The following is a 71,807-nucleotide window of genomic DNA, read 5'->3' on the forward strand; positions in this document are numbered from 1 at the left end:
TGTGAATTGGGCTTTATGGAAAAAATATTGGACACTCCGACCTCGGGCCTAATCGACCTTCCTGTCAGACGTAAACCAAGGTGAACAACTTCGGCTCGGTGAACGACTTTAGCTCCGATCGATGAGTCGCCAGCCGCGGAGAACAATTGGCACAGGTCAACAAAGGATCACAACCCCAACAACCGACAGCCCTGTCAACCTATGATCATAATAGCCCCACGTTCCACGTCAGCCCAGACGAACTGACCCCCACGTCGCGATGAGACCACTGGCCGCTGCCTAGCATTATTGCAAATCATGTTGGCCCAGGTAACAACAAGGTTGGCTCTCCTATATAAGGAAGAGTGGCATGCAACTATCGAGCTTCCTTTTCTTCTTGGAAAAATGCTTCCTAGACGACTTCGCTGAGATGTTAGTGCGAGCCGATAAATATGCCAATGCCGAGGAGGCCATAGCCTTCTGCTGCGAGTTTGCTAGCAGGAGACCCCCCCTAGGGAGATAAGAGGTGGTGCGAGGAGCAAAGAGAGCTGAGGAGCATCTCACTCCGACGCAAGAAGAGCTCAAGACGGCACAAGAGCCCTCATCGCCAATTTGAGAGGTACACCCCTCTCACTGCTCCGAAGACCCAGATCCACATGAAAATTGAAGGCCGAAGCATCCCGACCAGGAGAGCTCAATAAGCTCAACCTAAATTGTGAAGGCTCGTACCAAGTGATCGAAGTTGTACGACTAGGAGCATATCGACTGGAGCAGCTTCATGATGCTCCAATTCCATGGACATGGAACTCCAACAACCTGTGCGTCTATTATCAGTGAGGTGCATTGTAGTCCGAGCTTATCTCTAATAAACAATTTTCTTGTTATGTTTCTGTCTCTAGGTTGGACAATCATGACAAATGTATTCTACTCGGGACATCCCGAGGATGCCTGGGCCCCAAGAAAGGAGACACACCGGAGATGCCTGGGGCCTCCATAAACTGAGTTCGCTTGCGATTCCTTTGAGACCTCAGTTCGAGGATGAAAGGAGATGCTGATCTCCTCAAGACCGAGCCCACTCGGATTTCTCCTAGGTGGCCAACCCCAAGGATGCCTCGGGGAGCATACTCTCGAGACGAGAAGACCGAGCCCACTCATATTTTTCTAGGTAGCCAACTCTAGAGATGTCTTGGGGAGCATACTTCGAGACGAGAAGACCGAACCCAATCGGATTTTTCTTGGGTAGCCAACCCCAGGAATGCCTCAGGGAGCATGCTCCTAAGATGAAAAGACCGAGCTTACTCAGATTTTTCCTAGATATCCAACCCCAGGGATGCCTTAGGGAGCATAGTCTCAAGACGAGAAGACCGAGTCCACTCGAATTTCTCCTAGGTAGCTAACTCCTAGGATGCCTCGAGGAGCATACTCCCGAGATGAGAAGACTGAGCCCACTCATATTTTTCATAGGTAGCCAACCCTAGGGATGCCTCGGGAACCATACTCCCGAGATGAGAAGACCGAGCCTACTTAGTTTTTTTCTGAGTAGCCAACTTTAGGGATGTCTTAGGGAGCATAGTTTTGAGTTAAGGAGACCGAGCCCACTCGGATTTCCTCTAGGTAGCCAACCCAAGGACACCTTGGGAAGCATATTCCCGAGATGAGAAGATCGGCTACCACGTCGAAATGTTTGGCGTGCCAACCAACCTCTTCAGGCAGGAACAACCTAAATAGAAGGTTTAGCCCACTCGGAATCCCTCGAGAGCCAGACTTTGGGAAGATCAGCCGAGGAGCCCAAGATAGGCTCAAAGTTTCACAAGACGGGGGGCTCGGTGAGATGACCCAAACTCGAATGAAGAAATGAACAGAGATGAGCCAAAATTGAAAAAACTGAGCAAAAAGAACCACAGCAAAAGTTCGAGACAAAGCACGACAACCTATACTCAAATAAAAAACAAACAACGACATGACGCAAACTAAGACCAAAGTGATCAGATACTTAGGAAATTCTTGTCTTCATTAAAATTATGGATTTTTATACTAACCTCAGTAGCGGCCAAATAAAAAAAAAAAGAGTACATTAAACTTGGTTCACCCAAGCAAAAAGAAAAAGCAAAAATGATATGGTCAAGAGCTTTGTTCCTTGCTCCCGTCGCTACTGAGGTACCTAGTTTTCTTTGGTTGAAAAGATGTAGATCTTCGCGAAGATCCTCGCCCACAAGGTTGTCGCCCAGGCGCTGGGTTCTTGGGCGTAATCCGCGACGTCAAGGCCAAGATCCAGGACTAGGAGAGCATCCTCCAAGATCAGCTCCTTTGCCTCTCCCCCTCAACGCCTTTGCCGTTAGCGCCGTTGACCTCGACGCCTTCGCAGACTCCGGGGTTGCCCCGCAATGATGACGTCTCGGGATAGCCCAGATCCGATGATGCTTAGGGAAGGCCATCCTACTCATTTAACACCCCTCACAAAGGTCTCGCCCTCGATCGAGGCAACTGCTCAACTTCAATTGCCCGAACCAGAATATTGTTCGACCTCAGAATTGGGGGGTAAGTGATGGAGAAAATACTGGATACCCTGACCTTGGGCATGATCGATCTCTGTGTCCTCAGACGTAAACCGAGGTGAATGATTTTGGCTTCGATCGAGGAGTCACTAATAGAACAACAGGCACACGTCGACAAGGGTTGACAGCCCCAACAATCGACAACCCTATTTGTCCATAATCATGGTAGCCCTACGTCCTGCGTCAGACCAACGTCGTGCTCTGCCCACACGTACTGACTCCCACGCCGCGGTCGTACCATCAATTGTTGCCTAGCATTATTGTATGTCACATTAGCCTAGGTAATGACAAGGTTGGCTCTCCTATATACAGAGAACAATCCGGAGGACTTGAGGTACACAATATGCTACCCTTCATATCCCTTACTCTGTTGAAATTACTTCTTTCCATATTGTTATCTTGTTGTTTTGACTTAGGCATGGGAGGATCTTCTACCGAAAATCTTCTGACAAGTGGACTTCTTGCAGGACACCCAGCGGAAGAGTCTATTGCCCAACGCCTCAACCAACCTGCTAGTTCGTCTCCAGTCGACCTTAGGATCGTCCGAGCTGCGCTTCTGCCTCGGTCTAGATACGATGGTAATAGGATGAGTTTCCGTCCTCTCACTTTTTTTTTGGCAAGGCTGCTTCTTTTTTGGTGAGGCCTTTCTGCCTTTCTCTAGTATATATTAGACAACCTTTCATTTGTTAACAATTGACCCCAAAAACAAAGGATACATATTATTTATACCATAAAATCTGGCATAGATAGCATACTTGATCAAATCATGTTGCACCTATGTATAGTTGTATTTGCAATCAATCTTATGCTCGAAATCCAATTGATACTTTGAGCTAGACTTGATACACTACAGCAATATCTGTCAAATAATATGTAGCACACCTCGCATAAAGACAAGATGCCTAAACCAACTCCTTTTTTGGCTTATCAATTTTTTGGGTGAATATCTTGCTCTTTATCTTTTCTTTCTCTTTTCCTATTTTCAAGCTAGTCAAAATTTTTCTATTGTCATATTAAGCAATCATAGACTATTTAAAATATTTGTCGGCAAGTGTTAATCAAGAAATCTTAGATTTTAAGAGCCCTTGTTCAAGATGTCAAAAGGCTCATAAATATATTTATGTACCACAGCTATCATAAATGAACTCGTGTCTAGTGGCAGTTGATACAACAGGAAAAATTGATCTTTTAAATTTCATAGAAAACTTATCTCTACTAATATTTAAAATTATTGTTATGGTTCCAGCCGACGCTAGATTCAACTAGGTTTGCTTAACTTTTTCTAAAAGTTGTAGAAGCTTTTAGCCCTCCTATCGTTGGTGGTGTAATAGAGATTGAGTGAGAGGGGGAGCCATCGAATTACTCATTTATAATAACTTATCTTCTATCGAATGCCAACTTGCTAATTAAGTGAAGCTCAAGATCTAGCTTTCTTGTGACTGTAATTAAGTTAAGCTTAAGCTAGACTAGCAGGATATTAAGCCAAGTTTGAATTAACCACATGAACATCTTTTTTTTGCTTTATTTTGTTTTTGAGAAAATGGTGGGCAAAGCCCATCCATAGTTCAGGGCATGGAATTGCAAATAGGCTTCTGGTGGTATTACTTCTTGGTAGGTTATATTGGTAATGTTAGACTATGAATTAGTTCAAATCTTGCAGTAAACTAATTTTTCTTAATGATAACTTTTCATCGTTCTATTATAATGATCATATTTAATATTTTTGATGGCTCATTACATCATCTATAGCAAATTGGATAAGATCTAACTTGATGTGCCAAAATCACATTAATAAAAACATTGATTGTATGTTTGAGAGAGGGTGGGAGAGAAAGGAGAGAGATCGAGTGAGCGAGCGCTCGTTCCTCCATCAAGATTTCAATTGTACTATTTATATGGTTGCAAGAAATTAAGTTTACCAAAGTATTTTTCTTCTCTTTTGAAAATCAATTTCTTAATTTCTTTGTTTCAATAGAAAATCTAGAAATTTTAAAAACTTATTTATAATTTTTTAAAAACTTTTTTTTTCACAAAAAATCTATTTTTTCTCTTTCCCATAAATTTCCGATATTTGTATTTTCTATTACTTGCCACTTACCATACCCTCCAAATTTTAATACTATCCCCAAGTTGTTTGTTTGTTTTTTTGTTTCTGTCACAGAACAATTGCTCATAACTCTTATGAATTACTCAATCTATATGGTTCAACATGTTCAGATGATCTACCAAAGTACGCAATCTGGTCTGAACAAAATATCAGTTTCCTTCATTAATTTGAAGTCACCATTCACTTAATGAACTGAATATTCTCAATTTGAATAGGTCTAACTAGATTATTTGACCTTCACCATATTCCTTCATATCTAGGTCAGGCTTGAATGCATATAAATGGGATCAAATGCCTTTTGATTTTAGTTAGCTGTAGTTTGGTCCCTTGCGTCCAATGTTACTAGAAGCTAACCTAAATGGAAAATTATTTGCACCTGCTGGTCCAAAATCCAATAAAGACCAATGTGCCAGCGTTCCAACCAGTACATTCGCAAGGCCAATATGCACCAAAATCATCTCCATGGCCACACGATTCTCACATTTCAAACAAGATACATCTTTATCATCAACTAATATCATTGACCTCTGATTACATGTACATGTTTGACAAAATGACAGCTAACTGTAATTTGCAATGGAGTCCTTAGCAGGTGATCTCTACTGCATAGAACCTGCTTGTCGAATTGAGATATTGTTGAATTTTGAAGCTGCAAGGACTCATCAGTTGAGTTCAAGATGATCTACTGGGTCACACAACTGATGTCTATCATTTTGAGTGTGTCATGCCTCATAGGAGGAGAAATTATTTCCAACCATGTATGCATGGCATCGCCTGTGCACGCAACCAATCACAACTAGTTGTTTTTGTAGGTCTATTCATCAAGCGCTCATCTCGATGCACTGCTACATGAATGAGCGATTGTGATATATGGCGTGCATGGCCATATGGTGCGCAGAGAAGGAGACACTTAAAGACCGTGGCCATTTGACATATACAGGGATGGGGCCACCAAAATTAAGGTTGGTGTCACGAGCACATGAGGACGAATAAATTCTGTCAAAGGCGACGCAGATAGGTGGGAACAGTGCCCCACTGAAAGAATTAAGGAAACAAAATTGTGTACTTGTTTTCTTCAAAGCCTTAATTAGGTGGGAGAATATTGTTCCAATCTGTGTCAAAAACGGGAGAATTCTAAGGGCATGTTTCTCCAACATGGAAGTCAATCATCTGCTATGTTTCTTTTTTCCTTTCTTTTATTTTTTTTCTTTGAAGAGATAATTGGAAAGGTACATCTAAAGCCGATAAGTTATTAAATATATATCTTAAATATGATGTGAAGTGCCTGAATTGGTATTAAATAATGTTTACCCTCATAAGAGCATATGAAGCTGAATTCTTTCTAGTGAACATGGTCATCATGCTAATTAGCCACCTCCCTAATCAACGGAATACTAGCATACAGAAAAATACTTTGAGTTTATTTATTCTCTTTTGAAGTTGGAATAACTTTTATAGCATTTGGGGCAGGTATAGATACAAGTAAGCATTTAGGTTGCTTGCAGGACAAGTCCATGATGCAACCTTACAACTAGTACTAAGCGAAAAAAGATTAATCCGCTTGCAGTTTTTATTCTTGATCTTTTTCCTAAATTTTATATTAAATGTCAAGATATTTAATTATATTTTTAGATCCTTTAACTCATGAGAAACAGATTCAATGTGTGTGTGTGTGTGAAAAGCATTAGGATGTAATGTATACATTTTGCCACCCTTGGCAAATACATCTTAGACGATATGATGGCCCAAATAGTGTTGCTGGTATGGTCACCAAAAGAATTATTGGTCTTATCTATTTTAGCAACTAATTTGGGGCCCTAAAACCGGCGTTGTGAGCTTCATCGATCCTTGGATGGTTCCTCCATTTTGACTATGATTGTCTCAAAATCATCACCATTTGTAACTAATCTGGTAACACCTTATCAGCATGGTCATTTCAGCACCAATGTCGAAATTGCGACCACCTAACTAGCTACCTTGACACCATTATCTTGCTATTGCTATCGTCATCTTATGCGCCATGAGAGGTGGTGAGAAAAATATCTTTGTTACATTTTGCATGCATGTCAAAATTCTATCTGAACTTTTACTTATAATTATTTTGAAGAGAGAAAAAAAAAAATAGGTATGACATTTATGTCATCTTAATACTCCAAATGCCTTACCTCTATGTGTACATGCTAGTTTCTTGTTCAGGCTTTCTATCCAAACCTGTTGAGGCCATGGAAAAGATAAGTCATCCCAACAAATTACCCTAAGAGCTACAAGTCAGCACAACATTTGATTTGAAGCGACATGAAAATTTTGAATCCCTCCACCCCTTCTACTTCATGAGGGATTTACATTTTTCACTTTTTTTAAGGGAAAAGAGGGGAAAGGAACCTTCCTTCATAGATTTGAAATTTAGTATATTTGATTTTATCTATCAGGTCCATCTCCATCCTAATGAATGACTCTAAAGGTTAAAAGTTGGGTTAATATCTGGTTTGAAGTAAAACAAAAATTCTGCATGCCTCACACCTCCTGAGAAGTAGATTAGGTTTAAACTTATATCCTTGTAATTCATGATGGATTTTGTATTTGTTTTTAAGAAAAAAAAAAGGGAGAAAACTCTCTCCTTGATTAGTTTGCAACTTATTATTTTTGATTTTATTCATCAAGTCCATTCTACTCCTCATTTGCCCTAGCCCTATAGTACTCCTAGCTTGATTCCTTTGACATACCTATGGCTAAGAGTATAGCTATGATGGTGAACAAATCATCAGTAATAATTTAAATATTCTTTGGAGGGTCTGCCCAGTTTGGTTTGGTTCACCCTGATCTCAGTAAAACATTAGTGCCATGTCCTATAAAAGCAATTTCATTGCTTATTTTTAACGCAAGCTCTGTTATCATGTTCATAGTAACTTCTTCTGAATAAACAACCGAGAAAGGCAATATAATCATAAAGTTATTGTTGCACTTTAGGATTTCCAAATGATAGTTCTTTTTCCTCCTATCTTTTTTTAGCTTAATGTAAAATTCAGAAGGCAATTATTTTCGTCTTCAAGAGAATTCAACTTACATATCAACTCAAGCAGGATGCCAAAAAGTGAAGTTGAAGCAAGTTTGTTTAGATTCATTATCGAAATGCTCTAATATTCCAAGTGACAAGTGTTGTTGAAACTAGCTTTGTGGGCTTAATCTAGTTGAGTTGTAAAGAGAGGGGTTACAATAGGAGCATTGATATTCCAAGCCTTCATATATAATATCCATACATATAGGGCGCTACACTCAAGAACCTAAAAAAAGTTGGTTTCTTTCACAATCCTCCTAAAACAAAACAAGTATTTGTTTTAGTTGTTAATAATATTATAATACTTATAGTTTATGTCAAGATTCTCAAACTTGAAGTTAGCAAGGGATTAAAAAAAATCTTGTAATCTTAGTCCATGATGTTAATTTAGACATAAAATACATGATTCTTCTTTGAATAGATCTGGATTATATCAATTTACCAGCCAAGTATATCGTTGTAAAGTTTTCCTTTTGAGCTTCTTTTCTGGTGCTCGTTTTGGATGGGGGGAACTTTATACTGTATTCTTCCTCTGTTTGGCGATAACTGTGTGCGAGCCATGCATACAAGAAAACGATGGTTTGTGGCACACATGACATGATGCCGAGGTTCATGCACCTCTCTACTACACCATAATGTTGAATTATTTTAACATAAACTAATATGAAGATAGATGCTTATAGTTTAGGTTGAAATGATTATTATGAGGTTGCATTCATGTGGAAAAAAGCATTCTACACTGACGCATGGACTCCTTTGTAGCCTTCACCCTCCCCTGACACCTGACTCACGTCCACACCTCTACACTCCAGCTGCCTGTAGTCCATGCATTTCCACTCCGGCCTCAGACACAAATAGGCTGTTAAAACCAAGACTCCGGCGAGAGCCCAGCTGAACTGCAAGTTAGCTAATGCCATCGCCCTCCGACTAGCTTGCTCCGTCCCGCATGCAACTGCACCATGCCCGCCGGCGCCCTCCGGTCCCGTGGCGTGGCAACCCTCAGGCACAAGCCCCGGAACCCATAGCGCAAACCCCATGACCATGAACCACAACCCCTGGAACAACACTGATGCCGACCTCACGACTGCAGCCGGAAAACTGGTTGGAAAACCGGTGCTAATGGCGGTCGCTAGGAGCGACATGGCCACGATGAGTTCGAGGAGCCAGTGGTAGTGGCCTTCAAGCCCGGCATGGTCGATAGAGTGGAAGTGAAGTAGGAAGAGCTCTTGGCCAAAGACAGAGGTGGCAAGGACTCCAACAAGACCAAGGAGGGCCTCCGAGGAGGAGGAGGAGACATCGACTGCTAGGGCGATGGCAGAGTATATTGCTACATGGAGGAAGATGGTGGCGTGCTCGTAGTTATCAGGCTTGAAGGAGAAGGTGAAGAGGGGGTAGTCGAGGAGTTGGAGAATGATGGCGAAGATGGAGAAGGAGAAGAGGAGGTAGAGCTCCAGGTGTTTCAGGATGGCGATGGGGGTGGACAAGGGAAACCAGGTTGTGGAGGCGAAATGGGATGGGCCTTTGAGCTTGTAGGTTTTGATGGTGTTGAGGGAGTGCCACAGGCCTAGGAGCGTGAAGGCAAGGGCGGGGACAGCATGTCCGATGAAAGTTCCCATGGGCAATTCCTTCTTGTTCCTCAAACTCTTAGGCATTCTTCTCCTGCTTAAATAAGTCAGGTAATAAAACTGTTAGGTTATACTGTAGTTTTACTTTATGTCACCATAACAACAATCGATACTGTAATCTGAGGGTGCTCGCAATCACGTAAGTGGACTCCAGGTAGGCTGCCAAAGCTGGTGGTCACTTAAACATAATGGAGGACGTTTCTCTTTATCTTGCTACATCAGTGCCCTGCACTCATCCCAAAAGAAAAAGAAAGCGCTCTTGCGTGGAAGAAAAGCATATACCACGTTTCTTTCTTGAGGCAGAGAGAAGAAGCCATGGATCACGATTTGCTTTTAAAATAAATGGCAAATTGAGTGGCCATGCATGCTTAGCTAGGGAAAACTCTCTGGAAAATTATAATAAAGAAGATATTACCATTTTGATTTGTAGAACAATCTGATTGTGTTTATTGTCTTCAAACTTAACTTTGTTAATAGTGTTGTATCATAAATTGTTATATGGATTTATAACATGCATAGATATAGATTTTGTAACAATCCAGGATCTCATCCAAAATGGTTAGTCGGAAGTTACTATTTGGGTTCCTTGATTATATATAAATACCCAAGATCTATCCAGCGAATAACCGATGTGGGACTAAACACACGCCTGCACGGATCCTCACATACTCCCCCCGTTCAAGCTCTGACGTCCTTATCGGGCTAAGGGTTCAAATCTAATCACAAACACCACGATTGGCCCGTGGTCAGCCCTAATGGATCCGTGCTGCAGTGTTCCCTAGTCCACATAGATTATGGGAATACCATTTGTAACAACCCAGAACCTCATCCAAAATGGTTAGCCAGAAGTTACTATTTGGGTTCCTTAATCCTGTATAAATACCCAAGATCTACCCAGCGAATAACTGATGTGGAACTAAACACACGCCCGCACGGGTCTTCACAAATCACAGATTTGCATCTGCTAATATATATGGATTGTATTTTTTTGGCATCACAAGCTATAATACGTGTTTTTTTTAGCTATGAAGCTGTGATCATGATGATCAGACTCCACATTAGATTAGGGCTTATGGACTACCAAAAGGTGCAGGCTCAATATTATTCTTATTTGTTTTATTAAATGTCTTCCAAAACAAAATATTGCTGCATAAGCACAACTTTTCGGTCCGAGTATATTTTGTTGGTAGCATATATATGGCTCTTCAACACAAATGTGTGTCATCATCTATGAGCTAAAATTGGTAACGTTATGTATCTGTGGAATTTTGCATGGCCAAATCCTTAGTTACCCTCAAAAAACAGTAACGGTAACTCCATCAGGAAAAGGGTCTTGTGACAACGACATGCGTACACCAGCTTTGATTTCGTGGACACGGTGCCATGAGATCAAAGTTATCACAGATAAAGTAGACTAGGGTTAGTGCTTGAACGCCAATAGAAAAACAGCTTTTTCCACCATAAACCCTAATGGGAGTTTCCTAATTTCCATACCAAACAGAAGAAACGGTTCGTGTGGATCTATCATACTATGCACCTTTTAAGAGAGCCACCTCAATCAGAGGTGACAATTTATTCTACCCATCAAATACCAGACTCGACCCGATCCTAATAGAACAGATTTTAGTCGATCCTCAGCAGATCCTAAATGGACATCAACCACTTATGATATGGATACAGCAATCGCTGTTTAAAGTAGTTGCCTATGGCAAACACTTTCCTTTTACCTGCTCCTTCTATCACCATGATCCAACCGAATGCTAGGAGGTGCATAGTTGTTAGCCCATTCAGTCCGACCTGTGTACAGTCTCGCCTTCAGTCAATATGAACGATAGAATATTTTTGATATTGGATAATGATAAAAACTATTCCAAATCCAATTCAGATATCTATAAAATTCTTCACAATTTTTTTTTTTAAATAAAAAAATAATTTATATGCAATATATATATATAGTTTTACACAATTCGATCCAATTTATTCCATCTAACTTTATTTATTTTATTTCGCTCTGAAACTCTATTTGATCTTTTATCTAAGGTCTATATGAGCAATAGACTATTTGATCCGGATCCGGTTCATTGCCATCCCTGACCTTCATGCCGAATTTAGATGCAGTAAGTGGGACAGAGGGGTCTAAAAAAAAAAGAAAAGAAAAAGACAGTGCATCGTTGTTTGTAGTGGTGTTAGAAAAGACATAAAGTGTGCAGTCCCATATTTACAGGCTTTCCATGCAAATTATTAAGGCTTTTGCAATTCCCGAGTCGTCAAATCACCAAAAATTGTGAAAGCAACATCTTAGCCACTAAGTCCACTCCAAGCACCAAACACGTATACATCACAACCCAATGAGAAAAAGTAGCATGGTCTTCTATGCTGAAAAACTTTTCAGCTTACTCATTTTTATTAGCATAGCCATATTTCTTTTTCTTTCTTTCTTTCTTTTTTTTTTTTTTTTTGGTAGGGGGAGGGATGAACCCACCCACGTTGCTGCCCCCATTGGGCTCCTCTTCCACTAGAAAATATTCGATGCAGGTTGCAAATTTTTGCGTGCCCTCTCCGACCCGTGGATTGCCCCACATATGAGTACGTCACCCCAGCACCACCTTGGTACCGACGAATTACATGGCGACAGACAAAGCAGACATGGGGCATCCGATCCCCACATTTAATCGACGTCCACGCGTTTCGAATCTGGGTCACTCCCGTGGAATCTTAGCCCCGTTCTGATCGTGCTACCATCTTGATGGCATAACCATATTTCTTTGGGTTAGCAGTTTACTTGAGTCTAGGCCTGCAATGAGCCAGAAACAAACCGTATAAATATGACGGGACGAGATATTTAGATCCAACTTTGCTAAAACCAAATTTGAATATTCGAACTTTAATTTGGGGATCTTGGATTCCTTAGTTGGAAAGAAATAACAGCTCTACTAAATCTATCTTCTATAGGATCTTATTTTTATTAAAATAAGAATTGACCTTCATGACTTACAATACTAAGGCTAGGCTTTGGGTTGTACTTTTGCATGATAGAATAATTGATCTTTTTTTCGTGATGTGAATCGCTGGATCACAACCTGCACAGATCTCCAGGCACTCTAAATATCTCCATTCATCCATTAGCATAGATCTCAAAGCGACTATTATGCAATCCAATGATGGATTCGCACAAAGGAAAGTGAATTTTTCTTTTGTGCGAAAGATATGCTCTCACCCATTAAAGCTAGGCTTGTTAGTATTTTTTTAAAGGAAGCTGGATTGCTCTATGATGGGAGAAATACTGGACATCCCGACCTTGGGCCTGACGGACCTATCTATCCTCGGACGTAAACCGAGGCGAACGACTTTGGCTCCGACCGAGGAGTCACCAACCATGGAGAATAATCGGCAAGCATCGACAAGGGCTGACAATCCTAACAACCAACAACCCTGGCAATCCGCAGTCGCAACGGCATCATATCCTATCCTCCATTAGAGTACTCTGCTGCCCACGTAGACTGGCACTCAAGTTGGGGCCGTGCCACCGGCTACTGCCTGGCTATTATTAGCTTTCCATATAAGAGGAGCAACCTGGGGGATCTCGAGTACGCAATATACATGCAATACACCACCCTTTTCATAGAGCCATCACTCTGCTAAAATCTCTTTCTTCCATATTGTTGTCTCGTTGTTCCGACTTAGGCATCGGAGGGTTCTTTGCCGAAAATTCTTCGACAAGTAGACTTTCTTGCAGGTCACCCAACGGAGGAGTTTAGCGCCCAATGCCTCAACCATTCTGCTTAGTCCATCTCCAGCCAACCTCAAGGTCGTTCGAGTTGTGTCCACCTCGATTTGGATATAGCAATAATAGATTGGCGCTAGAGGAAGGGTCTAGCTCCTAGGTCCTAGCAACCAGCAACATCAACCTCAATCGAAGGGAGAGACAATAAACATGAAGTTGCGAGGAACCCATAGCACGTCGCGTGCTTTGCAATGCCGTGCTCCGACCTCCCAAGGGTCGTTGCAAAGCCTCGAACTTGCTCCACCAAAGTAGCCTGCCGCGCCTATAGATAATGAGTTGTTCAACCTGCTCACTTAATAGGTGCAAACATTGACCACGATGGTTCAAGGCTTGCAGCAGACAATGGCGTTGCCAGCCCAACCAGAACCCGACTAGCACAGCCCCCATTCTTAGTCATCGGCACACCATGTACATCAGGACAGCCACCACTCTCTAGATTGGAATCTTGAGTGATCGTGTCAACATCGGCACACTCGGCAGAACAACTCTGCTCAAAATGGGAGACGACACACTCCAAGCCCCCATTCCGACATGGACTCCATCCAGAGCCTCTCGCCTGTTCGTCCCATGGAGCCCCAACCTTAGTGGGTTGTTGACCTCAATAGAAGGATCGAGGAAATAGGCTACCAGATTCAGGCCCTCAAAGTTCAGGCTCTGAGGGCGAGCAACGATCCCTGGAGAAGTGCTCATGCTCAATATTACCGAGAAGCATCTGCTTCCTCCTCTAGTTTGCCACCCCTGAAGCCGATACACGATCGCCCGACAATAGGTATCATCAATACCATCTTAGGCAGGTTTGCTGAAGCCCCTAAGTGCCTCAGATAGCCGAACTCCTCAAAAAGGATGACCATAGAGCTATCATAAATCATGCACGTAGATAGGTCATCGAGCCCGAGGGGCAGCAAAGCCGGTCCCATACTTACTGACCTTAGCAAAGTATGCCCCCTGGTTCGAATACTCCGCCCCAAGTAGCGAAGCTAAGTGCAAGACGTTGATCACTAGACTGAAGTCTTTGAAGAATTTCAAAATCCAGCAACTGAAGATATTCAGTGTATAGGATGGGAGACCTCGAGAGCACCTCGATCTTGCAGGCTTAAGACTACGACAACCTCCGCACGTGTTATTAGTAAGGCCCATTGAAGTTCGAACTTATTTTTAATAAAAATTCTCTCATTGTGTTTATTTTTTAGATCAGATAACTATGCCAATTATACTCCACTTGCGACACCCCAAAAACACTCGAGCCCCAATAAAGGAGACACCACCTAGGGACGCTTGGAGACTTCCTAAACTGAGCTCTCTCGGGATCCCTCCGAGATGTCAATCCGGAGAGAAAAGGAGGCACCAACCTTCCGAAGACCGAGCCCACTCGGATTTTCTCTGGTATCCAACTCCAGAGATGCTTTAAGAAGCACACTCTCGAGATAAGAAGACTGAGCCCACTCAAAACTCTAAAGATGCCTCAAAAAGAATACTCCCAAGATGAGAACATCAAGCCCCAGTGATACCTTGGGGAGCATACTCTCGAGATGAGAAGATTAAGCCTACTGGAATTTTTTCTAGTAGCCAAATCTAGAGATGCCTTTAGAAGCATACTTTGGAGATAAACGGAGGTGCCAACCTCTCGAAGACCAAGCCTACTCAGATTTTATCTAGTAGCCAAACCTAAAGATGCCTTCGAAAGCATGCTCTAGAGACGAATGGAGGTGCCGACTTTTTGAAGATCGATCCCACTCAGATTTTTTCTGGTAGCCAAGCCCAGAGATGCCTCTGGGAGCATACTCTAGAGACGAATGGAGGCACTGACCTCTTAAAGATCGAGCTCACTTGAATTTTCTCTGGTAGCCAACCTTAGAGATGTCTCGAGGAGTATACTCCCAAGATAAGAAGATTGGCCGCCATGCTAAAGGCTTGGCGAGTCAAGCGACCTTTTCAAGTCCATAATGATCTAAGCAGGAGAACCGATTATTGTGTCGAAGGCTCGAAGAGTCAAGTGACCTCTTCAAGTCCGTAACAACTTGAGTAGGAAAACCAGCTGTTGTGTCGAAGTCTTGATGAGTCAAGCAACCTCTTCAGGTCCAAAATGACATGAGCAGAAGAATTGGCTGCCACGCTAAAGGCTCGACAAGTCTACCGACCTTTTCAGGTCAGCAATGGTCTGAGCAGAAAAATTGGCCGCTGCGCCAAAAGCTCGATGACAAGCAAAAATTGAAGAAGGTACTTCAAAAAATTCCTCTGCTTTTATTATCTTCTAGTGCATATAGTAACCTCGGTAGAAACTGAAACAAAAATAGCTACACCAAAAGGTTAAATCTTAGGACGACAACCTCAGCTTAAACAAAGAGCAAATAATAACACGATGTAAATCAAGATCAAAGTCAGGTACTTGGAAGTCCCTGGTCCTCGCCCCCATCGGAGCTTTCATTGTGGTCATTATCGTTGCCTTTGCCATCGACAGGGTCGCCACCTTCCTGACGTCATCAAGGACCGAGAAGTCCATTTTCGAGAAAAGCCGTTGGGCTTGAGCTCAGCATGCCTCAAAGTCCTTCTCAAAGGTGTCAGCCACAGTCTCCAGGGTCTCCTCTCGAAACTTCTCTGAGGCGTGATACTCTTCAACCGCTTCTGCGACCTTCGCCTCGGCACGAAGGGCTTGCTCGCCGGCCTCGGCAGCTCAACAGTTTGCCTCATTGGTCTGCTGTTTTGCCTCCTAGACCCTCTACTCGACTTGGGCTAGCTCCATAGAAAGATCCGCCGCTCTCTGATCGGCAGCTTTGAGGGCCTTCCTGGTTGCAGAAAGCTGGGCCTCCTTCGTCTGGGTCCACGCGGCCGAAGAGCGGGCTTCTACCAACCTAGACTCATCTTTGGTTGACTTGGCCTTCGCCTCGGTCGCCATGATCTTCGACACACACAGCTCGGCCCGCTTAAAGGCCTCTTTCTATTTCTCCTCAAGGGTCGAAATACGCAAAACCTCTCGGCTAGCCGCTCTATCTCGCTAACCACATGGGCATGCTGAAAAAGAGCATAAGAGTTGGTAACTAAAGTAAAGTGCCACATGAAGGTCTCGCTCTCGATCGAAGTAATTACTCAACTTCCATTGCCCGAGCTAGAGTATTATTCGGCCTCGAAAATGGGAGGCAAGTGATGGGAGAAATACTGGACACCCCGACCTCATGCCTGACTGACCTTCTTATTCTCGGACATAAACTGAGTGAACGACTTCGACTCCAACCAACAAGTCGCCAGCCGCAAAAAACAACAGTATGCATCGACAAGGGTCGACAACCCCAACAATCGACAATGCTAGTAGTCCATAGTTGCGGTGGCATCATATCCTGCACCCCTCTAGCACACTCTGCCGCCTACATGGATTAACACCCATGTCGCAGCTATACCAAAGCCACTATCTGGCTATCATTGCACACCATGTCGGCCCGAATAATGACAAATTGGCTTTTCTGTATAAAGGGAGCAACCCACGAGACCTCAGGTACGTAATATACTACTCTTCTCACATAGCCTTCACTTTGCTGAAATCTCTCCCTTCTATATTATTGTCTTATTGTTCTGACTTAGACATCGGAGGGTCTCCGTCGAAAATTCTCCAGCAAATGGACTTCTTGCAGGCCACCCAGTGGAGGAGTCTAGCCTCCAACGTCTCAACCAGCCTGCTCAGCCCATCTTCAGTAGATCTTAGGGTTGTCCGCATTATGCTACTATCTTAGTTTGAATACAGAGGCAACACTCTGAATTTAGATCTCTTTTGTTGCTTGTTTCTGCTATAGATTATTGTTTTTGCAAGAAAAGCCTTCTTTTTCCTCAGCCAAAGCCACTCGATTTTCTTCTACATATTGAAGGCTTTCCAGACTTAGGAGAGTGATGCGGACAAGGGAAGTCTATGAGAATTAGCTTTCGACAAGCTATCTTTATTATGACTCCACCATGAACCATAGCCTTGGCACCCTATGATGCCCCCATTTTCGTTCTTATAAACCCTAAGTTCCTCCCTTCTTCCCTTTACCCACCCATTCTGTTCTTAATCTAACCTTAATCTTCTACAATTATGTTTAAGTTCTCTTTATGCTGAATACGTTTATGCCTTATCAATATCGGCATTTTCCTTTTACCTAAAGTTTGATACCTTGGTTGTTGTTGTGATTATCTTTCCTTCTTTTTAGATATTGTTTGATTTGCTTTGAATCGTGTAGGGGGACAGGTAGTGGCTGATCGCTTCTATATTGCATGATGCGGCTGCCTTGGGATGGAAATAATTCTCTAAGTGGCTTTCCACCTTCTTCTTTGAGTGCCTTTGCAACGAGATGGCTTGTACCGAGCACACAATTTTTTAATTTTTATTTTTTTTATATCCAAATCAAAACTCTATTAATTTTTTATTTTCAACCACAAATTAAGAAAATTGTGAAAATTAGGTTCTAATGAACCAAAAAACTCTCAAAACTTTACAAACATCAAATGAAATACACGAATTAAAGGATTGGTGCATCACAACAATAGGATTCCATTTTTCAATCAATAAAACACATGGAAAACATCATGCCTCTGATAATCCAAAAACAAATTTTACACCCCAATTTATCAACATAAAAGAAAATACTGAAACTTTAACATCCGATGTGTAATATAGAATTCAAGCATGAAATAAGAGAAGGGTTTCAGGCCTAACAAAAATTTGGTTATTAAATTAGTCCCAAAAATTATAATTGTTAGCTTATGCTTTTGCAAGTAATTAATATAGATTTCTTTATGCCTACACACCATCATGAATTAGTCCTCTCTCTTACACCACGTGTCAGCTAAATTGTTGTACTGAAACCGATCATGAAGACACGTAGGACGATAGTATGGAAAATAAAAATTTGTTATTAGCTAAAAGCCATTTCTTTAATGCATAATTTTTTTTCTCTTTATAATAACTTAAACCATATACGGTATATATCACACATTAATCTTGGAGCTAGAAAAGAGTCCACTAATATTCTAGAGTAATTGTCTGAGTGTTTATTAGCAAGAGCATTGAATATTCCTAAGTGTTTCAAATAATTTACCGTTATGAGCAAGATTACTAAGGTGTATAGTGACTACACGGCTCCTCTAATTGAGATAATGATCTCGTGATCACACCCAGGCATACCATCATATTGAATGGTCAATATTAGCAATTTACATCTGAAATCACTGTTAAGAGTTGAGATAAAAACCAAGTTGCCCAAGTTATAAGTGGTTCCTTAACCTAAAAGGCATGATACTTTGCTGCATTTTGGATATCAGCAAAGTTGTGGCCCAACCCACGTATCAATAGTGATGTCTCAGACTATATGGAGCATATTAGTTGACTTGGATATGGATAAAGTTTTAGCTATAGAATGGAATCTATCATATAGCATTGTATTCATATTAGAACAACAATATGATCAAGCTTAAGCTGTTACTTAAATTTTAGTAATAATTAATTATTTTTTTAAAAAACGTACGAATGGAAAAAAAAAATTTTAAAAAAAAGTGCATGATATGATCGAAGATTTTAATGGATCATGATTTTATTTAACTAAGAGTTTGATATTACATTATTTCTCCAATATCCAATATGAGGATATGGGATAATGGGATAACACGAAGATCAGCGAGTTTCATCTCGACTCACTAGAAGTCCAATAATATAATATGAGTTTTATATTTCCATGCTAGATGATATGATAATGAGAAACATATTTTGTAAAAAAAATGTAGGGATATATTATTAGTAAGCAGAACCTAGGTAAACCAATAATCAAGATGCACCGCTAGCCACTTCCTTATCCATAGCCTCATTTTTTCTCGCTCCTCCCTTCTCCCCAACCTCTCCAAACTTGAGGACCCCGATGACCTCCTCACTAGGCTCGCCCCCACCCTCCACTTCCTTGACCTTTCCTTCGATTGCCTCCACAGCCCCTGACTCTCTAGTCCAAGCGGTCGGCTCAAGGAATGAGCTTTGTAGAATGGCAAGCTATGCAGAGTAGATCGACCATACTAGCCCAAAATTTAGAACAAATTCCAAATAAAAAAAAAAAAGAGATGCCGAAAGAAAACTAATTAGGAGGGAGAAAAGTACTTAATTAAAAAATTAAGTCACACAAAAAGGCACTCTTTCAGTCTTCACCAAAAAGGACAACTCTCACACTCTCCTTCTCTCTCTTTTCACATGCCACACTAAAAGATACAACAAAGGTCCCTTTAAATAGAGTTCATATGGGCGGAATATTTGATTACTACTCAAATTCAAAAGCTAACACCCACTAAAAGATAAGACTTGATAACTACTAAAGATTAATGATAACTATTCTAGAAGAAATAACTAAGTAGAATAAGACTCTGAATGGAATCCTAAAGTCATTAAAACTAATGACCAACTAAACAAAAATCCTAATAAGATTTGGACTTGGCAATAAATCTCAACACTCCCCCTCATTGCAAAGTCTATACCAATAATATTGAAGTTATCAATGTCGTGAAATGCCACAGCAATTATTGCCAATATTATTGCAGTAACAATAATATATAATAACTTGTCAAACCAATAATTGAATAACCAATATTATTGCTAGCTTGTCCTTTTTTATGCATATATCGAAATCGACGATGTCCTCTAATACTTCTCTTCAGTATTAATTTTACAGTCATGATACCGAGATTATGTTGAGCATCTAGCTCATTCTAATAAACATCAAGTTATCGGTTACAATCACTGCTTAGTCGAGCATTGGCCATTACTTGCACATATGTGAAATCAACAACAAAACTTTGGCTATATTCATATACGTCCACTTGAGCATCTTCATGCAAAAAGTCTTCGAATATCTCGAACTTTTGAGTAGCTTCAAAATCATTTAGTATACTAAAAACCTTGTCGAGTACCAAAGCATAACATGAATCATCTCTACTAAGCATGTCTTCTTTCTGTTTGATCTCTAGAACTACTTCAAAATTAGTCAACTTTTCAACCTCATGGCTAACTAAATCTCTATAAAAAATATCCATATCTTGAATAGCTTGGACACAAAACTCTTATGTATTATTTGATTCAGTACAGATCTTTACGAACGAATCAACTATAGCATTCTTTAACTCTTCCCGAGCAACTTCAGAATCAATTATTTCTATAATCATGATCTTTTTTAAGCTTGATATGATATCCACCTAATTAAGCTCTTTCTACTCTAGATTTTCTTTTAGACCTGATTGATCCTCAGGTTGATTTTTTTGCTGATCAATTTTGCCATGCTTTGAGTCTTCCAAACTTGAACCAGTCTCCAACTGATCAAGCTTTCTCTGATTCAAATCTTAAAGTCTGTTATGATTTACATGAGCCAATCTAGCATACTGGTTAACAAGACAACTAGAATCCCAACTACTAGTTTTTTCTCTCCCCTATGCTCTAAAGTAAAGGATGTAATATTAGATTGTTTAAGCTTTACTCTGCAATCTTGAATTGTGCAGCCAAATTTTCCACACATATGATAATTCTCTTTGATTTTATAATTTTTCTTCTAATTACAATTTTTATTCATCTCAAATTCTCCAAATGGCTTTTTTTTGTAAATTTTCAAATTTGTTATTCCACTTCTTATTTTTATTTTTACTCCCAGAAAATAAAACCTCTTCTTTTTGAGGGGATATGGTCTTTTTTGATGAAGACAACTTTTTGAGGGGATATAGTCAAACCACACATCTGAGTATTAAGTACTTCTTGATTAACAACTATATTTTTTAACTCTGCTAATACAAATTATTGAGCCCATCCAATCATATAAGCACTATACTCCTTATTCAAACTACGAACTAACAGTGTATGCCGTTTATTTTCATCATAACGAGACTTTGGATTAAGCATACTAAGCTCATCAAACAATCTCTTTTCTTTAAAAAAATATTAGGAGATTATAAGATTACTTTGTTTGAGAGCACCAATCTAGTTCTCTAAAAATTGAAACCGAGCCTCATTAGACTTCAAGTGGAGAGTTTCCAACTTTGATCTCCCACTTTTTTTTCACTTCTGTATTGCCAGAAGTTTCTAGTGGCTTCACCGCATATATCCTGTTCACAATCTCCCATAAATCTTATCCGATCAAATAAAATTTGAATTAGGCCTTCTAATATATATAATTGGTCTTGTTCAATTTTTTGATCTTGATGCTAGAGATAGGACTAACTTCAACTATGATGATTCGCCGAGAAACACAACTCTTATTCTCTTATTTTTCTCTTTTTTCTCATGCCACACTAAAAAGATACCAAAGAGATATAAATGACTTAAATTCAAAAATCAGCTCCCACTAAAAAATAAAACTTGATAATTATTAAAAAATAAAAATAATTATTTTTTTAAAAAAACAAAATAGAATAAGATTAAAAATAAAATTCTAAAGTTACTAAAATTAATAGCTAACTAAATAAGAATTCTAGTAAAATTAAAATTAGGGTTTGACGATAAATCTCAACAAGCTCTTGCGGCTTTATCTCTCTCTTTTTCTGAGGCCTCCCGAGTTTCCTGTGAAGTCCTGCGAACCGCAGCTTTTTTGCTTCCCTCTCAGCTTGAAACACTAAATTTTCTTCAAAATTTGTTTGAAGGCTTTGGGACGTAGGAGATTGATTGGGACGAGGGAAGCGTACGAGGAGAAGCTCCGGACGGGCAATCTTTATCACGATCCCACCATGAACCCTGGCCTCGGCTCCCCCCGCTGCCCCCGTTGTCTCTCCCTCATAAACCCTAACGCGGTTCCCCCATTCTCTTCGTTCTCGATTTAATTTAGATTTTTTTTCATAATTAAATTATAGTCTTTTTTTCCTTTTTCTAATCAAAATCGAATATTGTTTACCTCTAACTTGTTACCTTGATAGGTATCGCGATCACGTTTCCTTCTATCGCGATATTGATTTATTTCCATGCAATTGTTCAGGGAAAACGGGAGTGGACGATCACTTCTTCGTTGCATGGTGCGACTGCTGTGGTATGCGAATACTTCGTCACATACTTCTCTTAGAGATTTTACCCCTCTTCTCTGAATGCTTTTGCAGTACTGTTTTATTATAGTGACTGGTTGATGGCATTTGTTTATTTTGAGCTGGAGGTTTTATTTGAATCATGTGCTAATTGTTGGATAGGCTGGTTCGGTGGCTGGCGCAAGGCTTGGTGCTGTCCACGGATTGAATACGGGCAAGTATTATAATTTTATTGTTTATTTTGGTTCATTCAGAACTCCTTGAGGCTATCTTTATGTGGGTATTTCTGTGGGTTTGTAACAGGGATTCCATTTCTCCAAAAGCACGTGAAAGGACCCAAATGGCTGCATTTCTTTATTGGGGTAATAATTTACTGACATGTTATAAATGTTTTGTTGCTTGTCACATGAAATATGGAGTATGTTATGTGATTGTCTATATTTTCCATTAAACTATGGAAATTTATAAAATTTCTAGGGAGGCACTATGCAATTGGAACATTCATTTGAAGCTCATTTAGTTCTGAAATTTGAACACACTGCAGCTGAGCTCTAAGTTATACTTTTCTGAAGCTTCTCAACTTTGGTTGTACACTTGTACTTGAGTCTCTCATTGCTCTTGTTGAATGCATTGAGTTATAGTTGCAAGTGTCGATGTTGTTTAATGAACTTTGTGTTGAGTGCCTCCATTTTTTGAGGTGCATGACCTTCTTTGAAGTTGTATGCTACTATCTTGAATTCTATCTTCATGATATCTATGCACTTATCTTCTCCACATATATGCCAGCACTTCTTTTTAGGCCTTCTTTCTCCCGCTCCAACATGTTCTAAACTTTTGGATTTTCCACTCGGCGGTCTTTGATCTATGTCCAGACCAAGGTTTACCATTTTGGCACAGGATCCTATACCGGTAGCATGGTGATATAGTGTCAGCATGCTAGATATAGGGGTTGGTTCGACGTACTAAGACTCAGTATGCCCTCCGTACCAAATCTCAGTTCGTATTGGTACATGGGGCGGTACTCACTGGTACAACAAATCTCGGTCCAGATATTGTAGTTAGTTGCATCCTTTGATTTGTCCTATACTAACGTTCATCTCATGGTGTGGTACTTTGTCTCACTGTTGCTCATCTCATTTTTCAGAATGCTCGAGGTGATAGCAAGCATAGCCTAACCATCTTGGCTTATTGATGGCTAACTCTTGACGCTCTTGTTAGATCTTGTTTTTACCATCATTCATGCCTTTTGTGAACCTTGCTAGTGTTTCTATCTAGGGTGCCTCTTAAGAAATATAGGTAGGGGTAGATGTGGACCTAGTTTTTGTTGAAATCTATCTTGAGCCATTGCATTGGACTATTGAATCGCTTGAATGCTTAAACTAATCTAGTTAAATGGTGTCAACATCAAACTAGTTAGGAAAGAGGAGAGTTTATGAACAAAACCTGTAAAGCCCCAAAATCCCACTCAACAAAGTGCTTGCCGAAATCTGCTGCAGTATTTGCTGAATTCCTATCCTCCGTCGGTGAACTTCTAAGGAGGAGTAGTGTTTCTATAGCCAAATGTAGTATCATCATCCTCTTCAACTTCTCTTTTGGTTTAAGGTAGGTGTGGCAAACAATCAAAACAACTTGAGCTCATCTAGGACTCGACTTGTAAAAGTTTAGTTCAAGCTTGCTTCGAAGCTAAGGAACCAGGCTTGAACCATCAATCGAGGCTGAAAATTAATTCCAAGCCAAACCAAAAATAGACCTGCTAAAATCAACCTTGGTTCAATTAGGCTTGAAAATATATGTTTTTATATAAGATTATATAAGTTTAGATAGTGGCCATTTTATCTTAGACCCAACAGTCCATTGTATTAAGGATTGTTTCAAACTTGCATGTTTATTCAATTTTTGAATCCATTAAAGATTAATTTAGATTTGAACAAAGCTTGAATCAAGCTTTAATTCAATCTTGGGCCGAGCTTTGTTCAATCTTGAGTTGATTTCTTGCTCGATTTAGAATTTTCAAGCTGATTGTTTAGTTTTCTTTTTGCTTAGTTCAAAATTAAGCTTGAACCAAGGTCAAAATAGTGGTAAGCAATTTCAGCTTGATCTCAACTTTTAGGTTCAAAATCAATTACAAAGCAAGCCTGGTTAGATCCAAGCTCAATCAAGCTCAGCTCGATTACAACCCTAATTTAAGATGACAAAAATAAAAGATAAGGTTGAGTATGTGACCACGTAATCCAGATGAGAACCCATATGGCGTTTGGATCTAAGTTTTGATCCAAACTCGACCCATCCGTCAACTAAATTAGGTTTGTGTAGGTAGGAAATGGGGATGGAGGAGATCTGGGTCCTAGCATGATCTAGCTTCTTGGAGATTTGTTGTCAATGGCTTCCTTGGTTGGAGTGATACTTGGCCAATGATTGGATTTTGGTTGGAATCAGCCTATTATCCAAGGAATTGGAAGGAATGTGGAGAGTTTGATGCTTTGATAATTGAGAAGCAAAGAAGTGATTTCATGAATCACATTTAGGATCTAAAGAGGAATTTAATCAATAGAACTGGGGACCCCATTGTTGAACTGATAATTCATGGCCCATCACCAATGAAGAAGGTTGTTTTCACAGTTCTAACTAGGTCCACAAAATCAAGACCCCTTCAAAAGGCTGTTGAAGTGCCATAAAGGTCTTCAATTCTTGTGCTTAAGCCAAGTGAAGCAGGGAAAAAATAATTGCTTCCTTTTCAATTTCATGGTGTGCCATGATCTATTTAAGGAGCTTAGTATGCATTATCTTCTTGTCCTTTCTTGCTCACTAGACATCTTCTAACACCTTTGTCAAGCTATCTGCTGACTTGTGCAGGCAGACCATGTGTTTTCTTTCTAATGCTTTTTGTACCTGCTTTAATAAAAATTAGTGATAATATTCTTTTATTGCTTATGTAAATCATTAGCTCTAACATCAATTTTGAAAGAATTTGTTTCTTCCCATTACAATATGGACCTCAATGTTGTGCTATGCCCTTGATTTAATTGTTGTCCTTCGAGGATTGTTCTTTTATTATGGTTGATCTTTCCTATTCTTTGGAGCTTCGTCTAAGGTTTTATTTTGCTAATGGTTCTTCAAATAATAAGTTCTTTTGTTTACTGCATGATCGCTTATTCTATCTTTCCCATTGTCTATGTGTTCTGAGCTAGTTTTGTTAGTTATCATTCAGCTCATCCACTATGTGACCTCTTTTGCACGCTCCTGTAAGTTTCATGATGCTTGCATTGTCTTAAACCTTGATATTAGATGCTTCTTTTTCTGGTGACCCTGTAAATCAAGGTTTGGCCCTTGCCTTTCATGTCTTCCTTAAAGCTTCTTTGCTACTAAAGTAGTGTAGAGTAGTGGAGTATATTCTCCTTCACTGTAGTATAGAGGTTGAGTCTTGAATTCTTAAAATAGTTGTTTAACTTTGACTTGGTCAGTGGTCTCTTATTAGTCATTTCACTCCCACTAGATCTACTCCTTCATACTGCTAATCATTTTGCTGCAAACTTTAAGTTGAAGGCTTATTGCTAGTGGTTTGAGAATGCAACTCACTAAGTTAAATATCTTGCATGGAAATAAAGTTGAATGCATATGACACTGTCACTTATGACCCTTGGGAGTCTACAGGAGTTTTAAGAGACTGCACAGGCTAAAGAGGGATTAGGATTGTAAGAACCGCATGGGTGTGTTATTAGTTCCACATTGGGTGTGCATTTGGGAGGTCTTGGGTACTTAAGCAGCACCAAGTGCCCTAATTAATAATCTTCTAGCTAGGCCACTTGGGTGATGTCTAGGGTTGTCCAAATGGTAATGGAGTTGACTCAACCCACAACCCAGGTGGCCGGAGGACACAAAAGCATAGGCTAACCACGAGCCAGTTTTGGTGTTTGTGATTGGACCCTCTTTTTGGCAACAACTTTGGGTCTTAAATAGGAGAGTTTATGAGGATGCAGGAGGGTGTTTGTTTAGTGCCACATTTGGTATGCATTGAGGAGGTTTTCAGTACTTAAGTAAGGTCAAGGACCTTAATTAATGACCTTCTGCTAGCCTTTTTGGTTAAGATCTTGGGTTATTACAAGGATACCACTCAGATATTTGTAATATATATCCATATTTGTATCCTTTTTCTTTGGTGGATACAAATAGGGAACTGGATATTAGTCAAATGCTAAAAATTAATATCCTATCAAGATAAACTCAGAGAAACAAATCAGATTGGATGTCATCTGATCCATTTCATATCTACTTTCAAGCACTATCTTCACAAGCAATGTTTCTGAAAACACTTCATTTTGACATTTCTTCTGCAAATTTTTGTTTGCTTAGGGAGCTCTTGCATGCCAAGAATATTAAAATATTTTTCTACTAAGTTTTTCTTTTTCATTAGTTTCATTTTCGACTCTATGGATGCTGGGTGTATGCACTTGTGTAGGTGCCGACAGCTAGTTCTTATTTAAAAGTTGTATGTCTTTTTATACAGCCCCTAGCTGATCAGTGATTGGATAACTTAGTCATTAGTAGGCTGGCATCGTGCATGGTTTGCACGTTATCATGCTCTCATCTGTGTGGACCAAAAGATATGCAAAATTGCTTAAGGGTAAGCCAAAAGGACACTAGGATATGCTAGAAAAGCATGTTCTTTCAGTATCTGATCTACTGTTGTTGCTTTTAGTAGGATTTAAAAAATGTTTTTGTAGGATAAAAAAGTACAAATAAGATATTTAAATGAAGAATAACACATTACAAGTTTCCCATGTTTTTATTACAAATAAATATCATTTATTTTGAGCCAAATTATTTTTTGAGGTGTGTGGATATTTTATAATTTATTGACACGCACATATGCATATTTTAGTTTTTTGCTGCTTGTAAGTTGTAGTACATGCCAATGTAAATTGACATAGGTTGGTGCAAAACTTGCACATGTATCATTCAACATCATTGTGGTGCGGACAATACAGAATGGCACACTAGCACCTCTAGTCATTTGACTTATTGGCTGTTGATGCTGACCCAAAATGAAAAAGTTTCATCCAATTTGTGCATATGATGTAAATGGTCCTCATTGACGTCATCATGCATAGCACATATGCTTTATTCATTCATTGGTTCATTTGTTCAACCAACTTGGACATAGGAGTCCTGTAAAATTGATCACGCATGTTGTTCTTTCAGGGGAAAGCGGTGCATATATATGTATGTCTCAAGCGATGAAGATATCTGTCAATATCCATGCTATAAATTCTTAACTAACTATGTTCATTCAGTTGTCTGACTATATTAACTAGCTATACATACATACATACATACATATGTATATCTCAACGATTAAGATATCTGTCAATATCCATGCTATAAATTACTAACTGACTATATTAACTGGCTATATATACATACATACATATGTATATCTCAAGCAATGAAGATATCTGTCAATATATACATAAATTATGAACTGACTATATTCAGTCCATATGTGTCATTTTATACCCCCTTCGATTTTAGTGGGCCTTTTCTTTGGTGCAAAGGAGAGCAACAGTTGAATCCAGGCTAATCATCCTTCATGAGATATCAACCACTTAAGAATTCTGCCTATAAATTATTAACTGACTATATCATCCTCCAAGGTTGATCAACCACATACGTTAATACATACATACATACATATCAATACCCATGCTATAAATTATTAGCTGACTAAATTCAGTCCATATGTGTCATTTTATACCCCCTTTGATTTTAGTGGACCTTTTCTTTGTTGCAAAAGAGAACGACAAATGAGTCCAGGTTAATCATCCTCCATGAGATAGCAACAACTTATAAGAATTCTTCCTATTTCCTTCATTATATGTTTTGTTTCAAAATAAGCTTTAATATTAAGAATGTTAAGAACCAAAAACCAGTAGTGAAGTAAAATTGTCAATTTTTGCTTTGTTTCTGCAGTTACGTTGTTATAGTGTTGCATTAGGACATTATTGTAATGATATCCCCTTGTTATTGCAATAAGTTTATGGATTTCAGCTCAAGTTACCTTGCTAAATGGGGGGAGGGGCATTAAAAATCTATGTGCTGCTTAAGAAGAAAACAAATTATGATACCTAGCTCTCCATCATAAACATACATAGTTTCTCGTTTGCTCCATTTGGCTCTCCATTCTTGTTTTTTTTTTTTTTTTCAAAATTAATTTTTCTTGGCCAAAACTAGATGGATCACGGCATAGATAGAGCCTTTATTTTTTATCTTGTGCTTATTGTTGTCATGTGTTTGCCTGAAGATGGGTGGAGCATCACAATTCTGTGATTTATTTCTTGGCATACAGGTCCCTCTTTTGGCAGCTCACATTGGGAGAAAAGCTTTATTTAAATTATGCACAAGGACTAACATACCACCTTGTGGCTTCATTTAAGGGAACCGTTTAGGTTATAACAAGCCCTAGGCTCATATAACTTAAATGAGTTAAGAATCACTCTCTAGATTAGAGATCAACTCTCTCTTTTCTCCTTCCCATCTGGTGGAGCACTGCCTCATCTTCACCGCTTCTCTTCCATTGCCATGGTGTGGTGAGGATGCCCCACCCTTCCTCCACTACCATAAACACCTATAAATAGGTGTAAGGGAGCTTGGGTAATTTAGTTCTCATTGCATGCTCTATCCATTCCCAGAGAGAGAGAGAGAGAGAGAGAGAGAGAGAGAGAGAGAGAGAGAGCTTTCCACAGGTGATCCAGCCAAGATTTTCAAGGCACCAAGGTCCTTCATCTTAGTTCTCTGAATCAAAACCTTGGGTGCCTCAATCACCTTTCCATTATCTGTTTTTGATTTCTTTGGAATTAGAAAGTGTATCTTGAGATTTTGGGTTTGTTCTAGAGCGTCAAATTGATGCTGAATTAGCATTGTGAACCTCTCGTATAGGAACATGGTGCAGACAAGGGATGGCATATGCATATGCAGCCTGATGCGCTGAATTTAAAATGTCGTTTCTTTAACTTGGCTCATGGAGTATTAAGAGGGGATGTTTTAAATTTCAAACTCTTTTCAAATAAGTTTGGGCTTAAGGAGTCATGAGTTCTTAGAATGTTTTTAGATTAAGATTGAGATAAGATCAAGACTCCAACTATTTTAAGTTATTGGAAACACATAAATAAGGTTTGCTTTACCAGTATTGAATATCATACTAGTCTCTTGCTAGTAGAGTATAGTACGTCCAGTACGTTATAGTACAGCTCCCTTACTGACACGTGACTGGAGATGTTTTTTCTCTTCATGACTAGCCATGGTACCGCATGAAAGCAGGTAATATGGGTCGATACAACACAAAACCAGGTGGAACTGCTCAGTTCCACCCAGTATAGGCCAATACAACCCCTGCGTTGTGTCCCACTGGTACTTTATTGGTATGATACGATGCACTCGATACAAAATGGTATTGGTCTGTAGGGCAACCCTTGTGTATAAGGTTGCAAGCTATAGATGATTTGCCCATTGTTATACCATAGGAATACTTTTTGGACTATTTCAAGTCCAAGGGAGCTGCTCTAGTCATGGGGTATTTTGGGTTTGGGAAAGTTTTCACCTGGAAAAAATCGAGGCTTATATACAGTATTAAGGATTTGCCTAGCTACTATCAATTACAACATTGACTTTTTTTTTTTCACTGTTATGCAGACTTATGTTATTATGGTCTAATGATGTCTTCTTTTGTGGCACAGCTTCCTCCATTACTCATGTTTTCTGGAGCTAGTGCTGCATTTGGAGGTAAGATTCTGCCTGTCATTAGAAGTTTCCATTTGGCTACAAATCGTACTCATATATGTTTGAATTTTAGACGTGTTTCTGTTGCATGTTTATATGTTCATTCTCGAAACATCTGAAAGAAAATTGTCTGAATCTAATTTTGCAGCACTATCTAGAATGATTTCTGTTGCTGGTGGTCCAAACCGAGAACGATTGACACGACGGTGTGAACGGGGTTCCGCCTGAGTTGTCTTGGTTGGTGCTGGTTGCGCTCCACCTTCCGCCAAGGAACCTGCAAACAAGCCTTGCACCACCACCAGGGTGGTGATGGCCCTCCGACGGTCAAGTCAGAGGAGATTGGAGGAGGAGAGATGATAATCACAAGTGGGAGAGAGTGCTCTCGGAGGTATTGCTTACCCCCCCCCTTCTCCCCCCAGCCGCATATATACCTGGCTGGGAGGTCTCTCAGGGGGGTTTGTCGTCGTGGGGCACGATAGAATGGCCACTGACATGGCCGTTACGGGGCGTCGTGGAGCAGCGCCGGGTACGGTCATGGCAGGGCGTAGTGGAGCTCCGCTTTGTACGGTCGATACAGGAGATCGTGGGCAGCATCGGGTACAGCCGTTGCAGGGAGTAGTGGAGCAGGAGGCCGCGGCGTGCCTCTGGAGAATAGCCTGTCGTTATCAAAAGATCTCCGACTCGGGGTCGGAATGCTGGATCATAGGGCAGCCGACCTGGGGTCGGGCTGCGAAGCCGAGGAGGTCCGACTCGGGGTCGGAGTGCTGGATCATAGGGCAGCCGACCCGGGGTCGGGCTGCGGAGCTGAGGAGGTCCGACTCGGGGTCGGAGTGCTGGATCATAGGGCAGCCGACCCGGGGTCGGGCTGCGGAGCCGAGGAGGTCCGACTCGGGGTCGGAATGCTGGATCATAGGGCAGCCGTAGCTTTCCTGGATACGCGTGCCGATCACGTGGGGCATGGCGGCTCAATTCCCCCATAACAGTAGCCCCCCGCTTCCGAGCCTGGAACCAGAAGGGGAACAGGTGAAGGGAGTGATGTTTCGAGATTGCCGCCATCCTTCGGAGAGGCGCGCGCGCTTCAAGCTTCCCGCCTTCTTTATGGCGTATGGCGGTTGCTGCTGACCTGGCAACCTGAGGATTTCGGCGGACATCCTTCCTTAATGGTGTCGATTCGCCTTTGGGGTGCGAGCGACCCTTCGGCGGCCAGGCGTCTTCTGGCGTCATCGAGGTGTCACTTGCCCTTTCGCCTATTTAATCGGGGGCCCTCCCCCGTCCGTCTTCTTCTTTACGGACATTTTCGAGTTTCTCCTTTGCGCTACCATTGTTGCCGCCGAAACGTTCGCTTGCTTTTCCTTTGACGCTCTCGGAGCCGTTCTTCCTCCTCTTCAAGTGAGTTTCCCACTCTTCTACTTTGAGCTCTTCATACTTTTTCTTTTTGTACTAGTGCACCCCAGTCGTTCCGGCCTTTCCCTCCTTCTTGACCCCGTCCTGACCGTAGATTGGCCATTAGGGATGGGCGAAGTGGGAGCAGATAGCATCAAGTCAAAACTGGTCGCCGAGGACTTAGACGGATTTGTGGCTCGGTACCACCTTCCCGAGGCCTGCAATGTCACGCTCCCAGGGCCTGAGGAGAGGATGTCTCATCCTCCTCGAGGGAAGATCGCCATCAATGAGGGCATCCTCCAAGCCGGGTTCCGCTTTCCCCCTTCAGACCTAGTCTTACAGGTGCTCCGGGGTTTAGGAATGGCACCGATGCAACTGGTGCCGAACTCGTGGCGTGCTCTGACGGTCTTCCAGGTTCTCTGTCGCTTGCATGCGATTCCCGCCACCTTGAACGTTTTCTGGGAGCTCTACGGCCTGAGCGGCCACCCCCAGGACAAAGGGTGGTGGTGCTTCGCAGCGCGGCGAGGGTGCGGCCTTGTCAAGGAGGGTCCTACCTCCATTCACCACTGGAAGGAGCGCTTCTTTTTCGTTGATGCAGACCCCTCCTGGGAAATCAGGGCAATCTGGGGGACGCCGGTGAAGTCCCCAATTGGCCTGTCGAAGTTGTCGAGGGAGGAATCCGAGGGCGTCGCCGCCTTGAAGGGGTTGGTCGCCGAGGGCCAGCTTCCCCCGGTGGGCCGCCTTATTTCTGAGGATACCTTGGTGAACGTCGGTTTGAGCTCGGTCCCCACCGACCGTGAGTCCGCCATCGTTTCTTTAGCTCTTTTCTTCTCTTTCGTTCCTTCTTCCTTTCGGTTTCTCAGTCCCTGACCATCCCGTCCTTCTTGCAGAGGTCGACGACGTCATGCGGTCGGTGAAGTCGAAGGCTGTTGGTAGGGCGTCCCTGCTGGAAGCAGTCCGGAGGAGGAAACGAGCTCTTCCGAGCGGGGCCCCACCGGCGAAGAAGTCCCGTAAGGAGATACCTCCGATGCCGACCGACGAGTCCGGGCCCACCGGTCAGGGAGATGTCGTGGGCACCGACCGGCAGCTGACGCTGTATCAGCCCTCCGGTGGTAAGGTTGCCGCTACTCCGGAGGTGCCACCTGAGCCTGCTCAAGACGGACGGGTCGGACGTGATCGGTCCCCAACCCGGCCTTCGACTCGGTCGGCTCCTGATGACTCGAGGAGGGACGCGCCGAGGCCCCGGCCGAGCGGGACCCTATCAATTCCTGGGGCGACCCCCGCCCCGAGCGTGATCAGCCGGACTCTTCCCCAGGCGATGGATAAGGGTAAGGCTGCAGAACCACCATCCGGCTCCGGGGAGAAATCGGGGTCTGCCTTCACTACCGATGGCGCCCGAAATCTCATCGAAACAGTGTTGCTGGAGAAGGACCGTCGGCGGGTCCGGGAGTTGGATGTCTCTGACGTCGGGGCCGCCAGCTGCGTCTGTCTCATGTCGGTGAGTGTTCTTCTGGCCGTCTTTCACCATTTATTGGCTCTGTTGTTCTCCGCCTGACTCCCTTATTTTTCCTATTTCTTAGCTCGCCCAGTACATGATCCGTCTGGAGGAGTGCTACAAGGAACAGGCGGGGCTTTTGGCGAAGGCCGAGGACCGGCTGAAAGCAATGGAAGAGGGAGGCCGGGCTGCGGCAGGCAGGACGACCGGGGACCTCGAGGCGAGGCTCCGGGAGGCCGAAGAGCGGGCACTCGGCTTCGCCGCCCTGGAGGAGCAACTGTCAGAGGCTCGGGAGCAACTCAAAGCCGCCTCGGGCCTCGAAAGCAGGGTCAAGAAGGCGGAGGAACGGGCTGAAAAGCAGTCCCGGAAGATCGCGGACTATCGAGAGCGGTGGGAGAAGGCCCAGCGGTCTGCCGACAACGCCTGCGACCGAATCCGCTCTTTTGAAGCCAAACTAGGCGAACTGGAGTCGGCCCTGGAGAAGTCATGCACGGACGTCCAAGAGCTCCGTTCGCGCCTGAAGGAAGCCGAGGCCGCTCGGGTTGCTACCGAGGCGAAGCATAAAGAGGCTCAGGCTGATCTGCTGAGGGTCTCCTCTGAGGCCGAAGGCCGGATTGTGGCGAAGGTCTTGGAGGCCAAGGCTCAGATTATGGAGCGAGCTGAGGCGGAGCTGGCCGAGAAGAGGGCGGAAATCGGGCGTCAGGCGGTAGAGGCTTATCGCCAGTCCGCCGAGTTCGCCCATGATATGTCGGAGGCAGTGCGGACCTATCGCCAGTCTGACGAGTTTGTCCATGACGCGTCGGACGCGGGGGCCGAAGCCTTCACCTTGGGCTTCGAGGAGGGCCTGGCAAGGGTGTCGGCTAAGTATCCCGAAGTTGACCTGAGCGAGATCTCCCTCCTGGACTCCTCTCCGGCGCCATCGCCTGCTGGTTCTCCTGCTGCTTCCCTGCCTCCCGCGGACGAGCCCGGCGTTCCCGACCCGGGAGTTCCTCCAAGCTGACCTCTTGTACCTTTCATTGTCTTTTTTATTTTTGTACGTCGGCGTTTTGCCCAATTGTATGGGCCTCGGCCCTGAAAATTAATGCACGTCGAATATTTCTTCATCTCGCCCTCGTCCTCTTTTTTTTTTTTTTTTTTTTTTTTTTTTTTTTAGCTCTTGGTTGCTTCTTGCTGACTTTTGATTCCCGGAGTTCTTCCGGCGCTAGGCCAGGCATCCGAGGGTTAAACCTCAGGAAACTCTTCCGGCGCTAAGCCAGGCATCCGAGGGTTAGGCCTCAGGAAATTCTTCCGGCGCTAAGCCAGGCATCCGAGGGTTAGGCCTCAGGAAATTCTTCCGGCGCTAAGCCAGGCATCCGAGGGTTAGGCCTCAGGAAACTCTTCCGGCGCTGAGCCAGGCATCCGAGGGTTAGGCCTCAGGAAACTCTTCCGGCGCTAGGCCAGGCATCCGAGGGTTAGGCCTCAGGAAACTCTTCCGGCGCTGAGCCAGGCATCCGAGGGTTAGGCCTCAGGAAACTCTTCCGGCGCTAGGCCAGGCATCCGAGGGTTAGGCCTCAGGAAACTCTTCCGGCGCTAAGCCAGGCATCCGAGGGTTAGGCCTCAGGAAACTCTTCCGGCGCTAGGCCAGGCATCCGAGGGTTAGGCCTCAGGAAATTCTTCCGGCGCTAAGCCAGGCATCCGAGGGTTAGGCCTCAGGAAATTCTTCCGCTCGCTGGTCGGCCAAGGCTGGCGCAAGCCGAAGCGACCGGTCGGGGCTTCCGGCTAGTCTGCTCCCGGGATGATCATCGGGTTAGCCAGGCATCTGAGGGTTGTCAAGCCTCAGGGAAATTCCGCTCGTTGGTCGGCCTAGGCTGGCGCAAGCCGAGGCGACCGGTCGGGGCTTCCGGCTAGTCTGCTCCCGGGATGATCATCGGGTTAGCCAGGCATCTGAGGGTTGTCAAGCCTCAGGGAAATTCCGCTCGTTGGTCGGCCAAGGCTGGCGCAAGCCGAGGCGACCGGTCGGGGCTTCCGGCTAGTCTGCTCCCGGGATGATCATCGGGTTAGCCAGGCATCCGAGGGCCGAGCCTCGGGAGATTCCACTCGTTGGTCGGCCTAGGCTGGCGCAAGCCGAGGCGACCGGTCGGGGCTTCCGGCTAGTCTGCTCCCGGGATGATCATCGGGTTAGCCAGGCATCTGAGGGTTGTCAAGCCTCAGGGAAATTCCGCTCGTTGGTCGGCCAAGGCTGGCGCAAGCCGAGGCGACCGGTCGGGGCTTCCGGCTAGTCTGCTCCCGGGATGATCATCGGGTTAGCCAGGCATCCGAGGGCCGAGCCTCGGGAGATTCCACTCGTTGGTCGGCCTAGGCTGGCGCAAGCCGAGGCGACCGGTCGGGGCTTCCGGCTAGTCTGCTCCCGGGATGATCATCGGGTTAGCCAGGCATCTGAGGGTTGTCAAGCCTCAGGGAAATTCCGCTCGTTGGTCGGCCAAGGCTGGCGCAAGCCGAGGCGACCGGTCGGGGCTTCCGGCTAGTCTGCTCCCGGGATGATCATCGGGTTAGCCAGGCATCCGAGGGCCGAGCCTCGGGAGATTCCACTCGTTGGTCGGCCTAGGCTGGCGCAAGCCGAGGCGACCGGTCGGGGCTTCCGGCTAGTCTGCTCCCGGGATGATCATCGGGTTAGCCAGGCATCTGAGGGTTGTCAAGCCTCAGGGAAATTCCGCTCGTTGGTCGGCCAAGGCTGGCGCAAGCCGAGGCGACCGGTCGGGGCTTCCGGCTAGTCTGCTCCCGGGATGATCATCGGGTTAGCCAGGCATCCGAGGGCCGAGCCTCGGGAGATTCCACTCGTTGGTCGGCCTAGGCTGGCGCAAGCCGAGGCGACCGGTCGGGGCTTCCGGCTAGTCTGCTCCCGGGATGATCATCGGGTTAGCCAGGCATCCGAGGGCCGAGCCTCGGGACATTCCACTCGTTGGTCGACCTAGGCTGGCGCAAGCCGAGGCGACCGGTCGGGGCTTCCGGCTAGTCTGCTCCCGGGATGATCATCGGGTTAGCCAGGCATCTGAGGGTTGTCAAGCCTCAGGGAAATTCCGCTCGTTGGTCGGCCAAGGCTGGCGCAAGCCGAGGCGACCGGTCGGGGCTTCCGGCTAGTCTGCTCCCGGGATGATCATCGGGTTAGCCAGGCATCTGAGGGCTGTCAAGCCTCAGGGAAATTCCGCTCGTTGGTCGGCCAAGGCTGGCGCAAGCCGAGGCGACCGGTCGGGGCTTCCGGCTAGTCTGCTCCCGGGATGATCATCGGGTTAGCCAGGCATCTGAGGGTTGTCAAGCCTCAGGGAAATTCCGCTCGTTGGTCGGCCAAGGCTGGCGCAAGCCGAGGCGACCGGTCGGGGCTTCCGGCTAGTCTGCTCCCGGGATGATCATCGGGTTAGCCAGGCATCCGAGGGCCGAGCCTCGGGACATTCCACTCGTTGGTCGGCCACTTGTCGCTCGCCGCCCATCGGGGTTTCTCTGTGCCCAGCCGCGACCGTGTTTCTCCTCTCCTCCAAGCGTTGCCTGGGGGGAACACGAGAAGGGTATTAAACGCTAATTAATGCGTTACCTGGGAAATCGGATCGCCAGTTGCTGCTGGTGAGGAGTGTTAGTTGAGCGGCCGCGATACGCGGGTTCTTCGAGGAGGATGCGGCCTGGGCGCGAGCGGAGACACGTGGACCTAGGGGTATACGTCACCCGGATCGTCCTGCACAAAGAATGCGATTTAAGGAGAATGACGCTTAGGAAATCGCGGGGAGATACGCCTCGGGAGCCGGAACGGCTCCGGATTCAGTGCGCCTGTATTTATTGGAGCCACCCGTATCGGAACTACCAGGGGGCCGCAGCTTGGCTATAAATACAGGTGCAGGTACGATGGAATTTGCCAAGCCGGAGCTGCAGGTTGCCATGGATCGCGGACCTCCTCCTTGGCATATGACTGAGAGACTCCTGTCGAAGGAAAGGGGAGGCGCTCCCCTTACAACTTCAGCCAACTAGCCGTTTCATCTGGGATCAACAAGGAGGGTCTCCCCGGCGGAACTCCGCTCTAGGCGTTTCATCCGGGATCACATCTCCCCTCCTTGAAGTTCAGCTTCCCGGTTGAGCTCTGCGCCGGACGCTCAATCCGGGACCGCGCCTCCATATACTCTTCCCCCTCGAATCCCTTCTCTTCCCTACCACTGGGGAAGATGGGAATATCCTTTGGAGGCGGCGTTCCCCTGGGGGCAGCGGGAGCTTCTTCTGCGGCGGCTCCTCCTCTTTTTGGTGAGGTGCTGGATGGCGCCTCCGGTTAGAAGCACCCACTTCTGGTGGGACTGCAGCCGCCCTGGGTTGAGGGTTTGGGTCCCCACCTCTTCTTTACTTTCTTTACTCCCTAATTCCCCTCTGGGAATTCCTTGTAATCACACGAGCACGCCACTGTAACCAGAAATTATTGAAATGAAAAGTATTGCACCTTTTTAAATTGTCTTTCTGGCCTTGTTGTTCTACTGGTAATACATCCGCAGGTTAGCGGAATTCCAGCCCCTTGGAATTTCTCGGCCATCTAGGGCTTCCAACTGGTAGGAGCCAGGTCGGTTTACCCAACGAACTTTATACGGGCCTTCCCAATTTGGCGCTAGCTTCCCACCTTCCGTAGGTTGAGATGCCTTAGCTCGCCTCAGCACCAGATCTCCAATTCTGAAAAGCTTCGGTCGGACTTTGGAGTTGTAATATCGGGCCACCCTCTGCTGATACATTGCCATCCGTACCTGAGCCATTTCCCTTGCCTCTTCCAAGAGATCCAAGTTCCCTCGGAGTTGCTCTGAATTGGCCTCGGGTCGGTGCGCGGCCACCCGAGGCGAGGGGAGTCCGAGCTCCACGGGGGCAACGGCTTCCGTGCCATAGGTTAGGCTGAAAGGCGTCTCTCCAGTAGGAGTCCGTTGTGTGGTCCGATACGCCCAAAGGACATTCTCGAGTTCCTCGACCCAAGCTTGCCCCGTCCGGCCGATCCGCGCTTTGATACCTTGGAGGATTGTCCGATTTGTGACCTCGGCCTCGCCGTTGGTTTGGGGATGCGACACGGATGTGAACCGATGCTCGATCCCGAATTCCTCGCAGAAGTCCCGGAAGTGCTTGTTATCAAACTGTCGACCGTTATCCGAGATGAGGACCCGAGGTACTCCAAATCGGACAATGATGTTCTTCTTCACGAACTTCCGGACTTGTGCCTCCGTGATGGTGGCCAGTGGCTCTGCCTCCACCCACTTGGTGAAGTAGTCGATGGCGACAATCAAAAATTTCCGCTGGGCCGAAGCGACGGGGAATGGTCCGAGGATATCCATTCCCCATTGTGCGAAGGGCCAGGGCGCGGTGATTGGCGCCAAGGGGACAGAGGGGACTCTCTGGACGTTGGCGTGGCGCTGGCAGGCGTCGCATTTCCGCACGTGGTCCTTCGAGTCCTCCATCAAGGTCGGCCAATAGTAGCCTTGCCTCATGATCTTATGCGCCAAGGACCTAGCCCCCAAGTGCGATCCGCAGATGCCTTCGTGGACTTCGCCGAGGGCGTAGGCCGCTTCCGCGGGGCGGAGGCACCTTAAGAGGGGGGCGGTAAACGAGGTCCGATACAGCCTCCCTTCATAAAGTACGTAGTGGGCGGACTTCTTTACAAGCCGCCGGGCCTGATCTTCGTCTTCAGGGAGGATTCCTTCGGTGAGGTAGGCGACGAGCGGGTCCATCCAAGACGGCTCCGGATCAATTGCCATCACCGCTCCAGCCCCGTCAATGCTCGGGGCATCCAGGGTCTCCAGGTAGATTGCCCTCGACAAGTTGTGCGCGTCTGCGTCCACTAGGCGGGACAACCTGTCGGCCCTGGCATTTTCGCTCCTCGGGACCTGCTGAATGTCAACACTGCCGAGGTCGGGAATGAGTGTTTGCACCTTCCGGACGTAGCTCTGCATGGTCGGGCTCCGCGCCTCGAACTCCCCTCGAACCTGCCCGACCACCAGCTGGGAGTCGGTGAAGACTTTCAGACGCCGGATGCCGAGCTCCTTGGCGAGTTTGAGTCCCGCGACTAGGGCCTCGTACTCCGCCTCATTGTTGGTCACTGGAAATCCGAACCTCAAGGCATACTCGGCTATCACTCCATCGGGATTGGTGAGGACCAGCCCAGCCCCTCCACCTTCAGGGTTCGACGACCCGTCAATGTGGAGCGTCCAGATCGGGAGATCGAGGCTGGGTGTCTCCGGCGGCTTAGGTTCCGCCTCCTGCACAGTGCACTCAGCGAGAAAGTCCGCGAGTACCTGGGCCTTGATGGCTGGTCGGGGCTGGTAGCGGATGTCGAACTCACCAAGTTCTACTGCCCACTTCACCAGCCGTCCCGCATTCTCTGGATTGCTGAGAATCTGCTGCAGTGGTTGATCGGTCAAAAGGGTGACAGAATGAGCCTGGAAATAGGGGCGAAGCCTCCTGGTCGCAGTCAGCAGCGCGAAGGCGATCTTCTCAGCCTTCGTGTACCGCGTCTCGGCATCCCGGAGGACTCGGCTGATGTAGTATACAGGCTTCTGAAGTCTTGCCTCTTCCCGAACCAGTACTGCGCTGACTGCGGTTGGGGAGACCGCCAGGTAAAGGTAGAGCATCTCCCCCTCTTGCGGCTTGGACAGCAGGGGAGGAGACGCCATGTACTCCTTGAGCTGGTCGAACGCCGCATGGCATTCGGCCGTCCAGAGGAAGTCTTTTGGGCGCTTCAACACCTTGAAGAATGGTTGGCAGCGTTCGGCCGACTTTGCCACAAATCGTCCGAGCGCGGCGACCCTTCCAGCGAGCTCCTGAACCTCCTTCACTTTGGTCGGAGGGGACATATCTTGGATGGCTTTGATCTTGTCCGGGTTGGCCTCGATCCCGCGCTGGTTGACAATGAAACCGAGGAACCTCCCGGCCGAAGCACCAAAAGCGCACTTCGCTGGGTTTAGCTTCATGCGAAACTTTCGCAAGGTGGTGAAAGTCTCCTCCAGATCTGCAATGTGCTGGTCTGCATGGCGGCTTTTTACCAGCATATCGTCCACGTACACCTCCATATTCCGGCCGATCTGCTCCTTGAAGATTTTATTGACGAGGCGCTGGTAAGTGGCGCCAGCGTTCTTCAGACCGAAGGGCATTACCTTGTAACAGTACAGCCCCCGGTCTGTTATGAAGGCAGTTTTCTCCTCGTCCTGTGGAGCCATCATTATTTGGTTGTAGCCGGAGAAGGCGTCCATAAAAGACAGTAGCTGATATCCGGAAGTCGCGTCGACCAGTTGGTCTATCCGTGGAAGCGGAAAGCTATCCTTGGGGCACGTCTTGTTCAGGTCGGTGTAGTCGACGCACATCCTCCACTTCCCGCTCGCCTTCCGGACAAGTACGACGTTTGCCAGCCACTCGGGGTAGCTCACCTCTCTTATGAAACCTGCCTCCAAGAGTTTGTCTACCTCCTGGTCGACCACCCGGATCCGATCCGGGGCACAGTGTCTCTTCTTTTGCTTTACCGGTCGGTGGGTCGGGTCGACGTTGAGGGCGTGAGAAACGACCTCCGGGTCGATCCCAGGTACATCGGCCGCCGACCAGGCAAACACATCTGCATTGGCTCGGAGGAATTCCACTAACCGGAGCCGAGCTTCCAAGTCGAGGTTGGCACCGACCCGGACCGTGCGGTCCGGGCGGCCTTCTTCGAGGGGAACTTCGATTACGCCCTCGGCCGGCTCCCCGTGCCGCAAGGCCACTTCGTCTCTGGCGTCAAGTGACTCGACGCTTAGGGCCTCCATGGGCTTCTTCCCTTTGAGAGTTGCTAGGAAACACTGCCGTGCGGTCGGCTGGTCACCTCGGACCTCTCCAATCCCGGCCGCTGTGGGGAACCGCATGAGCAAATGGTAGGTAGAAACCACCGCGCGAAGGGCGTTCAGTCCGGGTCGTCCGAGGATAGCGTTGTAGGCCGAGGGGACACGGACGACCAAGAACCCGAGCCGCACCGTGGCTTCTGCGGGTGCAATGCCCGCAGTCACAGGCAGCTCGATGACACCTTCGGCCGAGATAGCGTCTCCAGTGAATCCTATGAGGGGGGTGGATGTTTTGTGCAACAATTGTCGGGAAAAGCCCATCTTTTGGAAGGCCTCGTAATACAAAATATCAGCTGAGCTTCCACTATCCACAAGAACACGCCTTACATCATAGTCCGCCATAGTGAGAGAGATCACCATGGCGTCATCGTGGGGAGTCTGAACCTCCTTTACATCTTCATCACAAAAAGTGATTACATTTCCGACCCGCTGCCTCTTCGCGACGGCCACTCCTGATACTTCCGCCGAGCCCCCTGCGTTCCTCACGGGCCGAGAGCAGCCCCCAGTGATGGTGTGGATCACTCCCGCAACGGGTCGATTCTGCTCCCGAGGCTCCTGAGGGGCCGGGTCGGCTGGACGCGGGTCTGCGGGGGGACGTCGGTCGTTTACATATCGACCGAGACGCCCTCGGCGAATGAGAGCCTCGATCTCGTCCCGAAGCTGGAAGCAGTCTTCGGTATCGTGGCCGTGGTCTCGGTGGTACTCACAGTACGCCCGAGAAGGCTTCCTCCCAGGGATCTTCTTCATCTGCCTCGGGACCGGGAGGTCCTCCCGCCCCTTGACCTCCATGAGGATCTGGGCCCGGGGGGCCAGGAGTGGGGTGTACCGGTTGAAGCGCCGGTGCGGAGAACGAGGGCGTGTGGCGCCGTGGTTCCTTGCTGGTGACGGGCTTCTGCGCCGGCGTTGAGGCGTCGGGCTCCTCCTCTGGGGTGCCTCTTTTCGCCTTTTCTTCCCGGGCTTTAGAGGGGCTTCGGCGGCCTCCTTGTTCCGGTGGGAGGCTGCCTCCTCGGCGTCTGCATACTGGTTTGCCCGAGACAACAGCTCCGGGAAGCTCCGCGGCAGACGTTTGTCCAGGGAGAAGGTGAGTCTGCCCTTCCGGAAGCCTCGCTTCAGGGCTGAGAGAGCCACCTCCTGGCTCAAATTCCGGACCTCCAGTGTTGCCTTGTTGAAGCGGGTGAGATAATCCCGCAGGCTCTCTCCCTCGTTCTGCCGGACATCGAAGAGGGAGTCGGAGACCAGTCTTCGCCGGCTACTGACGGCGAAATGGCTGATGAAGAGACGGGTGAACTGGTGGAAGGACTGGATGGAATTAGCCTCCAGGCCGGCGAACCACGCCCTTGCCGGGCCGCGGAGGGTCGCCGGGAAGGCCTTGCAGAGGAGAGGATCCGATGCTCCATGGAGGAGCATAAGAGTCCTGAAACTCTCCACGTGGTCCCGTGGGTCCGCCGCCCCGTCGTAGGGTTCGATCGCCGGCATTTTGAACCCCGGCGGGTTTAGGGTTCGCAGGATCCTTGAGGCAAGCGCCGGCTGGGAGGAGATTTCCAAGTCGGCGAAGGGATCTTTGGAGTGGCCCTTCAGGACCTGGAGCTGTCTGTGGAGATCGTCCACCCGCCGGTCCAGGGAGCGCGACCGGTGGGTGGGAGACAAGGAGCGGCGCGAGGGGGACCGACTGGAGTGCGGGCCCCTCGAGGACTGGGGTGTCTGAGAACGCGCCCGGGTCCGCCTCTCGTACCCCGCGCAGCTCCGATGAGAAGGTCCTGGCAGAATGGACCGCACTCGAGAATCCTCCCCGCGCCGGCGCTCCTCTCCATGGGAGAGGAAGGAGCGCGGGTTGTGAGGAAGAGGCGAGTGCTCGGGGAGCAGCGGCTCCTGAGCTCGCTGCGGCACCCGAGAGATCACACCCTGCAGATTCTGCACTGCCTCCGCGAGGGTGCGAACCTGCTGGGCTAGCTGATCGAACTGAGCAGGTTCGACCGTCTGAATGGGAGGAGAAGCGGTGGAATGCTGCTGAGAGTGTGTTGGGGACGCAGCAGCCTCCCGGCCAGAGGCGCGAGAGGCTCCGCGACCGGAAGCATTGGAAGCTCCGCGACCACCTCGCCGTGCCATTACGATCGTTCTGAGATTCGGCCCTTCCTCTAGCGCCAACTGTTGCTGGTGGTCCAAACCGAGAACGATTGACACGACGGTGTGAACGGGGTTCCGCCTGAGTTGTCTTGGTTGGTGCTGGTTGCGCTCCACCTTCCGCCAAGGAACCTGCAAACAAGCCTTGCACCACCACCAGGGTGGTGATGGCCCTCCGACGGTCAAGTCAGAGGAGATTGGAGGAGGAGAGATGATAATCACAAGTGGGAGAGAGTGCTCTCGGAGGTATTGCTTACCCCCCCCTTCTCCCCCCAGCCGCATATATACCTGGCTGGGAGGTCTCTCAGGGGGGTTTGTCGTCGTGGGGCACGATAGAATGGCCACTGACATGGCCGTTACGGGGCGTCGTGGAGCAGCGCCGGGTACGGTCATGGCAGGGCGTAGTGGAGCTCCGCTTTGTACGGTCGATACAGGAGATCGTGGGCAGCATCGGGTACAGCCGTTGCAGGGAGTAGTGGAGCAGGAGGCCGCGGCGTGCCTCTGGAGAATAGCCTGTCGTTATCAAAAGATCTCCGACTCGGGGTCGGAATGCTGGATCATAGGGCAGCCGACCTGGGGTCGGGCTGCGAAGCCGAGGAGGTCCGACTCGGGGTCGGAGTGCTGGATCATAGGGCAGCCGACCCGGGGTCGGGCTGCGGAGCCGAGGAGGTCCGACTCGGGGTCGGAGTGCTGGATCATAGGGCAGCCGACCCGGGGTCGGGCTGCGGAGCCGAGGAGGTCCGACTCGGGGTCGGAATGCTGGATCATAGGGCAGCCGTAGCTTTCCTGGATACGCGTGCCGATCACGTGGGGCATGGCGGCTCAATTCCCCCATAACAATTTCAATGAACACAATTTTCTGGATTAGAAAAGAAAGAAATGTGTGCTGAATTTAGAAATCTGAATTTGCACTTCTCTTTTGCTGACATTACTAGTTTGTTGTAGTTGGCGGTTGGTATTGACTGCGATGCTTGCAAGTGGTTTATGAACAGAATTTCAATGTTCATGTAATTGAGAAGAAGTTGGACTTTCATTTTTTTCAAAATAAAAAATCCCAATAACTCTTATTACAACCATAGGACCCATCCATAACATGGAAATTGCAACCATCAGCAAGCTGAATAGTGCATTCATGTCAGGTATGAAAATATTTTGACATCTTTATATAACATGCTAAAATGCTTGACATTTCATTAATGGCATGCATGAAAGTCTACAATAATCAATATTGGCAAACTGCCTAGGCGGTCCTAGGCATTGACGTCCTTGAACGCATAGGCGGAATGCCTGGTCAGGCAGGTGCTAGAGTAAAAATCCATAGGTGAATTGAGGCTTATCCTAGTCGTAACACCCTCTCTGCTTAGCAATTAGAGGTTCTAGGTTCGCTTCTTAGATATTGTGCGTCTCCAAAAAATATGGACCCGGGTACTTACAGTGCAGGTACATCTCCCTTCCTTCTCTCAGAAATATAATAAATCATAATATATTATGGTTCATAAAATACACATCAAAGAACAACATATTGATAGATGGTAAGATCATCAGCTAATCAAGTGATGTAGTAATAAAATCATTAATTCGATCACTTCAGTTTTATTTACATAATAAATTTGACATCAGGTAATTGGAAGTATCTAAAACTTTCGACCTATGTAATATAATTCATCATCAAGTGATATCTACAAGAACATGTATATGCATTCGACTTCTATCTTTTATAAAATAAATGCTTCTTCATTCGAAGAGAATATTAGTCGAAAAGTTAATGCCTTTGATAAACAAAGGAATAAGTTGCCTCCTCAAGAAAACTGCAGCCGTTAGGAGGCCAGGTGTGCCCTCCTAGGTGCTTGGGCAGCTGTCCCACCTGGAAGTCTCAGAAAGTGACAGACCACCTAGGTGCTTGAGTGGCCATCTTAGTCAAAAACATTTTCTATTACATTTGGATTGTGAAATATGTCACCTGAAAAACCACAGATAACTTCACTGGTCGTTATTACTTTCTCCATTCTATTTTATCTCCAAAGATCAGCCTTTTGGGGTTCATCAACATATGTTAAATTGTTGTATCTGCATCCAATATTGTGAGCTGTTGTTGTACCTTTCTGGTCATGTGCAAGCGCTAGCTCCTAATGAACAAGACAAGAACAAACATTGGGGTGTCTTTAGCATCATAAATGATGAAAAAAAAACAACTGAATCTACAAAGGCGTGGCGCATAAACTAGGCATTCACAATAGTTATTTCTTAAAGCATGATGGATGTGGTTAGAAAAAAATCTCCTAACTTTAGTGATTTCCCATTGCTATCTTAAGTACACAGTCCTCAAATATTTCTTCTAATGATTATGACCATTCTATTGCCTAAGTAAATACATACCAACATGTGTAGTTTACTTGGGTTGTCTCATACATATCTCAAACAGGTCCCTTGGAAATCTCTCCCCTTCACTCCCCTCCTTTCCCATTCCCCCATTGTTCATTATTGACTTCAATGTTGTGAATCTTGTGATAGATGTCTAGAATAACTAGACAAATAGTTGGAGAAATGACTACGTTGTATGTAGTGTAGAAGGTGCACCAATTGTCAGAGTACGGGGAAATAGAGAACCAGGTAAGATGGCCTGATATGTTCAGCATTGAATAGGGAGGTCCTAGAAAGAGCTGTTTGATTCTTTCTCAAATGGCCCAGAAAGGTAGTTTCTATGGTAAGACACATGAGAATTGTAAGAATCCATTTTGGTTAAGCTTGCAATAATGCTTGAGGTAGCCGATACTAGGAAATGATTTGTGACCAAACATTGATAAAGTTGAACAGGGCTTGATGGTAATTGTGATTGTTATCATGTTGACTTTCAGCAAATAACAGCCCCTTGTCACTTAAATTTCTTCCTCAATCTGAATTTCTAAAATAACATATAATCCTATTTTATGAAAGTACGGAACATTATTGCATGCGATTACCCTAGTGACGCTTCGGAAACTTGCAGGGTTCCCATAGAAATCATGCGTGCGCATCATCATCTATAAGTTAGTAAACTGATTTGGATGATCAGCATTGACTGGGCCTTTATAATCAATAGTTGCTTCTATTTTGAGTAAAGCAAGAATCTCTCTGTTGGGGGAAGCATTTCCGCGGGCCATACGCTTAAACGATGCTTATTGGATTGGCTGACTCACTGGCAGAGAGGATGAGGTATTAGACTTAGCTGTCGGCAATTATAGTGCTATTGTATTATTGCCCTTTGTGGTTGTCCATTGGACCATCAAAAAAATCTGCATTTGTAAAACCAGAATAGAAGGAACAATGATTGCAGATAGACCAGGTTTAAGATCTCAGGTACATCAGTTATACTTGGCTGAGATGGAAGGCTGAAAAAATTTGAATTGGTTGAAATATTCTGACAGCAGATATATGTTGGCCAGAATGTTGAAATATCGGATGATATAGTAGAAAAGACAGTCTACAATGATATTGCATAGTGATCTTAAAAGCTAGTAATAAGATATCATAAATGAATTCTATTTTCTAAACCCCCTCCCCAACAACAACAAAAGAAAAAACAAAAACAAAAGAAGCAAACAAGCGGGCATAAATAAAGGAAAAAGGGCATAATATTGTGCCTATCATGCACTTGATGATTCTTGGTCTCATTTTTATTGCATGACAAGATTCAGTGGCATCTTTTGACTTCTCAAAAGAAGCAACATGAATTTTTCTCCACACCCTACAAGAAATGACTATCTTTTATCGAGCTCGTGACGTAACAGCCGTAGAGTTAGGCCAGGATGAGATTTTGTGCTCACACTCTCTCTCGTGTACGGTTTGTGTTGTTGTAACCTTCAGATATTTTTATTTTTGTTTTTACAGCGTATGCAGTTCCCGAGTTCGTCCAGCTCACTGTGAGATCCTCTTATGCTGCTTCAAGTGCATCACACTACGGTATATCACAGATCACCAGATATGTGGAAGCTGCCCGTTCATCTCACAATCTTCATGATAAGCCCAGATGATGAGGATACAGAGTCCCACTCTTTGTGACATGTTAATCAACAGGTCATGCCTCTAAATGCTTTTCAGGAAAACAAACTCCCCCAACGGATTTACAAGGATGGATGTGTTTTTTTGTGTGCTTTCTTTGGTATAAAATTGTTTATATTGTTTATCTCCAACCAAATATATGAATCCGTGATGTCTCAAATGCTGTTTTCAAGTATGCTCATTCAAACTTTTATCAAGTTCTTGGGAGCAGTAGAAGCGACATAAGATCATGGTTGCTCCTAAGCTTTTGCAAACGTACATGATCCCTTTTGCAGAGCGAAAATTTGTTGGCTTGGGCCTGAGTATTAGGGCATGCGGGCTATGATGCCTGCTTCAGCTTTTAAAAGGAATGCTAACCAATCTTGTTTGGGCATCTTCATTGGGTTAGATAAAAAGTTTATGATGTGGAAGAATTGAGTATGAAAAACGAAATTATAGAACTGGCAGGAACATTTAGTGTCTGATTTTGGGATGATCCTGTATACACAAATTCAAAGGATCTCATGTTGGCAGGTGCCAGCTTATCAAGCTAGCAAAGTTCTTGGTAGTTGAGCCAAGTGATTTAGGATTTGTTAAGTCTCACCTTTACCAAGTTTCGGGGTTTAATAATTTCTGGGGTCCATATTTCAAAGTAAATGGAGAGCATGGTCATCTGCTTCTTGCAATTCCGTAGTTCATGGTAGCCTTAAGGGTGGACTCATCAAGGAATGTCAACACCCCCGCCTTTAAAAGGCCATTCTGGCCATTATATTTCCTGCTTAAAGTAGGTGAGACCTCATCTTTTTGGTATTTGGGTCCAAGCCAAGGTTTTGAAAACTGCCCGACCGAGATCTAACTAAGTTTGTATCGAACCGAGGCAAGATCCGTCCGATCTTGGTAGGATTGGAGGCGGATCGAGATGAATTGCACTCATAACTGGTTCGCTTTGAAATATGCTTAGTTTTGCCTAATTTGGTTGGTTCGGATCATAGGCAGGCGTTCTTATTGTGGCGGGTAGAAAGATGAATCGGATTTTTTTGAAAATTTTAAAAAAATATATACATAAAATGGGGTAAAAGAGGATTCAAACCATGAATCTGTTTATCCTACCATCCAACTACCAAGATACTTGTATTGTTGCATTTGTTGGTTTAAAACTTGTTTATAAATAATTATATATAGTAATTAAATAAAAAACATATAAATAATTTTCCATATTTTTTTATATTATATTTATTTTTATTTAAACTTTTAATATATTTTAATATAAATCCAATTTGATTGATTGACATGACGACTAGATCAATGACCTAGTAATCCAAAGCCTTCATTGGGTCATTATTTTGTCCAGATTTAATAACTATATTTCTTATATAATAGTTGATGCTGAAAAAGGTGAAGATCGAGCAATTAGGGCTTTTTCAATAAGGTCATTGGTGAGGGAAAGGTTGATAGCAATAGAAATAGTTAGTAGCTATCAAGATCAAAGATAAAGGGTGAGCATGAGAGACAGAGATGGGAATACCAATTGAAATGGAAGATCAATTGTGAAAGAAAAAAGAAGGATAACAAGGCTACAATATTAATGTCTAAGGTGTGGTTATAACAATGTGAGAGATAGCTACATAGATTCTCGAGGGAGGGTGGAGGTTGAGCACTTACCTATTCTCTAGTATTTTTCATATTTGTGAGTGGATGCATACCCTGCATTATAGTTGAAAAACAAACAAAAACTATCTTCTTCACAATCAAGATTCCATATCTATTCGTATACCTGAAAAAAAAGGAGAAAAAAATCTTTTGCATCATCCTCCATCATTCTTCTCCATCCGTACACTATCTGCAAAATATAAGAGATAATATTAATTAGAATATATTTTTATTTTTATTTTTTAAAGCTTGAATAAAATATGTGATTACATGATAAATTACCTTTCAATTGCTAGTATAAATGACTAAACGTTATGTATGTAATGTGGACTGTGCATGATATATTATCAATACGATAAATATGCATGTTTTTTAACAAAAATATAGCATTTAGACCAAAAAAATATTATAAAAAAATCCAAAATCAAAACTTGGAGATAAAAAAGTCCCTGCAACCTATTCATACCCATCAATTCCCATCATTAATTTGATCCTCAATTCGGTGTTAATCATACCCACCCTTGATCAATAAAAGGTCAATCCTCAATTTCTCAAACCTTGGTTGGAGTATTGATAAGTTGCAACTCTATGTTTAGCATCGACTCCATGGTTACAATACCAAGACTTTATCGAGTACTTAATTGTTGCCGTCGATAGTAGCCATACTTTTCAACTAACTAGTTACAGTGCATTGCATAAGAGGACTACACATTGTCTAGAATCACATGAACAAATATTATATATCATAAGTGAACTGAAAGAAATTAAATTAGGGAGGGAGTAAGGAAAGCTTTTTTAAATAATAAAAATATCAAGAAACACTTTTAAGGCAAAACATCATTCACTCTCTAAGATCAAACATATATGATGAATAAATATTATATATCATATAATTCTAGTCTCACAAGAACTATAATTGCTTTTGTCATCTAAGATTCGACCGGGTTTCAACTCATCTTTTCAAGAATAATTCTTTTGAGCAGCCTACAATATCGTTGAGAGGTGTGCAGAACTTTTATGCATTTTTCTTTGATCCCATTTATTGAGGGATGGCCAAATAGGACTTATTGAACAAAATATTATCTAAATTTAAAATCTTATCCTAATTCAGACCATTTAAACCTTGCTAAACTTCAACTCAAATTTTAGAGTGGGAACACTAAATAAAAAAATATTACATGGTTTCAGACTTAAAATTAGATTTTAAATTTGATTACCAATACTCCCTCTTAATGTGAAATCCGCTCTTTGAGCTTATCATGCAAAGTCCTAAACAAAGTACTTAATATATATATATATATATATATGCTGGCCACCGAGGTGGTCTTGTCCGCATCCGCGGCGGTCCCTCCACCGCAGCAGCCACCGGGCACGCCCCGCGCGCGGAGGTGGTGGGGTCGTGGGTCGGGGCCAGCAAGTACTGCAACCACGGCAACAACACGTGAGCGGCGGGGCACGAACGCGGGACCAGGTGGGGTGGCGGAAGACGGTGGAGCTGGGTTGCGCCCAGGCTTCCGGCGGGAAGGAAGGCCCCGCCCTCACCATCCGCCTCTACTACCCCCACGGCAACGTCCAGGGCCAGACACCCTACTTGCTGCTGCTGCTGATCCTATTTGCCTTTCTTTCTTTCTTTCAGTCTCTTTACTTTTTTTTTTTTGTAGGAGAGGAGTGAGCAAGTAGTAGGAATGAAGAGAGGAGAGCGGCGTTCAGAGTGGCCTCTGCTTTGTGGTGTTACAATTCTTCAAAATAGCCTACAATACTGTTGAGAGACGTACAGGACCTAGTGAACCAAATATTGAACTGGAAACTCCAAATCTTATCCCAGTTCAGACCATTTAGGCCTTGCTAAACTCCAACTCAAATGTTGAACTGGAAGCACTAAAGTTAAACAAAAATAAAAGAAACGTGGTTTCAGACTTAAAATTGGATTTTAGAATGATTAAAACCGCTCTTTGAGTTTATCATGCAAAGTCCTGATCAAAGTAGGCAAAATCTACATAACAAGCAGCTTTTTACCAGGTGTGCATGTCAGGAGGAATTCACATAATCGAGAAGGAGATTCTCTAGCTCGAGGTCTCTAGCTTGGAAGTATAAGGAGTGTATCACTTAACAGATGTCCAACAAACCTTCAAATGAAAATAAGACACTAGGGCAAGCAACTACAGCCCGGGTTGTAAACGAGCTGAGTTTTATGGAGCTAGGGACTAAACTTGAAATAAAATTCCAGCTTAATATTTGGGATCAAGCTTGATTTATTTCAGCTATGATCCTATCAGGAATAGGTAAATTCAGTTGAGACCCTTAAATTTAATTTGACTTGGGTAAGCTCAAGGTAAAAAACCCAATTTGAGCTCAAGTTAGATTGATATGGTCCTGGCTTCGAATTCATTGTGACCCTAATTCTCGAGGATAGTGTTTTGAGTCATTTATATTCCGTTTGTCTTTATCAAGCCAAACATAAGTCAGTTGTCCCGAAAGGACATGGATCAATTGCCTACCTCAACTGCAACGGCGATATTAATGACCATTTAGAAAAGAAACAATAGTCCCTAGGGGACTTAAATGCATGAGAATGTCATCTATCAAGGAAAACCTTTTCTTTCTCTCTTTCTTTCTTTCTTTCTTTTTTCTGAGACATCTAGAGAGAGACAGAAAGGGAGAGCCACTGATAGTATTATTATCCCAGTCTAGACTTTTGGAGATCCACCACATAAGACTTGGTCCAAGAACCTTTAGTTTCTAAGCGAAGGGGAGCCACCAATAGGACAAGCTCTAATTCACTGACCCTTGCTCCCCAATATCACAATCATGATAATGAAGTCATAATCATGATCCAGAGATGAGGTAGTTCAAACTCTATGCCCAAGCCTTGCTCAACCCTAGAGTTTTATCCCTCCTCCCCCTTCTCTTTTCCTATTTAGGATCTTTAGTGTAAAAGGATCTGGAAATCTTTGCTTTTGATTTTTTTTGTTTTGTTTGTCCATTTACTGAATTAAAACTTTCCATCTTCTCTCACAGAAGAACTAATCTCATGAACAAAAATAAACACTATTATTTATATGGGATTTTGGGGGCTCAAGAAAGGAATTTATTCTTTGCAACTTCATTAATTTTTGCTGCGCAAATAACATTTCCTTTCATCATTAAACATAAATAGCCTTGGCCTCTATCATGCAAGCTAGCCCAACCCATGCTCTTAATCCAATAGTTCAAAAAATTATGTGATAATGTTCAATAGAACTATTTATTCCAACTTTTGAAGTCATTCTTTCACAATTGGTATAATTTTTAATTTCTTATTTTAAGAAAGACGGGAGAGATCAAAGTTTTCAGTATAATTAGTTTCCAAATTTGTGCTACCTCTTTCTTTTTAAAAACTTGCGCTACCTCTTTTACAAAATTAAGCAAGCTTTGTAGGGATAGTATGCTAGCATGACAAGGGCTAAAAGCACATTTCCAGTCAATGGAAAACAATGCCTACTTTGCAAAACTAGAAAACCCTAACTTTCAATAGTAAAATCAAATGTATCATTTTTCTAATTACCATGATTTTAGGCTCAAAATAGTAAATAATGATTCTGAATGCACAAGCTATTGATAATTGATTGATATATCAAGTCATTGACAACCTTGCTTGATACATTTCTTTGAATACCCCTTTGGGGTGAGCCATAGTTCCAGCCTAAAACAAACTGATTTTCATCCCTAGCGATTTACAACACGCACTATCAATTAATGGTTAGAATCCTTTCTGTTGCTGGTGGTCCAAACCAAGAACGATTGGCACAGCGGTGTGAACGGGATTCCGTCTGAGCTGCCTTGGTCGATGTTGATTGTGCTCCACCTTCCACCGGGAAACCTGCAAGCAAGCCTCGCACCACCACTGGGGTAGCGGGGGCCCTCCGACGATCAAGTCAGAGGAGATTGGAGGAGGAGGAGAGATGATAATCGCAAGCAAGAGAGTGCTCTGGAAGATATTGCTTACCCCCCCTTCTCCCCCCAGCCGCATATATACCTGGCTGGGGGGTCTCTGAGGGGGGTTTGTCATCGTGGGCGCGACGGAGTGGCCACTGACATGGCCGTTACAGGGCGTCGTGGAGCAGCGCTGGGTACGGCCATGACAGGGCGTAGTGGAGTTCCGCTTTGTACGGCTGATACAGGAGATCGTGGAACAGCATCGGATACAGCCGTTGCAGGGAGTAGTGGAGCAGGAGGCCTCGGCGTGCCTCTGGGAAGCAGCCTGTCGTTATCAAGAGATCTCCGACTCGGGGTCGGAGTGCTGGATCAGGGGGCAGCCGACCCGGGGTCGGGCTGCGGTGCTGAGGATATCCGACTTGGGGTCGGATTGCTAGATTAAGGGGCAGCCGACTCGGGGTCGGGCTGCGAAGCCGAAGATGTCCGACTCGGGGCCGGACTGCTGGATCAAAGGGCAGCCGACTCGAGGTCGGGCTGTGGAGCCGAAGATGTCCGACTCGGGGTCGGATTGCTGGATCAAAGGACAGCCGTAGTCTTCATGGGCGCGCGTGCCGGTCACGTGGAGCATGGCGGCTTAGTTCCCCCGTAACACTTTCCAACGTCAAAAGGACACTTTTTATGCTCTTCCATGGGCAGGCCTATAAACTAGATGTCTTGGATCAAAATGTTGTTAGGGATCGTTGTCAAGAAGAACCATCTCTGCAGCACACTGGCTTAACTTCTATGGTCCAATAGAATGATGTGGTCTGTCCTTATCTAGGATTAAATTCATCAATATTTATAATGATTTTCAATAAGATTATGATCAGAAATTAGTTAATCAACCCATGAGTTGAACTACTCATTTTTTTCTAAGTTACTCTAGTTAGAAAAAAAAATTCAAAAAGTCATTATCTTCTTATGACTTTTAGGGCACACCCAATTAGTGTGAATCAAAATTGTTGTCAGCTTTTTGACAAAGACCATTAAAAATATTTAACATTTTTTTGAAAATCACTATTCTATTAAATTCTAAAAATACAAATTTTCATTTTTTGAGATATATGCATATAAAGTGCTTATTTTCTGAAATTAAAAATCTACGGAAAGAGTACAAAATAAGAGGGGAAGATTAATAATTTTTACACTACAAAAAGTGACCCAACAAGCTAGGACTCCTTTTAACCTGGCAACTTTATTCATTGTACACTCACCAACCACATTAACATGTGAGCACCTCCCAAATTTTGAACCTGAAACCTCTTCTATACAATATTCTCAAAAAAAAGGGGGGGAAGAAAGAAACCTCTTCTAGATGGCAAGGTGCAACCACCGGCTTTGAAAGGTGCTACGCAAAACTTGAATTTAGATTTTACATTTTCAGACCGGAGCACCCGAATTATAACTTGCTATCTCAAAATCATCTCCTTTTTTTTTTCACCATCAAATTAGGTTCATTACATAGTACATCGAAAATAAAGCCAAGCATAATCATCAATGTGCTAATTTGTGGCTTGAGTTTGTTTCTATCTTTGTTTCCAAGCATGACATCCACTTTGCAAGCATCGCTATCTAAATAAAAGATGCGGTTGGATCTGAACCATCAAATGGTGGCCCATGAAAGCATCATCTTGATGCTATCTGCAGTAGCTCCATATAAGGTTGGACTGGTCAGAAAATATGGAATGATGAATGCCACAAGACATCAGCCAACAGTAGCAAGCTAGTTTTATTTGTCTTCAGGAAAATGGCTGCAGGTTTTTATGTTCAAACAAAGGAGCAGGACTTTCATTCCTTCGATGCACAATTGCACATCCTTAGTCATGCTTCATTAAAACAGAATAAAAGGTTGCCTTGGCCCATATATCAAAATATGGCAGTAGAAATTTTGGAATTCTTTAAAAGGCTTCCACAACAGCGTATGGGGTTTGTACTTCAACCATATTACTTCACTGCATTATGGCATCTTGCTTTGGAGTCTGTAATGGTTATCCTACAAGTAGTGCCCATCAGAGGCCCCACTCCACACATACTGCAAGGAAGGGAAGAAAACTATGTTTTGGGAATACAATGCAAGAAAGAGAGTGTGGAATGGAGGCGAATTTTTGCCTTGGGACCACGAGGTGGTGATGCGTGAGAACTTGTGTAAGAGGGCTCGCAACCTGGCCTCCAAGTGCCTGGGCTTTCCTTTTCTCTCCACTGTATGTGGGGGCTGTTCCAACAGGTACTGAGGAGCCATCACTGAGGGACATATTGGATTACACTTGGGAGTCATCAGGTTGCCATCAAAGAAAGGACGCAGCAAACCATGTGGAGCTGTAGCCTGTCACTTAATGACGCTGTTAGGTCACTACCCTTTGGAGTACCGTATGGGCATCTGCATGAGATTAGAGGGCAACTAGGTGTATGATGGTACTGCACCAATTACGGCGAGACCTTTTGGCACCGTATGATGCATCCTGTCCATGTCGCCATTAAGGGAATGGGACCCTCTTGTAAGGAATTGGAGTTATGGTCGGACCATAATTCATGTGAACATCTCTAACCTTCACCTACCAAAGTTAAAAGAGTGAGGAACTCACGCAACGTGAGATGATGATGACGACGACGATCCGCTCGATTCCTCCAATGGTAACATCTTGTTGCTTCGCCTTGGATTCAGGTTGTATTTTTTTGTAAAAAAAAAAAATAATTGATATTTTTTCACGATGCTGATCATTGAAATATCGCATTCTGCGCAGATCTCCAATCACTCCAACCTCCTTCATTATTTATTTGCTTGCATAGATCTCCAAACAATCATTGCGTGATCAACGGGGGATTCATGCGAAGAAAGACGGTGCGGAAGATACAACCCATGTCCCCTAGTATATTGCATGAATCATCTTTTAAGTTCTATTCCCCTTGACAAGAGATGGATTTAATGGAATGAAGCCCTTGGAAGCCCCACTTCTCTGCAGGAAAAGATCTAGGTTTATGGACTTGTCACTGACTAGATATTGCATTGCAACCACAAGATTTGAATCCTTAATTATCAAGGATATATATATATATATATATTGTAGGAGTTTAGATTCTAAGTAGGTGTCATATGTTGGACTTGAAGTATACTATCATGGATAATTGGTGGCAGCAAGTACTACTTTTCAAAATTAATTGCAGAATAGTTAGAAGGCGTTGCCCACTTTTGACGGTTTCTGTGGCACCAGTTTTTTTATTTCTAAATACTGAATGCTGATAAGCTAATTTTGTTTTAAAATTGGGGTGCAATAGTATAGTGTTATTAGGACAAAAACTTCGCAGAACAACAGGCCATTTTTATTATTTTTGAATTGCCAGTGTGTTATGCATGCACTTCAAGCAAAACTACTACATTCTCAGTGACTTTATTTAACAATGCTATGTTCCTCCATGAAGTATTTTAACAATCACCTAGCACTCGATGAAATCCCCTTAAGAGTATAAGATTAAATAAAGGTAAGAGAATAATCAAATGATGATTAAAAAGTGCTCCCATCCGTTCCATTGTATTAGGTTCCTGCTAACACAACCTCGAACGCAACACTACTACATTATTTTTTTCATGAGCAAGTGTGCAGCCCACTGGAAGAGATGAGAGAACCAACCAATTATTCTATCAAACCCACCTAAATTAAAGCTGTTATACCTCGGGATGTTCTAGTGGTCCTAGCTCTCATTCCAATGCGATGATCCTTCTGGGCCCTGAAGGGAAACCATCAATTAATTTTTCCAGGGACAGTGCCCTCGTGCCCCGGTCGCCCAAGGCATGAAGCAAAGGTCATGATTCAATCCTTCCCCAAGACTGGTCTCATAACACAAAGATGGAGCCGATCAACTCTGGTTCATTCATCCGATCCAGATCGGTCGGCAGCCTCCGACATCTGGGGCACGTTCGCTGCATCATCCAGTGTCAGATCGTGGGACCACATTCTTGTTCATTCTTGAGCTCCTTGATGCAGCATTTGGTAGTCCATCCTTCCTTCGAAATGTCGTCGTGCAACAACGAAAGCAACCGATCGGGTTGCATTCACCTTTTTTTCATACAGATCCACTATTGGATCGCTCACCGTACAGATCTCAAAATGCTCTGAAATCAATCATTCACCTGTTTACATAGATCTCAAAGTGACTAATGAATGATCCAATTGGATATTTGTGCGACCGTAAAAAAACTACTCAGACTCGAAAGCAACGGGGTTTAGGGTTTCAGGACTGCTCTTAAAGTAGTCCCTCCGAGGTTACTTCAATTGTTGCAAGGTATCCGCGCTTGTGCCTTCCAATCACTTCACACATCATTCATTCCCTTCCATGGTCTATAAAAAAATGAGCTAGGCTAGTTGGATAGGTCAAATATAACAAGCGAGACAAATCAAAACCATCATTATAGGGGATGTTCCAACGGGGGAGAGCCAATCCCATTGCAGGTCCAGGATGCTCGATCTCTCCCCTCTCGCCCTCTTGTGCATTGATAGCCCAACATGTGAAAGGAACGTTTCTCCCCCATCTTTTCCTCTTGGCCTATCAGAAAACCTATACTAACCATTCTTCTGTGTTTTTCTTCATAAAGAAAGACAAAAAAAAAAAAGAGAGAAAAAACTATTCTTTTGTGTTTGGTGAGTTCACCTCCGAGATGCTTCACTTGCTGTGGTCCTAGGATTAGAGATCTTCTCGCCGACAGCACTATCCCCGTGCCTTGAGAAGACCACCAAAGCCTTCAAGGGCCAGGCCCTATCCTCACTGACATTGGTATGGGTGTCACAACTCACAACAAGGGAGGGAGGGAAGGGAACCATCGCCCTCATAATGTGGTGCAAAATTTCCTCTCGACCGATCATTTCACTCAACCAATCGCGGACTAATCTCGCACGCGCGAGCCGACCGACGCTCGGCATGCGCCGAGCCCGTGCCGAGCCCGTCTGGCCCATGGAGTGCGACAAGTACGCTCAGTCGGTGGCGAACAGGTGTCGAATGGCAACATCAGGTCGGCGATGTGTCTCGCTGGGACCGTTGGGCCGAGACAGCGAGGTGCCGCGCCGTGCGAGACCGGATTGAACCCGGGTCGAGCCACCCAAGGCTCTCGGGTGGAGGGCTCTAGGCTCTAGAGATGGTCCCCCTTTGGCCTTGGCTGGGTTTAAATGCGAAGAGAAAACTCGGAGCTAGAAGTGAGATTGGTTTACGAGGGAGAATGATGGCAGAATGGGTTGGCCATGCAACTATAAAGCAACCCATCTGTGGAGAGATCTTACAGCTAAGGAGGCAGAGCTTAGGAACAATTCAGACTTGGACCATCAAGTTGCCTGCACCCAACTGAAAGAGATTTGAGGGTGGGGCAGAATAGGAAGAAGTAAAAAGAAAAGAATCAAGAGAAATAGGTTTAGCACGGACTTATTAAGCCAAATATAGATAATGAAGAAGATTAAGACGCGCACTAGAGAAGAAGAAAATGAAATGTCTAGAATCACCGGTTCTTACTTATATCGGCAAGGATTTTCAGAAGCTTTCTTTGATTTGAATATTTACTGGTAGTTCAGTAGTCATCCAGATCCTTCCATCAGACCCACATTTCTGATACCACATTTAACTTCATATAGTATGGTAAAGACTACTATTGGGAACATTCGAAGTGTAGCCAAAAACAAAGTATTTAAGCAAGCGATAACATGTGCAGTATTGTGATATTTTCTAATATTAACTATTTTCTGCAGTAGCCATAAAGTTAATCCTAGTAAGGTTAAAAGTTTCTCCTTAAATCTATTGTCATGGAATTAACTATACAGGCATAAACTTGCATAGAATTGGTGCATGGTTGATAGTTATCCTTGTAGACTAAGAATATGGGGGACTTGCAACGATCTAAAAGATAAGATAATGAACACACCAATTTTGATGCAGTTAAAACTTTCTGACTTGAGTCTCAAAGAAATTGCAAAATGCGTATCAGTCCAACTTAAATTTTTGAAGAACTCTTGGATTCTTATTAATTGTGCAAAGAATATTTAACTATTTACATAAAATTTCATACTACATGGCTCTTCTATACCTTGATGCTAATCCAATTTCCACTTTATTTGATACCTGAGAAAGCATGATGTGAATAACCTTAGATTGCAATGAGGGCTTCCTACGAGTAAAGACACGGGCACCTGGTCTGAATGGGATAACATCTAATAAATATATCTTAACATCTGGATAGGAAATATGTTACTATTACATATCAAACTTAACAACTAGGTAGCCCCATCCTTTTCTTAAAAAGAAAAAAAGAAAAAAGAAAAAAAAAGATTGCTCTAACTTCATCTAATTCCAAATAAGAAACTTAATTTGAAATATTATGGAACGAGGCAGAATCTATCTAATGCATATGTCAAGTCCTATCCTTGACCTAGGACTAGTCCTATATGATAACATGAAGAGGTTAGGCCAATCCATTTCATTATGGTTTCAATTTGGCTATAGATTTATAGAATGCTAGAATCTATTTGTAAATAATTAACCGATTAGAAATTGGATTTCTTTTCTAGTTTAACCAAGGTTTTTCTTTTGGGCATAACCTACTGAAAGCAGTATTCCCTCTCCTACTCTCCCTTTGTAACGCAGCCTAAACCTCTTCCTCGGCTGTAGTGATATACTCATCTTTTTCATTTCCAGGGTCCTTGGGGTGGGTAGCGTTGATGAACCCTCTTCGTCCCCCACGCCTACCCCATCGGGAAAACCTCCTTTGTATATATTTTGACTCTCCTCTTAATAAACTTTGGATGGGACAACCTTTCTTTTTCATCAAAAAAAAAAAAAAAACTCAGAGCAGTAGCACCCAAGTATCAGTTTCTGCCATTCTCCATGATTCAATTCGAAAATAAGAACCACACACATACGACTAACATTAGAAAAGCAGGCAAGGCCAGTCACAAATCAGCATGTCACCGATCCTAAAATTGCATATCGAATGGTCGTTAAAAGGATTTTATGAGGCCACTTTTCCATTGATCTCTGAAATAACAGTATTTGAGTTGTCCTACCTCTATTTCCAATCAAATTTGCAGTGAAGATCAATTAATTAAGAACATTATGCGAATAAGATATAGAAGCAAATAATGGCCTATATATAAATATACATTTCATAGGGTTTCACACCAGGGAAAAGGAATATTTCTCCCCTAATTCCTGCCCAATATAGTGCATTTTCCCATAAAGGTAATATATTTCCTTTTATAGTTGCAAGATTTTGTAGCCTTCTTCTATGAATCCAATATCATGAACATAATATTACTACTTCTGCCCAAACACATGCAAGACCATGCATACCCTGAAAACACTCAACAGCCCATAAAGTACGAAAACGAGGAACCGACCCAACCACACCACACATTCTCCCACGTCAACCCAGCAACTCGCCACTTCTCCTTGCTAGGAATAGGAAATATTCAGGCTTTTTCGAGCGGTAAAAAGGCCAAGTCTTTGGGAACGGAGAAAGAGAAAGAGAAAGGACGATGGTTGGACAGAACCACTCCTCGTTTTCTCCCTAAAATGACTCGTACGTCATCTTCTGGGAAACTTTGATTATTACTACTATTCTCATCAACCTAGAGATAACGTTAAATTATAAAAAAAAAAAAAAAGAGAGAGAGAGAGAAAGGGAATGGACAGTAACCACCCCCCAGAAATGCATGCAACACCTACTTTTGTGTCCCGTTTGATCGACAGCCGTCCATTTCCATCAGAATCAGGAATCTACACATGATGCATGCAAATCTAGGCTGTGGGCCGTTTCTGGAAGCCCACATCACGATGATACATGCATGATAGCTGCGTCCATCCACCATGTCCATGCTGGAGAAGTCAGCATAATTGGATGCTTGACCTTTAGCCGGAGGAACCTTCTACTTTAGGTGTCCGTCATCGTTTATTTACCATTCTTCCACTCCTTACATTAGCTTGTTACTTTAGTCAGCAACAATTCTAACTAATAATTTGATGCATATATAATTTTTTATCAGGAACCATGATAAGCAATTTAATTATGATACCAAATGTTTCCATTCACATAAGTTTATAAAATACGGAAGGTATCCCCATCAACTTTCATACATAAAAAGTGTGGAATCGGAAGCCAAAGGTATAAATCAAAAGCAACCAACATTCCAAAGCCCGAACCTCAACATATACAATGATATACTTGTATAGAGAAACTTCTCCTCCTCCTCTTCCTCCTCCTTTAATTGCCTAGGACCATACTTGATGTAATTACCAAGGTTTAATGCATGTATTAACAAAAGAACCCTTTTGTTAATACATGCATGGTTTCCCTATTAATCTTGCGCCTAAATATTTTCCAAATTACAGACTCCTTAGCTTGTGCTGTAACCACCTAGCTTATTTAAGCTAAATACTGTATGACATGGTCTTGATTATGGAGACGGCAGAGTAATCATAGACTAGGATGATATGTTCATGGTGTTTCTCAAGGATCTTGTGTAGATGGGCAAGTATTAAGAGGATTATATGGAGATACGTTAAAGAACTAATAACTATACATGTTATTTTTGGTTTAAAACCCAACATAACGTACATTCCGCGCTCTAGTAATCATGGTCCTATGGAGCACATCTTCGGGACCACTTATACAACTGATCATATAATGAAGCCAACAGCCATAAAGAGACCACCACAGCAACCAATCCTTGGACAGGAGACACTCTACACAGAAAGAGAGAGAGAGAGAGAGAGAGAGAGAGAGAGAGAGAGAGAGAAGGGATTGATAAGCTTAGCTTGTCACATACCCATCTCCCCACTTGACTGATGGTTACAGATGAATAAAAGCTGAGAGATAAAAAGAAGGCAGCAGAGGAAAGAAAAAATTGGACACAAGGACGGAGATGGTTAGATGATGGTGGTGTTTAGCGGTAGCAGTAGTAGTAGCACTTGGGTGGTTGTTTTGGAAGCCAAAAGCCTCCCTATAAGCTGGGTCTAATTAGCAGTAACTGAGTTGGGCCCAACCCACCTTGTTTCCCACTTCTCTTCTTCTATAGCCCTCACCCCTATCACCAACCCAAACATCAGCCCTAGCAACCATCTCCACCAGAAAATAAGAAGGAAAAAACTCCCCTCTTCCTCTCACCATTCTTTCTTTCCGTCTCCATCTCTCTCTACACCATCACTTCCTCTAAATTATCTACTTCCAAGTCCAGTGTGACGTTGAGCTGGGTTGGCGCCCGGCGGGGAAGGAGCCATGAGCGAGCGAGAGACCCAGAACTTCATGACTGTCACCGTCGACTCCTTCTCGGAGCTCCCCTTCCTCCGGCAAACGCCGGCTGGGGACAGGTCTTCCGATTCCAACTCTTCCATCCGGATCTTTGGCATCGACTTCCCCCATGAGCCTGACTCTTCTCAAGAGGAACCATCCAAGGAACCCAACACCTCCACCGCCGATACTAGTACCGCCCATCAGGGCACCGCCAACCCTATCACCACCCGTAACAACAGTGGAAGTCGCGGAGAGAGTGGGAGGAAATTCGAGTGCCACTACTGCTGTCGGAATTTCCCGACGTCGCAGGCCCTCGGCGGCCATCAGAATGCCCACAAGCGCGAGCGCCAGCATGCAAAGCGGGCCCACCTGCAGTCGACGATGGCGGCTCACCACCACCACCAGCCCGGCCTCATCACCGACGGACACTTGTACGGCCTCCTTGGCTACCACCGCCTCGGCTCGGCCCCTTCCGCCGGCCGCTTCGAGACCCCGCCACCTCCCCACTACCCTTCGTGGAATGGCCCCAGCACTAGCATCTGCCCGGGGACTCGATTCTATGGTGGGTTAGGGACGGTGTCGCAGCCCATCGACGGCAGCCCGTTGCCCGGGCTATGGAGGCTGCCTGTCCTTGGCGGTGCAGCAAGCTTTGGGATGATCCATCGAGATCGTTCGATGGCGTTGCCGTTGCTTGGAGGGGATGATTCGACGATGGTAGCGATCGGTGGAGCTGGCGGCATGGGTTCTTCTTCTTCCTTTTCTTCATCTTCTTCATCAACTTCTCCACAGAATCGAGGTGGGTATGGATCCGGTGCAAAGGAGACTGTGAGTCTAGATTTGCATTTGTAATTCATAGCAAATAAAGGAGAGCTCGTTAATTAAATTAAATTTTTTCCTCCTTTTCTTTTCCATCATGTTGACTTTTTCTTAACCGTTTTATATAATTTAGTAACTATTATTTTCGTAAAATGCATGGAAGTGTTCGATTACATTTTTTTTTTTCAAACATCACGCACTTAGACTTAGCTAGGGTTGTAATTTTGATATGGAAATTTGAAGGCTCTCTCTTGTTAACTTGCCGCTTGGAAATTCCCGAGCTATATCTATGTAAGAAGCAAGGTCCCCTTTTTGTGAAGCACTTTTGCTTGATTGCTTGCTCCAAGTTTGCACCAATGACGAACCCAGTAACTGATTCGCATTTGCTATCCCTTCGTAGTCTTTTAGGTGATAATTTCCTTTGTTTATTGTATATGAATTTAAAAGAACAACTCATTTATAGTCTCAATACAATCTGTATGACATTTGTCAGTGCTATATATCATCAGTGTTTTCTTTTGAGACTAAGTGCTATTATCTCTATTGATTGATGCTTTCTTTTACTTGGAGACGGGGAGGAGGTGATGCTTTAAAAAGGGAATTAAAAAAGGGGGCCAACTAAGATGTGTTTTCGTGGTCTAAGTACAAAGGGATGTTTGTGAAAACATGTGATTTTGCAATCTAAGGATGGCATATATGCCAAACTTGGATGGTACAAAAGTGAATAATGACTACAATTTATCGATATCAAAATGTAATTAGTTGAACTCTGACGTTCTCCTGCCCAATAATTCAGAAGCTTGAATAAAAGTGCTGCATGAAAGAGAGTGCTGTGAATATCGACTGAAGAGAATATCCATTGGATTATAATGATTGTTCATATAATTTTTCAGTGCAGTTTGATGAGCTAATCTGATATCGGAATACATGATATTTGTGTCATAACGCTGAGAATGCAACAATTTTCAGAAGTAAGTAGGAAATGCCATTGTGAGTCAAGCGAACATAGTTCGACACATTTATTTGTTGACATAAAGCCACGTCTGATTACTTCAAACATCTAAATTTAGTCCAAGCATCCAAATATCATGCAGGCATATTACAGTACCTTCATAACAAAAGAGCTATATAAATCTCATTTCTTTCTTTCTTTCTTTCTTTTTGTACTGATCATATAAAGTTCCTAATTTACCAATTAAAAAAGTTCATTTCAAATGCTTTTACTCTCCAATTTCTCTTCTAAATTATATTTCTATCCAACAACCAAAATGTTGGCTTAGATTTTTGTTGATCATCAAAAGTATCATTCTCAATTCAGAAAACTAGTGCAGTCGGATATTTTTAACCAAGTATACGAGTTTCAAGTTTCTTGGACATTTTTGAGAAGTATAGTTACTTTGAGATAAAACGTAGTAAAACACCTCCATTTCATTATAGATATGAAAGAGATAAGCTGGGGGGACAACTTATTTTCTCAACATAAGGTAAAAGGTATCTTACAGCACTCCCACTTCACTGATCAAACTCAGACAAGGAAAAAAGGGTGGGAGCTAGGCGGGCAAAACTGTAGAATCAGAAGTCAAAAATTCAAGCAGGAGCAAGTGATTCGTACTTTTACCTTCTGCAAGCCGAAACTATACCTTGTTTTTACTGTAATTAAATTTAAGGCTTTTATGGTTTACCACAGAATGCAGTGGCCTGTACATGGTGGCATATTCAAACTTCGAAGTGGTTTAACATGTGGCAGATGAAGGCAAAGCTTTCAGCTGCATGGTGGGTCAGATATTTTGTTAGGTACCAAGAAAAAAACAAGCTGCCAATCTGATGCTTTCAGCCCCTTATTATGTCCACAGATAGCTACACATCATTGAATGATTTCTAACACACCTCCAAACAAGGGATCTGCCACTTACACAGCATGTCCACTGCTTGTAACTGTCCTTTTTCACAAAAATAACCAGCCCCAAAACCCATCAACACCACCACCACCGCCACCCATTGCTACAATTTTTCTGCAACTTTGGTGCTCGTACTTGTTGAGCCCCAACCAAATGTTACAAACTGCGAGTGATAAATGGCGCACATCTCATAGGACTTAGCTCCACAAGACATGCAAGGTCTGCCTGCAATTCTCAAATCTAAAGTAAGAAGTTCTAAAAAATATATATTATAATCATAAAATAGGTAGTGCTAAAAAATTTAGAGCATATATAATCCCAAACAAAATAACTTAAACAACAATACCCAACTAATCTCAAAAGTATCAATGCTAAAACATCCGTCCTAACATAATTCATTAAATATTATTTCTCAAGATTCCTAAAAGACCGCAGCACAAACTTCTATTCCATAAACTAAGGTCTGTCAAAAAGAAACAGGTTTATTTCTAGGCTCTCCCATACATCGCCCAAACCCAAAGTCCAAGCCATTCCTCACTATCTGAAAGACAACAAGAAAATATAATGATGAGTTAATAACTCAGTAAGCTGCCTATAACACATCTAGTTGAATTAAGTTGGTAAATAAAATACTTCAGTAGATAAATATAGCTACATGAGTCTGTAAAGAAAATGACATGGGATCAAAATAAAAGTTCAATATTTGGTTTATGGATAATCAAATAACTTGAAACAGGTTTTTTCCTCTCTCTTTTTTGAAATGAAGGTAAAATAGTTAGATATTAATATGAAATCTACTGAGAAATCAAACAATAAAAGTCCAAAAAAGTAATTATACAATCCCTCTTTTGGTCTTCATAACTAAGGCCATGATTAGTACCATGACAAGGCCCAAAACTAAACTTAGCTGATGGTGCACTCCGAAATCACATTTAGCCCTATGATAGAGGACCGAAAGAAACTAGTTTTTGATGTTATGCTTTACCAGCAATCAACCTGCTAGCTAGCTAGATCCAAATCATAATCAAACTAGAGCATAAAACTATTTGTTTATCTCAACTCCAAAATCAATTTGTAGTTTGTGGTCATACACACTCTATCAGTTTTTGGGATTCTTCTAAGCATTTAAATATATGACCATCACGATAATATAATTCAAATTTTTTTTATTTAAAATATTTCTACCATGATAAACTTATCTAACAAGTTCTTTTGATACATTTTCATTATGATAAATTCAGCTAGTGTGTACTATTAAGATATTTCTATGCTTCATCCAAGGTAAAATAAAGCATAACATTTACTTTCGAATGATAAAATATTTGAGAAAGAAATATGTAATTTATTTTTAAGAAATATCATAATTTCTATTTACCAACTATATATTTTAGAAGAACTAAATATGTAGAGATGTTAGTTACAAGATGAGTCATGATACATATTTAGCAAAATATTTTTTTAATAAAATACTAAAATGATAGAGGTACTTATCTAATCAAAGGAATAATCAAGAACAAGATACCAAAGATACATTATCACGATCCTAGATAATATAACGTAGCATCAATAGAGCCATATGACACTAAAACCTTGGCTAGAATTTACAAGAGTAACCATGAAATAATAGCCCTTGTTGAGAGAAAGTATTACTGATGAGTCCAGAGCTAAAAATTAAGCCTCCCTATATTCCCTAACTAAGTTTGTTTAGATTAAAAAAATTAAATAGTTATTTATATAGGCAAAGATACTTATGATGGAAACCTATACCTTTCAATATAGGTTTCTAAGGTACCACATTATATCCTGACATACATACTAGAACGATCAACTCAAGCAAATAAACAAAAAAAATATACTAGAGCATAGGGTTTAGGCTCGCTGTAATCACCCAATACTTCGAGACTTTAATTCTCCATTCCTACTTCAAGATGCAAAACCCTAGATCCTTGGTGTAACAGAGAGCAAAAATACAGATAAGTTGCATGATGATCATGCACGAAAAGAGGAAAAAGAGAGAAAGAATTAAGCAAGAGACAAGTAAATAGGGTAGAAGAGAGAGAAATAGATGAAAGAGGAGGGCTTACCTATGTGGATGTGAGAGAGGGATAAAGAAAGGGCAAGCAGGAAGACAGGGAGAGGTAGAGTGGTAAGGAACGAAAAGGAGATGGAAATAGAAGACAGAAAGTGAGAGAGAAAGAGAGAGAAATTAGGTAACGATAAGAGAGAAAGGAGAATTCATGACAAAAAAAAGAGAGGAGCATGGGCTTGATTAAAGGGAATCATGTGAGATTTGGGTCGACTTATCAATTAAAGGAAGGGATTAGAGCTAGATTTGGGTTTAGATGGAAAGAGAGAAAAGAGATTTTTTTAAAAAAATGAAAGAATGAGAGAGAGTGAGAGCGAGAAAGAAACAAAATCATAAGAGGGTGTGGATGCATTGCATGGGGTATCGGCAATATGTGAAGTGCCAGTTTCATACGTCTAGAAAGATGATCCAATCAAGAAGAAAGAAATTTCTTTAATCCAGTTAGATCAAGTTGGTATCAAACCTAAGATTCTTCCTTTATAGATTCCTAGTGCATGGTTCAGATTTGCAAGTGGTACAAGCAAAAGAAAGAAAAACTTTCAGTGCTTGAAGTACATTAAAGAATCAAGGTGCATATCATTACTGCTTTTATCTTAGTAGATGATGATATGAAAAGATACCTCACTCAACTAAAAGAGAAGATTACCCATCTCACCAAATACCTCAATTAATGCCTTCTTCACTACCTGCAACTCCTATTACAAAATTGTCTTACTAGAGACAACGAAAAGAATATTCTATCAATATTGAAAAAGGTGGATACTTTATAGTAAATGATAAATTAAAACTAAAAAACTAAAATGCTTGATTACAAGATAGGAAAGTACGCATTTTTCTAACTCAAATTTAATTTAGCAAGAGCTATATTCCCTGGACAAGGAAAGTTCCGATCCAAGAGAATCATCTTACCCACCATGAGCTAATCTGGTCACTTTGGATAAGTTTGGACAATCTTCGAGAGATCTATCATACCCAAGATGTACTCAATCAAGTACTGAAATTTCAAGAAACCATAACTTCTAATATAGAAAATATTTGATGATGCAACTAAAAGCAAAGTTAATATAGGAATCAAATATAACTTTTGCTAATTTAAAATTTTATATATATATATATATATATATATATATTATTTTTGTAATTTGTATCTTTTTTAAATTAGGAGAAAAATCTAACCCAACTTGGATTGGACTTTATTAACATTAAAAAGAAAAGTTTTCATCATCTTCTAATAAGAAGAGGAACTTGCTTAGAGCCCCACTTTCTAAAATTTTTATTGTTTATTATTTTATTTGAGAGATTCGAGTTGAGTAGGCTAAACATAATCTTTCCTTCTTCTTGATTAGATCAGAAGGCACCATTCTTATCATGAAATCGAGGGAGACTCGATTTACAACAATGTAACTTCTCTTTTCTTAATTCTGCTTCTTTTTTTTTTCTTTTTTATGATCTAGATATTACATCATGTTCTCTTTAAAAAAATTTATCCTTGAAATTGATATGCCCGAGTTCTTGAAAAGGTAAAGGTACTTCTTCTCATGCTTCCAAGTAGCCCCCACTCTAAGTGATTGCTTCATCAAATCTTAACATTCATCATAGTGCAACACCTTAAAACCGATACTCCACACATGGTTAGGATATAACACATGCTTTTCAAGATGAAGACATGGAATATATTATAAAATCCAATAAAAGTAGGTGGTAGTAGCATGAGATAAGCTACCTTTCCACCCCTAAAAAAATCTCAAAAGGACCTACATGCTTGGGACTTAGCTTGTCCTAAACTTCAAAACTCATGGCATAGTGACACCTTAAAAAGTATATGATCTACTACTTTAAATTTCAGATTTTTTTTCTTTTATTATCAACAAGGCTCTTCTGATATTTTTTGAACTACATAGAATCATTTCTTGATCAGCTAAATCTTCTCCATGGTTTGTTGTTTTTTTTAATGTCCTCAACAATTTTCTTTCACCAATATCATCCCAATATAAGGAGCTTTGCATTTCCTCCCATACGGAACCTCAAAGGGAACCATTTCTATGCTAGCTTGATAGTTATTGTTGTAAGCAAACTCCACTAATGGTAAATGCTTATTTCAATAATACTTCAACTTCAGCATACAAATCCTCAGCATATATTGTAGAATTTGGCTTAACCTCTCTGATTGCCATCAGTTTGAGGCTAAGAGATTGTACTAAATTTCAATTTGGTCTGTATGGCCTGATATAAGTTCCAATTGGAGATGAAAATCTTTCTTCCCTATTGGATATAATAGATTCAGGAGTACCGTGAAACCTCGCCATCTCATTATCACATGGCTTCGCTAGCTTTTCGAGAGAAAAGACCGACCATAATAGGCAAAAGATGTATGCTAACTTCTTCAATCTATTTGCTATCACCCAAATAACATCATTTTGTTTGAGAGTCCTAAGTAGCCTTGTTACGAAGCTCGTAGTTATACGCTACGCTCTCACTTCTATACAAAGACAGAAAGAGGCTATAGTGAACCTGCTAACCTTTGGTGCTCAAGCTTTACCTTCTAATAAACTAGACCTTGTGCAACAAATTGTGCATTCTCCCTCTCCATACTATTCTACCAATATAACTCCCTTAAATCTTTATATATCTTACCGCCTCTAGGGTGAACAATATATTCAATATAAAGAGCTTCCTCTAGAGTTCCTTTTTTTTTAAATCTTGATCTACTGGCACACAAAACATGTTAGCAAATCTAAAAGACCCATTCTTATGAATTCAAAATTCAGAATAACGACTCAATCCCACTATACTCCTGATCTTCAATAGCTGACAATCAAAATGTTGATTTTTTTTCAATCAATATAGAAATTTAACTCAAACGTCGGCCAAATGTGTGTCAGAATCATGAAGGTGCAATTCTATTCTCATTGTCCGCAAGTTCTCTAAGATGTGCATCTGTGTGGTGAACAAAGCAACCAGATAGCCTAATAACTTCTGGCTTAGTCTATTAGCTCCCACATTGACTTTTCTAGAATGATAATTATTGAAATGTCATAATCCTTCAATAGCTCAAATCACCTCAACAATCTCATATTTATTTTCTTTTGAGTGAAGACGTATTTCAAGCTTTTATGGTCTATTAAATATTTCATATTACACTACATAAGTACTGCCTCAAAATTTTAAGAGCAAAAATCATTGCTGATAACTCATGAGGCTTTAGGTACTTAGAAGCATAAGATACCATCTTTCCATTTCACGTTAAAACACATTGCAAGCCTTTCTTGGAAGCATCACTATAAATAGTGAAACTTCCATTCCTGGAAGTAAGTGTGAATCGAAATGATAGTAGATGTTTGTTTAGCGCCAAAATATCTATTCACACTCTTTCTCCATTTGATCTCGTTTTGAATCAAGTAGGTCAAAGGCTATCCCGAGAAAGCTTGAATATTAGACACATTAGTTGGTTTACACTAATTTACAACTATCTCTGCCTTCTTTGGATTCATAAAGATGTCATCTTTAGAGATCATATACCCAAGGAAGGAGATTCTGTCCAGCCAAAACTTATATTTTTCAATTTAGGTTCCGTACCACTATTCTCAAATGCTTCTCGTAATTCTCCTAGCTTTTACAGTACACCAAGATATCATCAAAGAAAATCAATACATATTGCTCTAAATTGGATTTAAAAATTCTATTAATTAAATTCATAAATGTTGCACGGATGTTCATCAGTCTGAAGGCTGTCTTGGGTTTACCTCCTAAGTTGTTGTTGGTGCATCATTAGCCATGATCTTGCATTAATAGTAGCTAAATCGGAGGTCAATTTATTCCCCATGTGGACTAGAGAACACGACATCATGGATGCTTTTGGAGTTAACCATGGCCAATTATGATGTAATGTTTGTGAATTGGATTAAATTAGATTTGGACTCTTAGCCTGACGAAGACACCAAAGATTGAAGGAGGAAAAATATGAGAATTTGTGCAGTCATATGTTTAATCCCATATTAATTGTACATTGGAGAATTCTTAGGTATTTCTACATAGCCAACAACCCCAAATAATATCTTATGACTATTTTTTTAGTTGAGATCCTTGATTGTTATAGTACTGGCCTACCTTAAGTTGTTTAAAAGAGCAATGCTAAAGATACCAATTCAGTCCCAAAAAAACTATCTAAGAGGATACGTTCCAAAAAATTCATGGATCAGTTGAAATATATAATAATATGCAAACATACATATGTGTAGGTTTTATGTGTGACCATAACCATATTTTCTCTAGCTTTAGCCATATTCATTTGCATTAGGCAACAAACTTCAAGCATGCAGCCCCATTTTTTAGCATTTTTCGAATTTTGAGGAGGTAGTCCATTTCAAGGATATGGGATAAAATATCATGATTCCATTACTTTGAATCCACCAATTTATTGTATTCATCAAGGATCAAGCAATTTAGGAAAGAAAATAAATGATTGCCTATATTCCCCCACCATTAGACTTGTTCACAGACCGAACGGCCGTCCGTAAACCCAACCCTTAGACGAGTCAGATTAAGATTAAGATCTTGACGCTCAGCCCAAGCTCAGATGGCCCAACTCGGCCCAGCCTAGATTTATATATACTAGGCATATCCCAGCCCATATGTGAATCTGGCCTACCAGCCCATGGGAACTATAACTTGTTATCCTGCTTCTAAAGGCTTGTTTTGTTTGCAAGAAAAGAAGGAAAGAAAGTATAGTCAGCGGAGAAACAAAAAAATATCTTGATTGGTGTTTTCAAATAAGAAAGATGGGAAAGTAACATTTCTATTGAAATAAAATTCTCATGTTTTATAGAAAAAAAAATCATAGAAGATATGAAAAAGCTACTTTTCCATCGGTTAAAAATTAAGATTTTTCTTTTAAGTACTCTTAAGCAATCAAAAACAATAAATAAAGTTGTTTTCTTTATTAATAATATAATAGGTATTTATACTATTTTTTTAAAAAATAGATACTTAATCAAATATAGGTCATTTTGAAATATGTCATTTTTTTCCAAATAATCAAATGTGTCAAAATTATATTTTCATATACCATATTCTCATAAGTTATCTCCTCAAAAAAAAAAAAAAAATACAGGAGAAACAATTCTTTCCACTTACTTGATTGAGTCCTAACTCAAAACTCTTTTTGTTCCTGGCAACTGACTCAACGGGCTATTAATCTATTTCGCATCAAAATCTAAACATTCCTCCGGATGAGAAGGGCTTTCTCACGATGAAAACTCGAAACACAACAGCTAAATAATTTAAAAATCAAAATCTAAACATTCCTCACTATGAGAAGGGGCTTTCTTACAAAGATTAATTTAAAAAACAAAAAAATCTTCGAAGTAACTTCTAAACCAGCGTTTCCTCGATGGAGAACTCTTGTGGGTA

General features: G+C 43.0%; 4 protein-coding genes across 5 annotated transcripts; 3 read left to right on the plus strand and 1 right to left on the minus strand.

Moving 5' to 3' along the window:
• Nucleotides 1-8,355: 8,355 nt before the first annotated feature.
• LOC103708638 (transmembrane epididymal protein (DUF716)) lies at nt 8,356-9,328 on the minus strand. Its single transcript, XM_008793660.5, has one exon. It carries the CDS (start codon nt 9,310-9,312, stop codon nt 8,431-8,433), a length of 882 nt encoding a protein of 293 aa, XP_008791882.3. The 5' UTR covers nt 9,313-9,328; the 3' UTR covers nt 8,356-8,430.
• Nucleotides 9,329-21,575: 12,247 nt separating this feature from the next.
• LOC103708637 (uncharacterized) lies at nt 21,576-46,950 on the plus strand. Of its 2 annotated transcripts, XM_008793659.5 has the most exons (6): nt 21,576-21,874; nt 22,057-22,107; nt 22,262-22,313; nt 22,403-22,461; nt 29,830-29,875; nt 46,583-46,950. In XM_008793659.5, exons 1-6 carry the CDS (start codon nt 21,812-21,814, stop codon nt 46,723-46,725), a joined length of 414 nt encoding a protein of 137 aa, XP_008791881.3. In that variant the 5' UTR covers nt 21,576-21,811; the 3' UTR covers nt 46,726-46,950. The 2 variants fall into 2 exon arrangements, with proteins under 2 accessions (XP_008791881.3, XP_088577554.1); XM_088721428.1 differs by lacking the exon at nt 29,830-29,875 and having other exon boundaries at nt 21,641-21,848.
• LOC148703324 (uncharacterized) lies at nt 32,048-33,902 on the plus strand. Its single transcript, XM_088721427.2, has 2 exons — nt 32,048-32,753; nt 32,836-33,902. Exons 1-2 carry the CDS (start codon nt 32,160-32,162, stop codon nt 33,748-33,750), a joined length of 1,509 nt encoding a protein of 502 aa, XP_088577553.1. The 5' UTR covers nt 32,048-32,159; the 3' UTR covers nt 33,751-33,902.
• A 13,966-nt stretch (nt 46,951-60,916) lies between the features above and the next one.
• On the plus strand, nt 60,917-62,934 carry LOC103708668 (zinc finger protein GIS-like). The gene has a single exon (XM_008793705.6). The coding sequence runs from the start codon at nt 61,584-61,586 to the stop codon at nt 62,445-62,447; it is 864 nt and encodes a 287-aa protein (XP_008791927.1). The 5' UTR covers nt 60,917-61,583; the 3' UTR covers nt 62,448-62,934.
• The last annotated feature ends 8,873 nt before the right edge of the window (nt 62,935-71,807 follow it).

Source organism: Phoenix dactylifera, chromosome 5 (assembly GCF_051530095.1).
Source record: "Phoenix dactylifera cultivar Ajwa chromosome 5, Ajwa_hap1_PhDact_Kaust_v1.1, whole genome shotgun sequence".
In the NCBI taxonomy this organism is placed as follows: Eukaryota; Viridiplantae; Streptophyta; class Magnoliopsida; order Arecales; family Arecaceae; genus Phoenix; species Phoenix dactylifera.

What these genes read in the sequence shown, in the direction of transcription:
- LOC103708638 (XM_008793660.5), bottom strand. Translation starts at nt 9,312, where the DNA reads ATGGGAACTTTCATCGGACATGCTGTCCCCGCCCTTGCCTTCACGCTC.
- LOC103708637 (XM_008793659.5), top strand. Translation starts at nt 21,812, where the DNA reads ATGAACCCTGGCCTCGGCTCCCCCCGCTGCCCCCGTTGTCTCTCCCTC. An exon ending in TGCATGGTGCGACTGCTGTG is followed by an intron (nt 22,108 to 22,261) that starts GTATGCGAATAC and finishes ATTGTTGGATAG; the next exon opens with GCTGGTTCGGTGGCTGGCGC. An exon ending in TGTCCACGGATTGAATACGG is followed by an intron (nt 22,314 to 22,402) that starts GCAAGTATTATA and finishes GGTTTGTAACAG; the next exon opens with GGATTCCATTTCTCCAAAAG.
- LOC148703324 (XM_088721427.2), top strand. Translation starts at nt 32,160, where the DNA reads ATGCGGTCGGTGAAGTCGAAGGCTGTTGGTAGGGCGTCCCTGCTGGAA. An exon ending in GCTGCGTCTGTCTCATGTCG is followed by an intron (nt 32,754 to 32,835) that starts GTGAGTGTTCTT and finishes CCTATTTCTTAG; the next exon opens with CTCGCCCAGTACATGATCCG.
- LOC103708668 (XM_008793705.6), top strand. Translation starts at nt 61,584, where the DNA reads ATGAGCGAGCGAGAGACCCAGAACTTCATGACTGTCACCGTCGACTCC.